Source organism: Rhipicephalus microplus, chromosome 1, assembly GCF_043290135.1.
Source record: "Rhipicephalus microplus isolate Deutch F79 chromosome 1, USDA_Rmic, whole genome shotgun sequence".
Classification (NCBI taxonomy): Eukaryota; Metazoa; Arthropoda; class Arachnida; order Ixodida; family Ixodidae; genus Rhipicephalus; species Rhipicephalus microplus.
The window spans coordinates 160,737,357-160,809,445 of NC_134700.1; the positions used below are offsets into that span (position 1 = coordinate 160,737,357).

Sequence of the window (72,089 nt, forward strand, 5' to 3'; positions counted from 1 at the left end):
AAAGGGGTCATGGTCCCTGGGCTGACGTGTGGCAATGTGGTCTTGTGCATACGATCAGAAGTTCAAGCAAGATTAGAAATTAAGCAACGTGGAACAGATAAGCTTGCCTTAGGAGCGCAAGAGAATACACCAAATCAGGAAGTACAAGGTGATATGGGATGGACATCATTTGAGGCCAGGGAAGCTAGCAGCAAGATAAAATTTGAGAAGCGATTGAGAGAAATGGGGGAGGAGCGTTGGGCTAGGAAGGTTTTCAGCTACGTGTACATGAAGAATGTCGATACAAAATGGAGGAAGCGAACCGGTAAATTGACTGGTCACGGAGGAAGGAAAGGTGTGACTGGTAAATACTTAGAAAACAGCAGGTGGCCAAACCAAAAAGAACTATCGGTTAAGAAGAAAGTGAAGGAAACGGTGACTGACATGTGGAGAATTGGCATAATTAACAAGTCTGCACTCGAGATCTATCGAACTTTTAAGCAGGAAATTGCCAAAGAACGGATGTATGATAATACTCGGGGTAGTCTCCACTGTTTGAGGCAAGGATGGGGGTATTGCGAACCAAGATATATCGGGCCAAATACGAAGGGGTAGACACGGTATGCAGTGCATGTGGAGAGGAGGAGAAGGAAACTGCTGAACACTTGATAATGTTCTGTAAAGGGCTTCAGGATGATGGCGCAGAGTTTTTCAAAGCACTGGGGTTTAGGGACCGGGAGGGCAAAATAGACTTTCAGCGGGTAGACTTAACTAGAAGAAGGTTATCTGATTGGTGGCTAAAGTGAAGGCACGAGTGAAAATTAAACCCTTCACTGCAAAGTAACAGTCCTCAACTTCACTATTTAAAGAAAAGAAAGATAAAACTAGTGGTTAGTTCACTAAGGAAAACGGCTAGATGGCGCTAGCCGCCGCCCAATCTAAAGGGTACAGCCACATCTATCCATCCATTCATCCGTCCAGCTGTTGCTAGCACTTCGGCCGCTTCTACCGGCGATTTTTTCGTTCTGAGTAGTGCAGATGACTCGAGTGAGGACATTTGAGTTCCGACGATGAAACTCCAGACCAGACGCCTCAGACTTCGACAAGTATTATCAGGTAAGTTTCGTTTTTGACTTCGCGCTGCATGTAAAGAAAAAACGCACTTAATATTTGACGACAACAGTATCCTTTCTTTGCGTAGGGTCTCAACAACATACGGCAAGGATGTTCTGCCAAATGCAGCACGCCGTATCAAGTTTTGACCCGCAAGACAGCCTGGTGCCCATCTTGCAGCAGTGGTACGGAGTGACGTGCGTCGCTTCTCAAGGGCGCTTGATTTTTCCTTCTTGTTTTTTACGACAGGAGTGCTCCAGACGTTATGTGATAACACAAACAAATACGCCTGGATGCATATTTTTGACAGGCAGACCTACGCTCGCCGGGACGGCTCCTGGGAAGAGGTAATGCCACTTGAGATGCTGAGGCACATCGGACTTATCCTCTACACGGGTGTCGTTGATGTACCATGGCTCTACATGTACTGGCGGACGACGGGAATATTTTCAGGCCTTCTCCCACCAATTATTATGAAACGGGACCGATTCTTTGCGCTGTTAGCTTTCCTATGCGTAGGGGACCCGGAAGATTTTGCAGCTGCAGCATCTGATGGGAAGACTTGGAGAGCGTCATGGCTCCTGCGACACATAAATCTGCAGTCACGAAGTTTGTTTCAACCACAGCGCAACCTTGCGCTGGATGAACGCATGGTGAAATCAAAAGCCAGGTCAGGAATCGGGCAGTACATTCGGGACAAAGTGACGAAATTCGGATATAAGCTGTGGGTGCTGGGGGATTCGAATACTGGCTGTGTACATTGGAAAACGTGAGGTACCAGGACCCCATGGATTAGCGTTTGACGTTGTGACTCGGCTTTGCACAGAGTATCTCCATCGGGAATATAAAATTTTTATGGATAGCTTTTATATGTCGGCAAGATTATTCGAACACCTCCTTGAGCACAAGACGCTTGCCTGTGGGACCACTCGTAAAGATCGTCGGGGCTTCCCAAAAGAATTGAAGGATGCTACGTGAGAACGAAGGGCCCAGCGTGGGGACGTTCGCTGGATTCGGGAAGGCAACATCCTTTTCGTGCAATGGAAGGATCGATGTTCTGTGTGACTGATGAGCACGATGCCCACAGCAAATAAACATGTTGCTGCTATAAGGAGAGAGAAAAGGGGAGGCCAGTGGGTTATGAATACCATAAATAAGCCCCTTCTTGTTCATGAGTACAACACCGGAATGCTCGGCGTGGACAAATCTGATCAAATAATTGCCACGTACAACGTACTCAGAAAAGTGCGTACGTTGGTGGAAAACCCTGTTTTTTCATGCCTTGGACATTGCGTGCGTAAACAGTTAAGAGAATCCAAATGTCGAAGAACTATTCAGAAACAGGAACTTTGACCAATTGGCGTTCAAAGATGAATTGATTCAACAGATATTTCAATAGGATGAAGTTTCTCAAGGACACGCCCCTTTCTCACCCCCCTTCTCCCCTCTAGATACTGTTCGGCACCAGCCGAAAAGAATGGAAAAGAGAAGGAACTGCAAGCTCTGCTATGAAAAAACAAAAACGCAAAACAGAACGAACGTATTCTGCTCGACCTGTAAAATTTACCTTTGCTTCCTGCCTTCACGAGACTGTTTTGTTGAGTGGCACAGTCGTCGGGGCCAGTAAGTTAATGGGCCGAAAAAAATCGTTGACATGCTGTACTGGATTTATGTTTATACTAGAATGATAGCTAAGAGAACTAGTTACAATTTGTATATTTCATGTTTCTCAAAATAACTTTATCAATCTCTACATTCACTAACTTGACAAGTGCTTGTATAATTTTTGTGCATTTTTTTTATTTAACAATTAAATTTTCCAATTCTATAAGTTTTATACCAAAGTGTTTTATATGTATGAAAAGCCGAATCAATAAGCTACCATTTCATATATTACTATGCTATATGTTTCTTTTTTTTTCAAGAGTAATAAATTTTTTTGTGAAAGCACAAAAAAGTGCCGTTTTTCTGCCGTAGCGAAGAGTTAAGCGAAAAAAGCTTTTTATATCCAAAAATTTGTTATAAAGTACATTCATAATACTACATCTATGGCAAGACTACTAATTTACTTCGTAATAACTGCTGTTTTGTTATATCTGAGTTTGTTATTATTAAGGTTTTAGTTACATCAGAATTATGACATGTACGGAATCATCAGTTACATGACATCATCTTGGTGCTCATGCACTCTTTATTCATGGATCCCGAATTGGTATGCCATAACATGTGTGTATAAGAAACATAAATGACCGGTCATAGCTTGACAATAGCGTCATGCATATCATGTGTGTCACGATTGACATTGCACATCTTGCTTGCAGGCCATTTCACTAACTTGTTACAGTAGACCCTCAGTGGACTGATATCTAAACAGTACTGCTCCTTAAATCGAACTAGCTCTAACACGATGGGCTTCAAACCACCCCTACTCATCTTCTGTAAATGAAACTCCTGTTAAGCTGAACATATTTTTCCTCGTCCCTTGGGAGCCTGTTTAATTAACCCACATCATATACAAAAATTGGCATGACATGAGTCCGTATAATAAATATACATCACAGGTCATGCATGGTAAATGCCAGAATATATGTTCTGTTAACATGGTACATGCATAACAAGTATGCAATAGTGAACATGTCATGACATGAATGCTTTGATTAGTCTCAAAGCATCAACAATGCAATCTATGCAGCTTCTTACTGACTGCTTCACATTACATTGATTCATGGTGCGTTGGGTCTGCCATATATTTTGTTGTTTTTTTACAGTGAAAGCTGTATATGGCTAGGGGAAATGAAAATCCGTCCGGCAGCAGTGTCACAATTGGTCTCCATTGACTGTGTTATCACTTGCGTCGTTCCCAGTGTCGCACTCAAGAACGCACGCTATTGGCTGCATTGTGAGTGATGTCCATCCGGTCGCAACTGTAGCGCCGAGCGCGTGTCATGGGTAAGTGTCCCTTGGCGACAAAGATGGCGATGAACTTAGAGAAGATTAGTAAAGGCGCGAGCACGCACACTGTACCGCGAGGCCCGAGCGCGTGACCGAAACTGTGATTGGTACTCGAGTAGTGATGAGCTGGCATAGTCGATGTGGGCTTGCAAGGGGGAGGTCGCATTGCCAGCAAGCGCACTTGTGATGGGAGCGCCAGGACAGCAACTCGGCAACTTGTGACGCGGGCGTCCTGAGAAGTAGACTGAGACCTCAGCCTGCTTCAAGGGAGACTGCTTGAGATGCAGCAGCCAGACACAGTAAGCGCCGATGTTCTTAGCACCAGCCTCCTTCGAAGCAAGCCGCCGAATACAGTCCCCAGGTGGCCACGTCAGCGTGCAGCACCGGGTGTCGGCTACGGCCGCTACGCCCAACCACCGAAACATCCGCCACGTCAGCAACGGTGTCAGATGATCATTACAATGAATGAGGAGCTTGCGGTGGTGGAAACGGCAACGTTTACCAAGATCGTCGAGACAAGGACCCGACACAACCAACGGGGACATTGACGAGCGGCGCGTCAGTTACAAGTAAGGTGACGAGAAGCACCATGAGAAGCGCTTAGGTGGTAGTGATGTTGGACGATATTTAGGACAGTCTAGTTTGTGAAGGAATTTCTTTGCATGTTGAGATTAGAGTTAATTCTGTTGGTTCTATACATTCTTTGTGTATACTTGTAGAGTGTCGCGAGTGTTTATTAAATGATTAATTCTTTATTAAGGAGAGTCTTGTCTCGGTCCATTGAACGCAGCAGTAGCCCATGATCCGTGACAGCACGCAACAGTTTCTCCTGGCACCTTCCACATGGGTATGCAATGAACAACTCGAAGAGCACCGAAGGTAGAAACGTGAGAGAGCTCACAATCACTGGGCCAATGGTGCCATTCAGGCACAAAAACAGGCCCGGAAGGCCGAGTGCAGGCACCAACTGCGTACCAATGATCTGGCAGCCTTCCAAGCCGTGCTAAATCGCGAAAGGGAATGCAAGCGCCGGTGGCGGGTGGATCCTGCAAACTTCGCCGAGTTTGCTCGCGATGTCAAACGCTTGCAACAACTCTGTGTTGCGGCATCAATGTAATGATTACGGGAGCGCGTTTGCCAGGGTGAACGCCCGCTTTCGAGTGAGAGTTTCTCCAGTGGCACCTTGACTTCAGCTGCGACGTCTGTGACCGCCTGTGATTCGAGAACAACCATTGTAACTAACGCATTTAACCGCTCATTACACTCCTCCATGACCGTGCACATGCGAGGCACAATGTGCACCATTTGAAATAAACACTGTGGTAAATCCAAGCCAAACATGTGTCTAGCCTCATTAAGAAGCACAAAAATGTAACCAATAATTGTGAATGGTTTCAGTGCCACGATGGTTTGAAACCCTGGACAAACACAGGGTCCACATCTTTCGGCTTTTGCTGGTTAATCGTTCATACAGAGTGCTTGGGCAGTGATTTTTATAAGAAAGATTCAAGACACGCTCGCATTTCCAAGATCAAATTGTACAGAGGCTTCATCATATCTGCACTATTTGAGGAAAAATAATTTTTATGCAGTGCTGCGTACACGGCTGTGATACTGTCCTCAAACGCCTTGAGTCACAAGAACAAGACCACCTACGAATACCAGTAGGAATAATCTATTAATTATTTATCAATATATGTTGAACATCCAATTACCTTCGTGCAAATGTGTCGCTGCATAGCACTGCAGTGTTGTACCATCTTGAGATAAGTTCCCATTCGGTGTTGTGTTTGTGTGAAGCCATCTAGATATTTTATTGACTCTGCACCACACATTTTCTCGCAGAAGTCTATTCACAATTCGCAATTGCTCCAAATGCAGACCAGTTCTGTAGTTTCATAATTATTTTCTCCTGTATCGACTCTTCGACTTGAACTTTTTTACAGGACCTTTGCTCTTGACCAGACCCATCTGTACTTTTTCCTTGTAGGAAGGCCTAATAAAAGAAAAAGAAAAGGGAAAATGTTGCTCAAGGTTCCATCAACAGGGCTATCGAAGCAGATAAGCCCGCACTAAATAGTCATGAAAGTAAGCAATGTCTAATACTCACACCCACATGCACACAAAATTTGCATATTCACTGAATGTGCTCAGAAGAGATGCATCCTGATGTTATGCAATAATCTCTCATGTAAATTTGTTCCTTTTTTTTAACGGAGCTGTTACGAGCTAGTTTTCAGCAAAGCACTGAGTGCTTGAACCGAAAACCCCTTGTACCACCTAGAGAGAAGTCTTGTATTTCAAGGCGTAAAAGTGTAACCTCTTGCACCCTCTGTGGAGTGGTGGAAAAAACTAATGCATCAGAAAGCAAAGCCACCACATAAAAAAGTGTCTGAACACTGTCCTAAGCACCCATGTTAACAGAATGTGAATATATAGTTAAAACAAATGTGTAATACCCATGATGCAAAACAAAGCTAGGAAGAGAAGGCTATCCACTGAGTTGTCATTGACTTTGGTGACGGTGAAAGCCCTCTGCTGGAAAACATGTATCGCTGCCATTGGGAATTGTAGTCATCAGGACAATTACTCCTTTGAGAAAATTTCATGCCTAACATGCGTTTCACCATGCTGTGTTGCACGGCCCCTACCACAATGCAGCATGTTCAGAAAGCACTGCTGATTGGTAGCCAAAGCTCCTGAGAACACATGAGGCAAACATTATAGTGCAGGCCGTGCGTGGCCTGAAATTCACAATTAATTCTCGAAAGCAGGCTAGCAATCAAACCACTACAACGCAACATGCTTCCACAGTTCCATGAACATCAACGTAAAGCACAGGCCTAGGCTCGCAACAAATACTCGGACACTGAGGGCACCTTCTTTGTCGATGTGGTTGGACCAGTGAACAGCAAATACACAGCAAGCAAAATTCATCATGAAAAACAGGTAGATTGTATATCAGCCCAAGACATACGCACAACTAGCACGGAAAAAGCACAAATTGCCCTTACCCTACAAAACCCTTAGTCTACCTTTATTCCGACAGCCTACCGAAATTTCTGTAAAGGCCACGTTGGCCTCATTGTGCACCAAACCCTCATGCAGCCATCATCCCCACACTCAGAGGGTGAACGAAAGCAGCCGATATCGATAGCCGACCACTGCGGAGATAGAGACAGTGAGCTTGGCCACAGCCAAGCTGAAGAATTAATCGTCCAGATCTCCGATCCCGGCATATCGCACCCACCCTCGGCTATACGTATTAACTCACTTAAATTCACCGTCTTGTAGCTCGTCACACACAACATCAACCAGGATGCTTGAACGAGGGGGCAACGTGATTATGTCGGTCGAAACACGAAACGTGCCGAGATGGCTGTCATAAGGTTTTTTTGCTGCTTTACCTGTCGAGAACATCACGGTGTGCTGTCGGAGGTCAATTATAGCACCTATTCAGGTAAAAATTTGATGCCTAGAATGAGGTCTCGGAAGCATTCGGGAAGTATCAGGCAGCTGCAGAGACATGTGCGTCCACGAATGCCGACTCTAGCCGTGCACATACCGAGAGGGGTGATGACGTGCCCACCGGCTGTACAGAGTTGTATTCTGTACAACGGCGTAGCAACTTTCTTAAGATGCGTCACCAGTTTTCTGCTCATGATGGAATAGTCAGCCCTTGTGTCTAATAAAGCACTAGCATCGTGGCGGCTCTCGAGCGCTACTGTTATGTCCAGGGAAAGTCGGCTTTCTGATTCAGAAGCTGTCATCGTCGAATCGCTGCTGGTACCTACTCATGTCGATGAAAGCCCTTGCTCGTAACATTTATCAGCGGCCCCGCCCCCGAAAATCGCTGTCGTTAGTTTTTCCACCTAGAGCTGAGCGATCGCGTTGGCACCGCCCCAGGGTAGTTCGAGACACTTGAAGAAGACCTTCTTGGAGGTAATGATCGTGACTTGCGCCGCGGGGGCAGTGACATGCGCTGCTAGGACAGGTATTCCTCGATCGCTCTGGGTCTTTCGCCAAATCTTGGCCTGGGCGAGTCGACGGCGAAAGCCTGAAGTCCGGGGTGGCGGTACTGGCATTCGCCGTATACATGTCTGGCTTCGCCACAGTGGTAGCACAGTGGCCGCCTGTCCTATGTGCGCCTTATGTCCAATTTCTGCAGGAGGAGCTGCCGATTCTTGAAATGCTGGACTGGTTGGACTTATGCAAGTGCATCGCAGGGTGTAGGAAGTACGAGGCGGTGCGGAGAAGCGTAACAACTCGCAGCTTTGGCGTATGATGCAAGAGGCATGTAACAGCTCACAGCCTTGTGCACAGCGAGGCTCCGTCGGTACAGGCAGGGAAGCATCGCTGGAAAGTGGGACTTGCAGAGTCTGCTGTACTTCGCTCCTGATGAGGCTGGAAATGGATCCCGCAGCAGGTGGAGGCGGGCAGTGAATCTTTTGCAGCTTGTCACCTACCACTGATCGGATGAGGTCGCAGAGAGCTTCGAGACTGATGTTACTTTCAGCAACTCCAATCTGGTCCACCGGCGAAGCAGCATTGACACGATCGTACACAGCCGATCGCTGCTGCAGCATGTTTTCCATCATCATAGCTTCAGGTAAAAACTCTGCCACAGTTTTTGGGGGACTTCGAACGAGACCAGTAAAGAGCTGCTCGTTAACTCCTCGCATTAGGTGCCGCAACTTCTTGTCTTCTGCCATACCTGGGTCAGCGCGACGAAAAAGGCTAGTCATGTCCTCCATGTACGTCATCACGCTTTCGTTTGGCATTTGAATGCGTGATTTAATTGACCGCTCCACTCGTTCACGGCGATGGGGGTCAGCGTAACTTGCCAGCAGCTGACAGAAAAATACCGTCCACGACGAAAAGGATTCGCGGTTCTCGAATTAAGTACGACCGCCATCCTTAAGGCTGAAGTATACATTCCGCAGCTTGTTGGAGTCGGTCCACTCGTTGAAAGCTGCAGTGCGTTAAAAGTTAGCCAACAAGTCCACGACATCCTTCAAAATGGGCCCCAGAACACCTCCGGCACTCGTGCTTCTACAGCTTGCAATTAGCCGTCAGAGTATTTTCGTATCGCTCTGACGTAGTGCAGTTGACATCATCTCCTGTAGGTTCACGCTCGGGAGACAATCCTCGGATTCTCCGGCTGGCCAGGTGTCGCGACTACAGGTATAGGGCTACGAGGAGGCGTTTGGATCATTGGCTGGGAATACCAGTGACTTTAGCAGCAGTCGAGTGTGAGAAAGAGGGACTTTGGGCAAGGAATACCGCATCGTCGCAGAGACGCAGGTCAGTGACGCGACACAATCAAAAAACCTCAGTGAGAGCACGTGCTGTCCCAAAATGTCTTCCTCGTGTGTTTCTCCTGGATGTGGGCTCGTGCTCGCTGCAGTTCATGGCCAGGAAGAAATATACATAAATTAAAGTGTTCTTGCCCCCTCGTCAATCCCCCAATTAACGTACTATTCAGTCCTTTCAGCCCACCCACTCGTACGAAAAAAGAAAAAAAGCGCTTAAACCGTGTGACAAATACCTGTAACTCCGCTCATACTTTGCTGATTCAAAACATTTTTGCAGCGATCGATTTATGAGGCAAAGATCTTTTTTAATGAAGCTTAATAATTACTTCAGAAAATGTTGCCGGGCCCCCGCAAGGGGCTGCTGAAACGCTAATCAACAAGACACGGATGCTTCCCAAAAACAGCATTCTGGGCAGCGTTACAAAACCTACACTGAAGCTCTATGCTTGCAAATCTCTTAGACAACTTCCACGGGAAGTTGCGCCAGTCAGTTCCGTTAGTCACCAACATTTGCAGAGTGGAATGATGCTGAATTTTCTTGACTCTTTTCAAATCAGTTTGTACCATTACTGATGTGAGAAGCTTTCCGAGTTAAGTTTACAACACAAAGACCACTTTTTTTTACCCCTTCCTTTACCCCTCCAGTTACATACCCATGTCGGAATTTCTTGACGGCCTTCCGGCTGGTGTCCACAAGTTCTGCATCGAAGCATTTGCGTTTCTTGGCACTTTTCTTCCCTTTCGCTGCAATGATAAACATGTAAGTGGCATGAAATATTGAACAAAAATGTCTCACATCGCGTTCATATCTGCAGCCCAATATCGCGAACTACAGCACACTCACGTGAATGTGTTTTTGAGCCATCATCCTCGGTGATGGTCCGTATGCGCTTAGGTTTCTTTGCCCTCTTGGCCAGGCGCACCTGGTACTGAGCTGTTTTCTCCAGCTCCCTCGAGACACGATCTTCGGCCTGCATAAGATAGGGGAAATTAGCCAAGTTTACCTAACTATGCCTATGCTGCCTGCTGTGTGGCCTAATGCAATTGAGCAACAGAGTTTAAGAGAGCATGCAATGACACTTTTACGGATGAAAGCATGAAATAGCTACTTAAAGGGACACTAAAGTCAAATAACACTTTATGTCAGGGTGAAAGCTCAATGTACGACAACATCTAAAAGGACACTATTATTAACAACAGTGCTCTACTTATAAAGAAATTAAGGTGAATGCACAAGAACACATGAGCCGCAGTAGGACATTTTCAAAATGATCCCGATGACATCAGACGAACGTTCTACAATTAATCAATAGTAATCGATCTAGTTGCACTAAATAAAGAATCTTCCGTGCATGAAGAGACACAATAAAATCCTGCTTTTTCGTTTGTTTGATTTATAAAAAAAGAACCGCCGGACGTTACTATGGGCAATGGCACGAGTAATTCAAAAATTCAATTTTCCCGTAGTTACACTGGACAGATGGTGCCATCTAGCAGGGCACAGTTAAACCAAAAACGTCTGCGATCTCGGAACCAATAGCGGAAAACTGATCAAAGGCCGTTGTTGCTGCTGAGGCTAACGCTGCTTTCGGTCTGCAGCTACTAGCGCAGTAAAGCCGGGACACGTTGTGCACGACAACAGTGACGCGAGTCGGTCCTCTCGGTCCGCTTCTTGAGGCGGGCGATTTGAAGTGCGCTACCCCAATGCGAACCACTGAAACGTGATTTTATTTTGAAATAGGCCCTTCTTTCGCACAAAATCAACACTACAAGGTTTCTGGACCGCTATTTCAAAAATCAACTTCGACTTGATAGTTGCCTTTAGTGTCCCTTTGAAAGAAGAGAGAAGCTGATTAATTGTGAGTTTTGAAAAGAAGAAAAAACCCGAGTCATTTGTTTCGCGAGAAAGACCAGAAAACGTCAATAGCGCGTCAAAGCTTTCCCAGCATCAATTCCCTTTTTAATCACTTGAAATATTAGCACTGTTGTACCACGCCCCTTATAAAGTATCTAGTTTGGCTGAGAAACACAATGTTTCATTTCAATTTTCGTTTTTTAACTGGGCAGAGAAGAGCTTAGCTCCAAGCCTGCTCCTTCAATGCTACTTAAAAAGGGAATCATGCTAGACACACATTAGCACAAAACATCAGTAACAGGTTATCAGCATATTGATTAGCTGCTTTTGGTTCTGTGCACTGTTATGCCAAATTTCTATTTCTTAAAGTGGGTATTCATTCTGGTAGTGCGGATGTAACGGAATTTTGCTGGCAAGCAAGAGGTAGGTGGCTGGTTCACTGCCTAACCATCACTGCTACATCTTCGAATGCCGAGAGTATTTTCAGCAATCACTAGTTTGCATAGCCAGATACATATGTGAACATGCTTAGTATCACACATTGTATTGAACGAGCACTGACACAAAATTTTGAAGGCAAGACAATGAGTGAGATATATTTGTGTGGAGAAATAAACAACATTTATGAAATATTAACGGCAAATATAGCCTAGAACATAGTTAGAATCGATTTCAAAGTGTATGCCACGCGTCTGAGTGAGATGCAGAGCACCTCGCAGTGCCAATATCAAGGCAGTATCAATGTAAACGAACCTACGTCTCGACTTTATGCTCGCTGGTTGCTGGCACGCGCCTTGCGCTTGCACTACCTGCGATTCCGTTCTCTGTGGCTGCGGCTTTGTATGTGCAGGCTGTCAGTGCAGCCCCCGCTCTCCCGCACAGCACCCACATCACCGTTTTGCATTGTCACACAGCCAGCTATGGTTACCCTGACACTAGAACTGCTCCTGCTATTTCAGTGCTCTTTGAAATCGAAACTGCGACTGGGCACTCTAAAGAAGTCTCTAAATAAACAACCGTCGTGAACTTATGCAAATGAGGTTTCCAGCCATGACAAGTGGTTCATGAGCTACATATTTTGACAAAAAAAAAATCAAGGTGCAAAATTTTTGCGTCGTGCCCCTCCAAAGAAGCCAAGTAGGACCATATTAGTCTAATATTCTACTCTGATTCGCATCTCAAATCCTATGTAGTTCCAAACAATAAATGAATAAGTAATCAAGAGAGACCAACTACCCGTACTCTGTAAGATTAGCACCAGCCACCGACCAAAATGATCAAGTGCCATGCAGCAATTGTGCTGCCATATTGTCCCACACTATGCTCTTCTAATGCAGTACACTAAAGATGATAAAATTGCAACCTGTTTTTCCACTGAGAACACTGTTACACCAACACTCACATTCTGAGCACGTGGAGGTATCTTCAACTTCTTGAGGGTGTGCTTGCTGTGCTTTCCGAGCTTGAGTTGCACTGAAAGATGGTTCACAGAGCTCACAAAAAAGCACACAGTGTTTACAAGACAGGCCCATTACACCGTACATTGCAGTTAAAGTCTGCTGGAAATTAGTCATCTGCTTCTTCAACAATCTGATAGTAACAGTCTTCATCACATTCACTCACATCACAACCAAACATAAGCATTAAAGCTCATGTACAAGGCTTAGCAGTATGTAGCTAGTAAAAAGCAACATGAATTAGCTCAATTTAAAAAAACAAAGCAAGTATTGGTTACAAGAATACTACCTAATGTATCACATAAAAACAGAGAAGATAATTTAAGCAATGAACAATACTGGGGAAAAAATGAAGCCCACATGACAATAAATGTAATAAAGCAGGCAGCATTAAACATACAAGCACATCTTTTTCAATTTTAACCAACTTCTTGTTCTGCAAGTACTACTACAGAGTTGGTCACTCATATTTCAGCACCTACTGTGTGAACAGTACCCTATATACATTATAACTTATTATGAAAACTTCAGACAATTTTTGACAGCCCACCAAAATTATCTTACACCAGTGTCACATGGTCACTTTTCATTGCGACCTAGCCTGATATGAATCAAATTTTTGCGATACTGATTGGCTCTTCACGCGTGCTGCAGAAGGTATAGCCAATCAATGTTGAAAAATTTGATCTCGATGGGGCTTAATAGCGATCAGCAGTACCAATGTGGGACACATCATCAGAAATTACACATGATCAAAAGTTACTAAGAGTCCCGTGACCATATAAGTACATGCCGTGCAATTCACACTGCTAGCCAAGTAGTTTAAGATACACCTCCAAAAAACAATTCCATCCTTGATGAGAGACTACAGAATTAAACATCTTTTAACCACCACAACTGTGAAACAACAGTAGACGAGTCACCTTGCTCACGAAACTTTTCTTTGGGCGTCTGGAACCACGAGCGCTGCGGCTCGTTGGCGTTAGCCTTTTTGTTGACGAGCTCAGATGCCTTCTCAACCTCTTTCTCAATGACTCCCAGCTCCTTCTCGGCCTTCTCCTCCTGCAGGATGCTCTCGATCTCTTGCTCAAGGCCAGCTATCCTCTCCCGAAAGTGGGCCACCACATCTGGACAAGAGTGTAAAAATAAGGAAATGCACTGGTACAGCACAACTCAGTCATAGGATTGAAACTGAATGAATCCATTGTGGCACTTCTTTAGCCTTTCAAAAATTACTGCACATTGTATTTATTTTTCTATTTATTTCTTGCTTTGCTATCAATCACAAAGAGTCACGTGCTGCCGACTGAACAGCCATCAAGGCTATTAACAGTGCTAACACTGACAGGTTTGCAAGCATTCACTTAACACCGGATAAAGTAGACGAGAGAACGAATGCCATCGTAGTTAAATAGGCAGAGCACTGGGCACATTATACGAAGGTTGCAGGTTCAGTCCCTGCCTGCAGCAAGCTGTCTTTATGTCCACTTTAGTGTCTTCACATATATTATAAATGCTACGATACACTTAAAAACAGTACAATTACCCACCCCTATACCTTCCTTAGCATCATAATATGTTGGTTTTCATTTAAGTCAGTATCAAAAAGAAATGAGCACCTTATGGTTTCCCTTTTTTGTTGAACTTTGCATGGAACACCAATGTGATGACAAGGCACTTGACAAATGTTCACTTCATTACCAGCGGAACTTATGTCCACTGCAGAATGAACACCCCTTCCAATGATCCTTCTCTGCTGTTGCGATGAAACAAAAATTCAGCTTCGGGTAATTATTTTTTTGTTTTTCTTATGTTGACATAAAATCTCAACTGGTACCCTATGAATTCACCAAACACATTATTTTGATCCTGAAATTATTCTTGAATAATTCAAAATTAGCCGATTACCCTGCACATGCCCGACATGAGGGGTTACCAGCGTAATTCTTATGTAGGAATACAGTCAAACTCTGCTACAAAGACGCCGCTTCAACGAAATTTCTGCTACAACGAAAAATTCATGGTTCCCCGCCGAGAGTCACTGCATAAATATTGTCCCCACAACGAAACACTTTTTCTTCTGCCGTCCTGCTTCAACAAAATTTCACATTCCAGGCTCAGATATTATTGCTATACAGTAAACACAGTCCTTATCATTTTGATGCATTTTCAGAACTTGAAAATACATTGACGAAGTCTAAAACGCGTGTTGGCACCACCAGAAACCGCCGCTATTCAGCAAGCATGGATGCCGCCATTGCTCGATAGCGATGGCAATAAGACTGCCCTGCTTTTGCCGCTGGCTTGCTTTTGAGCCGCAGACGATCCGAAGCTGAAGCTCAGTTCATGGTTTTCTTTCACGTAGCTATATGGAACAATGCCTTTTTTGATGCCAATGTGTATCATTTCGTTCGCGCTTGGCCACTGTCGTAACTAATCAGAGCAGCTTTTCGTTAGCATTATCAACAAAATCAACTAGCCACGAGTGGTGGATGATAAGAATGGCATAGAATCACAATGATTGCTCGAACAATAATTACTTACAATGATTCCTCGAACATTTACTCGATTTAAACACACCATTTTTTTCATTTTGAGAAAATTCATTGAAACATTTACATATGAGCGTTGAGTTCACCACAGCAACATTCACACATGAGTGAAGCAAATATGGTAGAGAGGAATTCTTATAGGGTTAGGCTCACTCCATGTACAATTCTTGGGGCTTCACATTTGCATGGCATGCGATCACATAGTCCTGACAGCACTCAGCAAACACATTATAAATTCTACAGATGCTTTGAAGTAGCTTCCACATGTTCCGGGTTTTAAATTGTAAATGTACCCACCGGGTGACAAAATTCTCTATTTCACTGGTGTTCTAGCTTGCTTGACAATTTCTTTTAGGAGTTTCCTCTCTTGCTCACCAACCATGGAGACAGACCTGAAAACAGGAGACATCCCTTGGTGTCGCACCTGTATACTTCATGCAAAGTAACTTCTGGGCTATTTTCAATAAGAAAGATGCTCCCAAGAATAGAACTTTTGCAATAAATGTCAGAGGTGGTATAGCTGCTCACAAATATGTAAAACTGATAGGAGATAAGATTACAGATTTGTTGGAATGCACGGCTAGACCAGGCTAAGGGACTATAAGCAACACACGTTCCAAACAATTGTACTTTTATTCACTCCAAACTTCACAAATAAAGGTCCCGTGCTTGCTCGTGCATGCACTCTTGACATCCTGCATAAAAGCACCATCACTACATATTTGAGATCTGTAAAAAGATTAAACTCTGTGGTGTACGGCAATGAAGATGACTGGCTACTAAGCGAAATTGTAGTTATCAATTTCAAGCACCCCAAATGCCTGGACCTGGTTATTGTACAAGCTCCAATAAAAGTGTGAACTAAAGCTATGTTCACACTACGGTCGTAACGTGCGTAACAGCTCGTTCGGCGTATCGAACGCAACGGCTATAAAAAGCGTTACCGCAGTTATGCCGATACCTTTGTTCACATTTACAGCTACGTACATTACAATTTTTACGATAGGCCAATCATATTTGTCGCTGTAGAATCGACGTCACTAGCGGTCCAATATGGCTCCCATCAACACGCGAGCGCTGGCCGAGTTGGAAGAAATTCATGCTCAAAATGAGCTTATAGTCGTGTATTCAATCGCCCGAAGACGGCGATTGAATACACGCAGACGTAAAGCCCTCGCAGACGGCACTTTTCACTTCCCAGAAATGTCCAACGACTAAACCACACCAAATGAAGACAGTACGGCAGGCAGCGCAGAACAACTTTTTACGCACGTTGCGAGCAAACAAAGCCGACCCAATCGTCACCGCGGAATGGCGAAGTAGCACTTCCCGCGCCGGCAGCTACCGCCATCGCCTCCGCGATGCTGCTGCAGCCGGGAGGACGGAAGTCCCGTCAGGTCTCGTGACCGGTTGTTGAAAACCGAAAGCTGATCGGTCATTGGCTGTGTCGTAACGGTGGTAGTATCGCAGTCGTAAAAGTTGCCTAGCCTTTAACACTCTCACCCACGATTTATGCGTTCATTGGGAACGTTGGTACCTTTACGTTCACAGTCTGAACTAGACGCATACGCTTGTTGTGCTTCCGCTTACGCGTGTTATGAAAAAACGACGCCTTACGACCGTAGTGTGAACATAGCGTAACTATGAAAACTACAAGATTAAGTTTTCCTTCACTTGTAAACTATGTTACAATGGAAGCACTAATGCCAGCAGAATAACACCCTCATCAAAATGAAGATAACTACAAGAAATTTACTTGGCTCCTCAACAGAGAAGAGACCACAAAAAAGAGATTATTATTACGAGTGTGTAAATAGCAAAATGTTGGGTGCGAAGCAAATATGAATATTGAAGTGTGATTGTGAATTGAATAATTTCTCAGATATTTTTAGAACATTCTCCTAATAATTCGAAGCGAAAGTACAGAAAAACAGAGTTGCAGTATATTCCTAGGCATATTCTTAAAAAATAGCAGCATGAAAGTTTTTTTTTTTTGCTAAGTTTATGAAACACTGACAGGGTTATTTTTCATAGCTTTCTTTTCAAGAATGAGGCATTGTAGAAGGGGAATTGTATTTATGCACGTGACTTGGAGCAACCAAAGTTTTGCCAGCAACACTGTACATGAAAAGCAAAGATGGTATTTCCTGAGCCTCTCCTCTTCTTTCACCTTCTGTAGAAACTGAACTGATGTGGCGGACAATGGTGTGCTCCCTTGGAGCCGAAAATTCCAGGCCTGCCTCTTAGACGTCAATATATAAAAACATCTGAAATTTTGGATGCTAAACACTACTTGAAAAATATTCAGTTTCAAATATTTGCACACCCCTAATAAAGTATTTTTCTACTAATGGTAAGAGTGATTGATCATTACTCAAGACCAATTTGAAAATATTCGTTGTTTGAGTTAGTTTGCTTCACTTCGATTCCATCTAAATATCTCTTTTCACACATTGCTACAAGTTATGACACCTAATTAAAAAGTAATAAATAAATGAGACAGGACACAGACTACTCAGACAAGCTTCGTAAGGTGAACTCTTTTGCCTTCCATGTTGAGGAAACTCTGCTAAAATATAAAAGACAAGTTCATTCTAGTAATCAACCAACCAGCTCTAATGTGCTGATGAAACACTGATCAAACATTTCTCCCACTGTCTATCAAGCCACGAGCTCAGTTTCCTTACATGGCAGTTACGAAGCACTTTTCCCAAGCAACTTCATCACTAAGGTCTACAGAGTGTTCAAAGAAAGCATTCTTCGCTTTCCTTCCTGCTATTTCATCGGCTATGTCAATTTACGACCTCTTAAAAGTGGTACAGTCAAACCACTTTATGACGAAGTAGCATCTTACACAAAAATCAGTCCTTTGTGTCTGCAAATTCATTATGATGGTACATTCTCTTAACAGTATTGCAAGACTATTCTTCACTTACTCTGTCATAAGCAATACTTCATTATATCTGGGTTTGTTATATAGAAGTTTGAATGCACTGTCAAATCATCAACTACAACCTAGAATGGAACACATCACCACGTACCGTCCGCTCTTGCCGGCTCGAGCTGTTCGACCCACACGGTGAACGTAGTGCTGAACAGTGTGGGGTAGCGTGAAGTTGATTACCTGCGTTACATAAACATGTTGTGGTCAACAAGCATTCCGTCAACAAACAAACTGTCAATGTAATGTGCTTCAACCTTGCTGGCATACTAGCCTCTCAAGACCGAGTGCAATAAAGGAGAGCATACCCGTGAAAATATCGATCTGGAGTGCAGCAAGGCTCAGTTTGAACTGCTCGAGTATGGATAAGTTATTACAGTTAAACCTGCTTATAACGAACCTCTATATAGCAAATTCCTTGATGTAATGAAGTTTTTGTTACTCCCAGCCATCTTTCATATAACGAATTTTCGCCACGAACAGCGTAAGCATTTTGCCCCAGATTTTGTTATTTTGGCATGAGCATGCATCTTCTGCGATTGCCCCACCGTCGATGAAGCTTGACGCGGTGGCGGCGTAGTTGTGGCCCCGGCTACTCCCAGGCGAGAGCAAGCACTCGTTATTGCGCGAGCATGAGCACGAGGCGGGCAGGTAAGCCTGTGCCCCTCAAGCCAGGGTTTCTGCCGTTCTGGCCTTCGTGGGCGCATGCCCGGATGAGCCTTTTATTTTGGAGGGAGCATCCTCCCCCTCCCTCCCTCCCAAAATAAAAAGCTGCTTTGGGTTGGCAGTGCCCCGTTTTTATCTAGCGTCACATACGTGGGGCTGTGCTGCATAGGTCCATGTCGTTCGCTCCTCGTTTTTGACAGCTTGGGCACATGCATGGTATTGCACGTGCATGGCGTGGCCCCCGACAACGTTCAGCCTTGTTATTTTTTTTCAGGCAACTGTGTTGTCGCTACCGTGGGAATGTCAGATTAAGTGCTGATGGAAACTCTCCGAGACCACAATGAAAGAGATGGATTTTCGATGGTCGACTTGTCACGCACTTCCGTGCCGTGAGACCGTAGCCTTCGCGATTAGCTGATTAGCTGATTAGCTCTGGCAACGAGACCCTGCATTGAATGCGATGCAGTGAATATGAAAGCAACAAATCGTAATGTTATACAAAGTAAGGCTAGCAGCAAACTCCCTTGGATATGATATCACGGAACTCCTACAAAACGCTAAATACAGTGGAACCCTGATTATACAACTTTTAGGGGACCACGCAAAACCGTCGTATAATCTGGTGTCTTATAATCGAAAAACTAAAATTATAGACCGCGACACTCTGCCTTTTTGGAAAAACGGGTACGGACTGCCTGAATAAGCTCACGGCACAACCTTTTACCTCTACAATGAGGGTAGATTAAATTATTGTTGGTAGAGGAAGCTAATGGCAGTAATAGTTAGTAGAAGGATGTCCGAGCTAATCTTTATTTTTAGCCTTAAATACAATCAAATTCAACGCGCACCTTTTTACCGATAAAAAGAGTCCGAAAATTGCCTGCAGGTGAAAACGAAACTGAAACCGCGTTGCCGTGAGCCTCCCAGCAGAAGGGTCAGACACAGTGCCATCGCTATCGCATAATGGCGACGGACAATGAGTCTATCTACAATGCATTCGTGCGTGACTGAGCAGTACACGTTGTAATTTGTTGCTCTCTCTCTCTCTCTCTCTCTCTCTCTGCCTCGTGAAGTGCAACTAGTGGTGTTCCACTGTAGTTACGGACGTTGGTATCAAGTGAAAGTAATTGTGCACGGCGAAACAGCTGCGTCGTGCCCTTATGCGTGCGCAAACCAGTGACTGCGAGTGTGACAAAGGCAGGAAATCGGGGGAATGTTGACTAGGAAATGTTTCCACGGTCCGAAAATGCGAAAATATTATGACGACTCGGTTGTAACGAGGTTTATTCGTCGTGAACTCGGGAACGAACAAGCGCAACGGAGCCGACAAAGAAGCGCTCGTGCCAAGAAGATGATGATTGTCAGCCAGAACATATGATGATGATTGACTGCTGTTCAGATGAGGATTAAGCGCATAATAGATGAGGATTAAGCGCATAATAGATGCCTACACTGATTCCCCCCCCCCCCCCCCCGTGGAAGCGGCCAGCCTGGCCGCTGCGGGCGGGTAGTCAAGGTGACGAGGAACGTTGTGTGAAAAGCTTCCTCGGGAAACGTGTACAATTTCGGTGCTGCGGTAACGGCGGTCAGTTGGCACGACAAGAGGCGTCACACGATAGTTGACAGGTGAAGTCTGCTCTAAAACAACATATGGGCCGATGAATCGAGGCTGGAACTTGTCGCAGAGACCAGGTGTGCGAATTGGTGTGAATAGCGGCACCTCGTCCGTCACCCGGTCGGAATGATACCACACAATGAGAGGTGTCGTAGACGGCCTTCCTTGCTTTTTGCGTAGCTTCCGTGTTCACACGAGCGCGCTGGCGGCACTGGGCAAGGCGAGAAATATATTCTTCGCAAGAAGATGGTGATCTAGGGCCATTGCTGGTGAAGAAGAAAACATCGATAAAGAAAGTAGGTGAACGTCCGTAAACGAGATAAAACGGTGAGTAGCCTGTTGTGCGCTGAACAGTGGTGTTGTAGGCGAAAGTGAGGAACGGTAGAAGTTTATCCCAGTTTCTGTGATCCGGTTGAATGTATACGGCGATCATGTCGGCAAGGGTTCGATAAAATCTCTCGGTCAGACCATTTGTTTGAGGATGGTAGCTAGACGCCATCTTGTGTGTGGTACCAGAAACGCGAAGAACTTCACCTAAAAGCTGTGATAAGAACACCTTTCCACGGTCACTCAGAAGTACACGAGGTGCACCATGACGTAGTATTATGGCCTGAAGGACGAAGTCAGCAACTTCCGATGCTGAACCAGTAGCTACAGAAGTGGTCTCGGCGTAGCGTGTCATATGGTCTACGGCGGTGACTATCCATCTATTTCCAGCACCAGTAACAGGAAGGGGTCCATAAAGATCGACACCGACGACCTCGAAAGGTGTTGTAGGGCACGTCATTGGCTGTAACTGACCAGCTGGGGGAGATGTCGGAAGTTTGCGAAGTTGGCATGGAGAGCAGGAACCCACGTACTTTGCTACGCTGGTAGAAATCCCAGGCCAATAAAAGCGGCTTCGAATGCGGTCGTAGGTTTTGTGAACGCCTAGGTGGCCAGCAGTCAAATCGTCATGAAAGGCGTTAAGTACATGATGTTGAAGAGCGTGTGGCAGAACAGGTACCCAGCGTTGGCCGTCAGGATGATATATGTGACGATACAGCACACCGTCCTGAAACTTGAAGTGCTCGAGTTGTCGACGAAGGCGTGCATTGGGTGGACGCGTAGCTCCTGAAAGGTGGTCTATAATGCGCCGACAATACGGGTCAGCCTGCTGGCGAGAACTGAATGGTTGTTCATCGTCGATTGGCGGTTGGTACAGCGAGGCGAGCAAGGCAACAGAAGTGGGAGTCACGTCCGCACTGGTATCGTTGGAGGTGGCAGCTGGAGTGTCGAACGACGCCGTAGGTAGTGGGCAACGAGAAAGAGCGTCGGCGTCCTGATGTTTTTTGCCCGATTTATAAATAATCTCGAACTGATACCCCTGTAGGCGTAAAATCCAACGACCCAAGCGTCCGGACAAGTTCTTCATTGTAGAAAGCCAGCATAAGGCGTGGTGGTCCGTTACGATGGTGAATTGACGGCCGTACAGATAAGGACGGAACTTTTGTATGGACCAAACCACAGCGAGGCACTCCTGCTCAGTGATGGTATAGTTTTTTTCGGTAGAAGTTAGCACTCGGCTAGCATATGCGATGACCCTTTCCCGTCCAGAGTTATCGCGCTGGAGGAGAACAGCACCTATACCGCAGCCGCTGGCGTCGGTATGCAGGAGTGTTGGGGCGGTGTCATCAAAATGCAGAGTACAGGCTCTGACGTCAAAGCTTTCTTCAATAGGTGAAACGCCGACTGACATTCCTTGGACCACACAAAGGGTGCATTAGATGCAAGTAGTTTGTGAAGTGGCGCAGCTATTGAAGCGAAATTTTGTATGAAGCGACGAAAATATGATGCGAGGCCAAGAAAACTTCGCAAATCCTTAAGTCTTGTGGGGCATGGAAATCGAAGGACGGCAGCGATCTTTTCGGGGTCAGGGCGAATACCGTCCTTGCTGACAACATGACCGAGAACCTTGATGGATTTGGTGGCAAAACGGCACTTCTTAGTGTTGAGCTGCAGACCCACACCGGCGAGGCATGTTAGGACGTCATCCAAGCGGCTCAGGGGCTGAGAAAACGTTGATGAAAAGATGATAATGTCATCAAGGTAGCAGAGACACGTCTTCCATTTCAGACCACGCAGGACGGTGTCGATCATGCGTTCAAACGTCGCGGGCGCATTGCAGAGCCCGAAAGGCATCACGTTAAATTCGAATAGGCCATCGGGGGTTTCAAATGCCGTTTTCTCTTTGTCGTCATCGTGCATGGGAATTTGCCAATATCCCGAACGCAAATCAAGGCTTGAAAAGTATTCGGCGCCTTGCAGTGAATCAAGGGCGTCGTCGATGCGTGGCATGGGGTATACGTCCTTGCGTGTGATGTTGTTAAGTGCCCGGTAATCAACGCAAAAGCGCACGGAGCCATCTTTTTTCCGTACCAAAACAACAGGGGATGACCAAGGGCTAGTTGATGGACGAATTATTTCTCGTTGGAGCATGTCAGCGACGTTTTCCTCGATGATTTTTTGCTCAGCGAGAGACACGCGGTACGGGCGGCGATATACAATAGATGTTCCCTCCGTCTGAATGCGATGAGCTGCAGTGGTAGTTCGTCCCAACGTTGAGGAGCAGGTGTCGAAAGAATCGGCGTGTTTCGTTAATAACGCAAGTAACTGCTGTGCCTGCATAGCTGTTAAGTCATCACTGATAAGAGCTGTGAAGGGAGAGGATGAGGCAGGCTTACTCTTAGAACGGTTGTCGGTAGCGGCAGGGTTAAGTGGCGTGACGCTGACAGGCTCAGCATCCACAACAAAGGCTACTGCAGTGCCTTCTGGCAGGAGAACTTTCTCTGGCGTTTCATTCGTAGCAATGACGAGCGCGGAGCCATGGTGAAAGCGTACGACACCTGATGCAAGGGCTATGCCTTTTGCGACGCAAGTCGACGAAGGGGACACCAAGACGTCACCGTGGTCGATGTCCTTAGAGATCAGGGTCACAATTCGTTCTTTATGTGGCGGTAGTTCGAGATCTTCGCGAGCGAACGGGCGTAGAAGCTTGTAGACGCCTTCGTCGAACGTGGAGTATGTATTAGTTAGGTGAAGAGTCCGTTCACCACAACATATAGCGGCTGAGGAAGAAGATAGGAAGTCCCACCCTAGAATTAGCTGGTGAGAGCACCGGGTAAGCACAGTGAACTCGATGTAATGCAATATGTCGTCAATAAACACACGAGCAGTACAAAGAGCAAAAGGGCAGATAGCATTCCCCTGGGCTTCGACTATATTGGGTCCATTATAAGGTGTCATTACTTTTTTCAGACGTTTGCACAAATCATACCTAATCACAGAAACTGTAGCACCGGTGTCCACCAAAGCGTCCACGAGAACTCCTTCCACCGTAACAGAAACCATGTTGAACGGGCGTGCTGGAGGAATATGAGTCCTACTGTTACATGCAGTTTCTCCTCCGAAAACTGCATCATTTAGTTTTCCGACCGGTTGTCAGTAGTAAACGAGGCTGGCCGAAGAGGAGAGGAGGAGCGACGGAAGGGCGAAGGTGATCGGCGTCGGCTTGAACGGTAAGTGGTCCGCGTCTCAGTCGACGCGGGCGGAGATGGAGACCGCTGCTGTCCAGATGAATAACGCCGAGCGTAAAAATCCCCTCTGGAAAAGTCCCGTTCGCGCATGTCGTACCCGCGACGCTCGTCCTGCTGGCGCTTGCGGCAGAAGCGCGATATATGGCCACGATATCCACAGTAAAAGCATGTTGGGCGAGACGGGCGCCAAGGCGGGTAGTAGAGGGCGTTCGGCACACCGGGAGATAGCGCACTCAAGTGGACTGACGGAAGGTCGAGTGGGATCGGCCGGAAGTGAACGGGTGGTGCAGCAGCAACCGGCGTGAATGATGGCAGCGGTGAAGTCGAGTTTACGTTGCGAGGAGGCGCGGCCGCAATTTGCGCGTACGTAGGAGGGCTAGACGGAGGTGGCTGGACGTAGGCTGGACCGGTGAATGATGTTAGTTCCTCCCTTACGATGTCACGGAGGGCCATGCTTGAAGGCTGTGTGACAGATGGAGAAGGTTGTGAGATGCCCATTGATTGAAGTTCTTCTCGTATGATCTCCCGTATCATGTCACGCAGGTCCCGGTCTGCGGTACGGTGTTCCCTATTGCCCGACTGAAGGCGAACAGAATCAAGTTCGTCGAGACGCTGACACGTAGAGACGACGTCAGTGACAGTAGAAGGATTCTGGGCAGCAAGGGCATTGTAGGCAATGCTTCCGATGCCCTTCAGGATGTGGCGCAGTTTGTCCGATTCGGACATCGAAGAATTGACGCGCCGGCAAAGCGCAAGGACATCCTTGATATAAGATGTGTATGACTCGCCGGGATGTTGTTGGCGAGTATCTAGGGCCCTCCTCGCTAGAGCGGATCGAACGGCTGGCGTGCCGAATACTTGGCGAAGCTGCTGCTTGAAGGCAGGCCAGTCGGTGAGGTCGATCTCATGGTTCAAGAACCATGTCTTGGCAACGCCCGTGAGATAAAGCGATACTCGGCGGAGCTTGTTAGAGTCGTCCCAGTGATTAGTTGCGCTTACCCGCTCGTAGTTATCGAGCCAGTCCTCCACATCTTCGCCGCGAAGACCAGCGAAGATCGGAGGGTCACGCTGGTGGTTTACGATGTAAAGAGGAGAGGCTTGAGGCGCAGTGACGGCTTGCGGCGCAGAAACGGGAGCAGAAAGGGCATCCACCCACTCACTGTGAGACATGTTGGCGGACTGAGGGTCCAAGCGGCGGCCTGAACGGAGCTCCAGCGAGTAGGCGTTGTAAGGAGAGGTACTGGGAACGTCAATCCACCTCCACCACGTATGACGACTCGGTTGTAACGAGGTTTATTCATCGTGAACTCGGGAACGAACAAGCGCGACGGAGCCGACAAAGAAGCGCTCGTGCCAAGAAGATGATGATTGTCAGCCAGAACATATGATGATGATTGATTGCTGTTCAGATGAGGATGAAGCGCATAATAGATGCCTACAATATCAGCTTTTTGGTCAGCTGAACCTACTCCATGTGGATAAAGCTTGACTATGTAACGACCCCGGATACGTATGCACGCGATTGAGGTGTATGTAGAAGTGCATGAACTTCCAGAAGAATAAATTTTCCATTAGATGAAGATGACTACTTTTCCTGTAGGCCTCTCTGGGGTACACAAGTTCGTATTTTGCACTGAGGAATATTTGGTTGACATGTGATTCGAGTAAAGATGGTTTTTCCTTTCCGACTGAATTTGAAAGTCACCGTAAAACTGCGTCAAATAACCAAGGTCTTTCATATGTAGGCTTATGCCATAGGAGCGAAAGAAAGACACGCCTGAACGATAACCGATGCCAGCCCGGAACGTGAGCCGTGGCTTCACGTGCCACGGCCTAGCGCCTTCTTTATTTTCTTCTGTCGCCATCGCACGCTCTCCGGTTTGCGCGCCACCCGAACAAGGGCGCTACAGGGCCCCCCGTGTAGACCGGAAGTCGGAATGTGACATGCCGTTTGTGGTATTCCAACGGAAGATCAGTAGTAGATGAGAGGCTTTCTAGGGCGGTCTCCAGATACGCCGGCTTGAGTCGGTCCAAGCTGACTGTCTCATCACGGCCGTTCTGAAGTAGAGTGGCAGTTTTGGGGGTGCGGTGAAGGACGCGGAATGGTCCGTCGTAGGCTGGTGTCAAAGGTGGTCTGACCGCATCGTGGCGCACGAAAACATGTGTTGCAGTGGCCAGATCAGAAGGTTGCGTGTTCGAATCACGTCCGGGTCACCACTTGTAGGCTTATGACACAGGAGCGAAAGAAAGACACGCCTGAACGATAACCGATGCCAGCCCGGAACGTGAGCCGTCGTGGCTTCACGTGCCACGGCCTAGCGCCTTCTTTATTTTCTTCTGTCGCCATCGCGCGCTCTCCGGTTTGCGCGCCACCCGAACGAGGGCGCTACAAATACATTGTTTCTATGGGGATTTTGCTGGTACCAAATTGATTCGTCGTAAAATGCAGGTCGTCGCAAAACCGGGGGACGTATATTCGAAGTTCCACTGTACGACCACTCCAGGGAGAAGTGCTCTGTTCACAAGTCTGTTCAGGCTAAAAGCAAGCTGATGCTTGTGGACATAGCACGCACACCGATGATTGCGCCCTTAAAATCAAAGTTCACCGTTGCTGATAAGCACTGATAAGCAGAACCTTCCCGCTGAGTCAACGCTATGACAGTGGTTCAAGACGCACGTGTGCGATGTTCGCGAGAAGTGTGGCGCGCGATCATAATCTGATGAGTGAACTGCCGCTTACTGCTGCATCATCTAAGGCGTAATTGTATCCTGAATAGTTGTCGACTTATGAACACAGAAGGAGTGCGAAAACGTCACTAACTAGCATGATTGTAGACAGCCACGATTCCGTGACGCAGAACAAGCAGTAGACACTATCCGGGAAGCATATCCCTGAACAAGCATCAAACCAGCGAGGTGTATTGAAGCAACATGGCAGAACCAGTCAATCAGAGGCTTCGAAATGAATTTCAAACATCTGCTTTTTGACCATGGAATGCTCTTAAAGAAATACTTTTATGACAAGTCAAAAATGGTGGCTGGAAGTTATGCCGTTGTGAGGATATACAAATTCTCGAGAAATGCTGTCTTTTTATTTTTATTTATTTATTTTTCCCGACTCACAAATATTTTCACCATCTCGGCAGGCACGAAAAACCTTTTACAGCACTTCTATGTAGTTATCAGTGAAGATATATAAGAAGTGAGAATGTTATTTTCAAAAATCAAATTTTTTTGATGCCCCATTGAGAAAAAAATTCGTATGACCCGTAGTTCTCTCCAGTTATAACAGACCCATTCAGTGTTTCGATAAAAGTCTGTTGTAACAGTACTTGGATTTTACCTACTCCTTTTGCAACAGACCAAGACCTTATTCACTATGGAGGTCTGTTTTAATGAGGTTATACTGTAATACCATTTATTTGATTGAAACACAAAAGCTCTAATGACAACTCATCTTCCAGTGACATCCCAAACAAATGTCCACTTAGCATGCAGCGAGTACAAACATCTTCACTGAACAAAATACCCTGGCAAGCTGCCCCATTCCTTTCAGCAAATTCTTAATCGACCTATCAGTCACTAATGATGCAGGCAGTACACTAAGAATTTTTAGTGGCCAAATCTGACGGCATTGAAAGTAAGGACTGATGCACGTACCGTCTTCACGTCCTTGATGTCAAGTCCACGAGCGACCAAGTCGGTGGTGACAAGCACATCCACTTCCATCTCCTTGAATCGGTGCACAGCTTCGAGACGTTGGGCCTGGTTCAAGTTCCCATGCAGCTCGTCCACCCGTGCTCCCAGCAAACCCAGGAGGACACGAAGGCGGTGGGCAAGCTTCTTGGTCTGCACAAAAACGATGGTGTGGTCGTGGAACGTCCGGCACACCAGAGCTGTAAACAAACAAACGAGCATACATGGCCAGTTAGCATTCCATTATAATCATCCCATTCATTTGGTGAGAGATTACCGCCCAATTAGGCCTTTAGACTAAAGCCTACTTCGAGGCCATGATACCTCAATACAACATGACCTCAGTATTAACACATGTATCAGATTACTCTCTTAGCTATAATTAACCGTTCCACACAAGCTAACAAATGCTATGAAGTTCCTGCTCACGTAAGAAATGCCATGAATCGAGAGGCTTTTTTAATGTAATCTCTGATTCTAATCAGACTGCACATGTTTCATGAATAGTTAAGTGCATTCTGTATAATACACGACCACTGGCAGTACAAAGATCAGAGAGCCAGTGCATCTCGCCAAGAGATTACATATCGTCGACTAACAGTTGCGCTTGCCGCTACTTTGCATAACGAACACTGCTTGCTTTGCTTAACAAGAGAATGCGTAATAACTAGTTAAATCTGTACTCTAAACCTTGGTTGCCCCACACTTCACCAGCCCAGCAATGCGACACTATGGCGTCTCCAACGAACCATGCAACACCTGCCATAAATGCAAAACGTCGGACATCACCACTCACCCGCAAGAATTGCTTCTCGATCTCCTTCCCTCTGTGGGCGGATACGAACAAATTCTTGCCGCAAGTTGAGCGCCACGTCCGTGTTGTTGTTAAGGAACAGTTAGACTGGCTTCTGGAGCGACACAGCTGCCAAGTCCTTGACCTGTGCTCAAGCAATGGAGATTGAAAGGAAACTTCAGCTGACTCGCCTTGACTCACGTTACAGCACAGCCCAACAGGTATCAGAAAAACCACGTTTCAGGCTAATGAAACTGTGCTTGCAGTGCAACACACCAGCCAATCCACTATGGCTTTTAGCCTTTAGCCACAGCTCATGAAAAGGGACACGGGCATCAAATTATAAAAACCAAGCAAAAACTCAAATTTTGGTAAACACTCACTTCCATATCTACAACACCCAATCTGTGAAATATCAACACAATTTCACAAAAAAACACGCCTTATGGGCCCCAGAACAATAAACTCTTCAAGTAGTTAGTGAAAACACACCACACAACATATTGAGAATAAGCAAAGCATCTATTCATTGGCCCTATGATGCAGTCACCATACCAGCCTACTTAAAAAAATTATCATATTTGCGTGATTGTGGGTTGACCCATTTTGTACTAGTTTGAAATTCGAAGTTGACGGGGTCGACCTAGAATCGAAAACGAGTTTCATTTGTGAAACCTTTCTGAAAATGATCGCGTATTTTCGCAAAGCTAGCTTTGCTGCACAACTCTTAAGTAATGCCTTGAAGCCACATTCACACATCAATGGCTTTACGATGTATTAATTTTTTTTAATAAAATGCCCTCGTGCTCCCCTCTTTCTTTTTTTTATGCCGTGCCATTTATGGGGTCGGCCTACATTCGAGTCGACTTACAATTGTGTATATGCGGTAGTTGTCACAAGCATTAACAACATAAGGAAACAAAGAAAGCAATCAAAGAAATGACCCATCTAAGCAAAAAAGCATTTACAATGGTTGGGTATTAATTTTGAGTTACACGACGTAACACAGTACTGACCTCTTCTGTCATGGTGGCTGAAAACAGCATAGTTTGCCTAGTTGGAGCACACTGCCGGATAATCTCCTTCATCTGGGATGCAAAGGTTTCATCGAGCATTCTGAAGAGAGGAAAAATATAATCGAAGATCAATATATTTTATGATTACCACACATAGATAGTACTGCACAAAGAATCTCAAGTGTTCTGGCCTTGAAGAATTCTCTAGAGCTTTTTGTACCAGACTGCTGAGAAACCCTTCACCTGCTTCGACCAATGTTTTAGCATGGATAAATGAGAGCAGCAGAGAGGATGCTTTTAAGTTTGACGAAGCACAGCACTAACTGCTTATAAGTTGCTAAAATTGCAGATACAGTTAAACCCCTGTATAAGAGGCATGCTCCGAGCAGCAATTCTTGTCTTTTATATGACATGTTTCTTATAAGCAGGGTACCTCATATGCATTTTCTTATCAACCTGTACTTTACTATAAGCACGCTGGTGTCTGTTATAACCACTTCTCTAATATCAGTGCCCCTTATAAAGAGGTTCAACTGTATCTGCACCAAGAGCAAAAACAATATATATTTCAAAAGTTGCCCATGCACAAAACATGCCAAACATTCAACGGCATTTATCCGAAAATTGAGGCATACAATCAAAAGATGTGCGTCCGTTCAAATTTCTGAATGCTGGAACGTTAACATTTGAAGACTAGCATTGGCAACAAATAAATGTGGAAAAAAAGCGTTATAAAAAAAGGTCGAATAATTTCCGTACACAAGTAAGTACACATTTTCACACACATGGAAACCTATGGAAGGGTAAACAAGGGTCGCGAACAACCATTATAGCGCAGGGTACACTACAAGCATTAACAAATATGGGTAGTCTGAGCTTCACGACCATCCTCTTGTGTTTTATATTTAACCTAAATTACCATCACTCATACAACAAATGATGGCTTTTCCCTGCCTCATCAAGTGCCATGATGTGAATGTCAAGTGCAGGGTTACTGCTTAGGCAATGTGCCAGAAACGTCCTTGTCAAACATCCACTCGACCACTAGTACTGCATTACCAATAAATTAACCACCAAAGACTGGCATCCTAGGATGACCACGGAGTGACTGGAAATACCCAATAACAACATCCCCCCTTCCCCCAACTAAGAAACGGAAAATAATCCAAGCCCCTCCCTTGTCGGCCTCGTCAAGGATGAGCACTTTAATGTTTCGAAGGTCAAAGCCTGGCGTGTTTTCTAGATGGTCGATAAGACGACCTGGTGTGGCAATAATGATGTCTGGCAACTTGCGCAGCGCAGCTTCCTGGACCTTCAAGTCCAGACCACCTGCATTATGACGAAGTGACATTTCCTTATTAGTAACTGGTCCCATTAGGATGACAGACAGATTTTAGCATAGTGAGTGCAAAATTTAAACATTCACTTTCTCCCTGGTACATCTACACAAAGCGAAGTAAGGAGCTTTACTGACTGCATAAACACTCCAGCTTTTATGTTTAGCCCTGCAGTCCTAGTTAAAGGTTACAAGAGACACCACCAGAAAAGTAAAAGTACGTACTTTCATTCCCAATTACTGGTGGCACCACAGTGATGGGGATGTGACATACTTTGCTGAAAGATTCCTGATGAATCTGCGTAGCGAGCTACAGCCATATTCAATGCAACTGCCCAAGTGACCACTGCTTTCGTCAAAACTGCCCAATACTCTCACGCTTAATGATGTTTGGCCAACTCAGCAAACAAAATGCACTGTAGAAATGCAGCCATGCAGTGATCCCACTGGGGAATGCCGATTTGGAGCAGTAAAATTTCAGTTTTGGAGCATTTCGGAGCAAGTAATCTTGGGATTAGGAGCATCTTGGAGCACTAAAATGTTGCTTTTGGAGTATTTTGGAGCAGGTGATCTTGCTATTAGAAGCATTTTACAGCAGTAAAGTTTAGTTCTCGAGCAGGTAATCTTACTATTAAGAGCACTTCGGCATAGGTATACAGTCAAACCTCATGATAACGAAGTTGAAGTGAAGTCGTAATTACTTTGTCATAACCATTAGTTTGTTATAGCCATTATCCGTTTCTACCGACAATTAGCCAGCAAGAGAGAATGTTCTCACTAATGAATATCACAGCAGCACCCCGCGCAGAAAACAAAAGGCCATCGGAAGGCAAAAAACTAGCAAAGTAATAAAGAACAATGCACCTTCATTTTCACCAAATTTTGCACACCAACTGGAAGATAACTTCGAAGAAAATAGACTTTTACTAAGTGTTCTTCACGCGGTTCAACGAATTATACAGGAGAGGGAAGGGCGGCTGACGCGCAAGCTCGCGCGAGTTGTTGCGCGGGCAAGTTAATTAGTTCCTGAGGAAAGGGGAGGCAGGGAGGGAGACACACCCAAGAGCGTGTTGGCAGGTGGCTTCCAGCGAACGCAAGGTGCAAGTTAGGTACAAATAACCGCACCCATGATGACACGTAAACCGTTGCGCGTTACAAGATAATGAACTGATGTATACCAAAACGATCAGTAGATGCTCGTTGTGTGGATGAAGGATGGTTTGTTATGTCCATAGTGAGGAAATTTTCACTTTGTTAAAACAAGATTTTAAGTACAAGGGCATCAATGAAAATTTCAAGGGGAATTACAATTGCTTCTTTAAATCCATTAGTTCACCATATTGTGCTTCGTTCTAATGAGGTTCTACTTGACACCAAACAACGCGAAAAATGAACAGGGTGTTTACCGCTGCTAGACAGTAGTGCTCCTAACATGACATCAGGTGCACATGCGTGTGCACTTTATTGGATGTCCGGATATGGTCGTTGTATGAAATTCTAACTTCAACGGTAGCGTGATGTCCTTGGAACGCAAAAATCTGGTTATCAAAATAGTACTTGAGGCCTTTTGCGGTCTCTCATCCTTTTATTTTACAAAATAAGCAATAAGTAGTGCTGGTTCCATGTTAATTTTGTTCGTACGTGTAATACCATATTTCCTCGTGTATTGGACGCATTCGCATAATAGGCGCACCCCTAACTTTAGTTGTCAAAATTTAGATTTTTTTCCCCCACATAATAAACGCACCCCCTACATTCATTCCCTGCAGTCCCGTTGCAGGGGATGAACATGGCTGCTACTTACCCTTTGGATCTTTTACGTTTTTAAATTATTATGCCGACCCCCCTCGTCTACACCGGCTCGCTCCCTCCCTCCCTTCGCCCATTGCTGTGTGCCGTATTGTTTTTCTTTCTATCTGTGGGTAGCACATTCCCAGTCTTTTTTACCTATGTGCCACAGCGGGGTTCACGAATGTGACTGTAGAGACATCGCAGCTGATAAGCACACAGCGAGCGGGAGCGAGCGAAGGTCACGAATCTGCTTGCGCAGACCAACGATCGCTTCTTGGAAATACAAAACTTCAAGACCCAATGAATTGTATGCTATTTTCGAGCAATGATGACAGGATTTGCTGTTGCGAAGGGTCATCCATCGCTATCGCCTCTCAGATTTTTGGCAAACGAGAAAAAATAACTTGTCAGCCAGAAAAAAAAGTTGACGATTTCTACAACAAGGTAGCATCACCGATACTCGCCTCGCTTGTTCACCGCACGTACAAAAACTTCTCATGTGAAAGTAAGGCGGCGGCAGTATTTTGTCGTTATTCTTGTTATCGACGGTTTGTTTTATTGTTTTGGGGGTAGCTTGCTGCAATGTTCATTACTTGCTACAATGACAACGGCAGCGTTGTGCGAGGTTGCCGCGAAGTTGGCAAAGTGCGTCGTAGCGCACGCTTCTGGGCGCCCCTCGAGATCACAGCTAACGGTTCTATTGTCAGCTGTGATCTCGAGGGGCGCCCAGAAAAAAAGGTAGCTGTCGTGATCAACTGATATGTGCGCCTGCAGAAAACAAGACATCTTCATTGCAATACAATGGTGTCACGCAGGCAGCATATCGCTTGCTCTTTGCTGCGTCAGCACGTCATGATGAGACCATTAGCCCATTCTTGCTGGGAAAATATAGAATTTAATAATAACCAGTGTGACAAAAACCGCTATGTGTTATGACTAGAAAGCATGATGATAGCAGCTTCAGAACTTCGTTTTCAAAGCAGGCGTTGCAGGCAAGAACTCTGCCACCGGTGCAAGTGCACAAATTGCTGGAGCGACCAGCAATCGGAGGTTTACAAACATCGTAAATTCCACTAAATCGTCCTTTATAAATTTCTTTATATATTTGATATTCTCAGAAAGAATAATCAAATCATGACGTGCCAATGTTGTGAAAAGCATGCAATATGCTGCCCGCACGTCACCTCTGTGTTGCAGTGGAGCTTATCTTGTTTTCCATAGGTATGCATTTAGGTTGACCAAGATATTTCTTTTGGTGTTTGTTTTTTTGTTTTTTGCATTAGAATTAGTGAGGCTAGGGTGCTTCATCTGCCACCCCTTATTATTGCTACCTTTCATTGCCTTGTGGCTCTTAAGGGTCGTCGTTTTTGCAGTTTCGTGGTAAAATCAGGATCGCGGATTGGCACATGGCACCCAAAGTTTTCTAATGAACTGGATTGATGCTGACCACCACTTGAAATTATGTGCTCAGACTTACATTGAAAATACAGGACCATGAACATATTTCAAATTAATTAGGATTTCAAAATATCCGAGTTCAAATTAATGAGAATTTACTGTACTACACCACGACTCCCAGGAATTGACTGCAGTAAGATTAAGTATACAAGACGGACAAAAAAAAGAAACAGTAAACAGTAGCCAAGACTCACCGGCTGACAGAGTGATCATAATGTTGGTGAACTGGGCCAGCTGGAGGCTGACCTGGTAGACCTGTACGGCCAGCTAACGAGTGGGCACGATGACCAACACACGGGTGACCACGTCCTGCTTGGGACGGAACAGCAGCCGCTCCAGCATCGGCAGCATGAAGGCAGCCGTCTTTCTAGCGTTGGCCCATTACACGTTACATATTTTATCTCGAGTGACCTCCAATAATATGCACCATGAATGTCCATGAATTGGATAAAATACTACCATCTGGGGTTTAACGTTCCAAAATCATGACATTGTTACAAGCTGTTACAAGCAATGAGAAATGCTCCATCAAGGCGATCAAGATTACGACTCAAAATAGCGCACGCATTGTTGCTGCTCTGCCGACATGGCTGAAGGACTCTGTGTACTCCGTTTACATTTTGCAAATATATTATTTTTTTCTTCCTTTTGGTTAATCTCACCCCGTGACATTTTGGTGGAGGTGCTCTAGTGGAGAGACGATCTAGCAGAGAGGTCTGGAAATTTTGACCACCTGATGTTCTTTAATGTACACTGATATCGCACAGTATATGGGCCTCTACCATTTCACCTCAATCGAAATGACAACCTCCACAGCCGAGATTGAACTCGCTAAACAACTGTGGCAGACGAATCGGATGAAATATGTGTACACTAAAGCAACGAAGGGCAGTTTGGCACACCGTACGAAAAATGCAGGAATCAAGATGCATGCATCGCCACTAAAGCTACATTTACAGCTCCAACTGGTTCAGAATAAGATGATAACCACAAAGATTTCTGTCATATTTTAATCAATAATTTATTTGTACAAAACATTTTTGAAATGAATATCTAACAAGCCCCATTTATTTTTTTGTATTCGCCAGACATGTATGAAACTTCAGTGTGTGTTGCAAAAGTTATGCCTACTCAGACATATATGTTGAAGCATAGTAGTCACAACAGATAACAGCAGCAGCAATGTACATGCTTTGTTTGCTTACATCTGGTATAGCAATAAGTTTGCACAAAAATGAAGATTTTTTTAGCGGAAAGGGGGCAATGGTAGAGTGCTTGATATGTGACGAGTTACCAGATCAGTGCATGAAAGGCATTTAATCATAGCAACGCTGCAAAAAAAGAGGAGCACACAATAAAAATACATAGGCTCAACCAACCTACAGTTGTACAGTAAAATCCTGAGCAATCCCTACCCCCCGCCCCCCCCCCCCCACTTCCCCGATGAAAGAAAATGCGGCAAGATTCAGAAGGGAAGCCCTTGCACAGTCACAAATCAAAATTTAATGTGGCAGTGGCAGAAAAGCTGCTAAGAACAAGCGATGCGAACCCACGCTTCTACTGAAATGATTTATTGAATACTACACACTCAATATAGTTCTTATTCACCAATTATGGGTGAATCAAAGTAAAACTGGCAGAAGGAAAAAGGTGGGAAAACTCGTTTGGGTAGGTGCGCTTGCTCGGGATATTACGGCAAATATACTGGTACAAACTGCAAGGCATTCTAAGGCCTGGCAGTTTTGAGCTAACTGGCCACACGGCACAAGCCTTCTCACGTGTTCCTGTTGCAGCACATGCATAGATATCCCTGCCTAAGAGTGCCATCGGTATGGTTGATGACTGTATTGGTGTCGGGTAGACAAAGTTCATGGCAGTCAGTGCCTGGAATGATTGAAAAGGAAGATGCAGTCATTGGACCAAAGGAGTATAACTTCCACATAGAGGTTCTGTATCCTGAGTACAAAAAGAAAACACTTGAACACCTCAAAAGACACCTTAGCATGACCAAAATCTTTGTCCTTGTCCTTTTCATAAGCATTTTTGTTCTTCTGGTTCAAGCCTTTGAAGATGCTCAAACTAAGCCCATCTTCTGGTGTCATTATGGATGACCAGCCTCTTTCTGACTTGCTATCTTCAAGTCTGAATTAAAGTTGCACTTAAGTTCTACAAGGCCATACCTTAAATTAAACTCTGTCCAGCTTCAGCTTTAAGACTTTCAAATTATGTACCTAAAAAAAGCTGCTTCATAAGTGAATTAGAATTACTGATAAGACAGCGAGATATTCTAAAGATTCCCTTATTACACAAAATTCCCTTATTATTACAAGGTGCTAATGTTCATTACAAATGTGATACATTGCTGTCCAAAGCACTGCCATTGCAGTACCTAAAAAAATACTCTTTCAATCTATTCAATGATCAGTAAATGATATACCTTCAGTAATGGTCTGGACAAATTCATCTGCTGAAACGAGGTGTCCTCGTCACCAAAAAAATGCCTGCGTCACGTCTTCCGGTTCATCTTCCTCATTCTGAAAAAGCAGTAACGACCCACCCCAAACAGGAACATCAAAAGTTCGTAACTATGACTGCATCACAATTCAGAGTTTCCGAGCATGGCCTACAGTTCACATGCCGAGAAGCTTGAATGCACCAAAAGCTTGATTTACGCATCGCACGAGGGTTGAAGAATTATAACAAAATCATGATAGCAAGTCATGGTACTCGCATAAATGATTTTAGTAAAGAAAACACTAGAAAGACATTGGCATGCAATCCATATGTCCACCCAGTCTCACACACATGCTTCCTTGCTTCCGAACTTAAGTTAGATGCCACAGGGCTCTGTGCTACAATCCACATCATTGCACAGCAATCTATGTCACCACTGCCAATTTTGCGAACTGTATTACATGTGTAACTCTTAAACTGACACTTCTACTCATTCCTTACAATATATTAAATAAGTGATCTACTTACTTCTGACTGGAGTTCTAACAAACATTTACAAAACCTGCCTACTGATCAAATGGCTTTTCTAAAGATACATCCCAGATTAAAAATCACACCGATCTGAGTACATACCTCAACCCCTTCTACAGTGATAGCTTTCTGCTTTGCTCGGGGATCTTTTCCTTTCTTCTTTTTGGTCCTCAAGGTGTCTGGTGGCAAATTAAAAATACATTTTAGAAATGCTCACTTCAATCAGCATTACCAGTACAGCTCTCCAGTGAGCCGTAAAAACATTCAGCTTTGCAGGTGTGTTTATGAGTCATCATTGTTAGTGCCATACAGCAGCAATTTAGTGCACAAGCACACAGTCTGCCATCTAACAGTCTTGAAAACCATGGCAGAAAAGCATAACAAAAATGGAATGTTGATCAAAATATCAGGTCCACAGACGGTGAGCCTGAGAAATGCACCACAAAAATAAAATGCAGGTTTTATCGAACCATGGATAAAATTGTTAATTTTCCAAGAACAAGAGCTGAATCCACATCACTGCATTACGAGTGCTACGGTATTGACTCAGCAGTATCGGCGCCTTAGGGCAACATTTCAAGGTTTATATTAGGCGATTGCCTGCACGTAAGTTTAACTGTGGTCATAACAACGTTAGATCCCCCCACCACGGCCACATTTGTTGGAAATATATAAATACCCCAGAAAACACGTGGGAGAAGAGCCACCATTGTAGCCCAATCAGTGAGGAAATCAACAGGATGCACAAAATATAGGTTTGGTGGGAGTTTGTCTTTATAGTATACTATAGTGATGGGCGACTTTAATGCAAAGGTAGGGAAGAAGCAGGCTGGAGACCAGGCAGTAGGAATTTATGGCATCGGCACTAGAAACGCCAGAGGAGAGCTACTAGTAGAATTCACAGAACGCAATAATTTGCGGATTTTGAATACCTTTTACCGAAAACGAGAAAACCGCAAGTGGACATGGAGGAGCCCTAATGGCGAAAATAAGAACGAAATAGACTTTATAATGACTGCACACCCAGGAATCGTGCAGGATGTGGAAGTGGTTGGCAAGGTACGATGCAGTGACCATAGAATGGTACGGTCTCGAATTCACCTAGACTTGAAGAGGGAACGACAGAAACTGATACGCAAGAAGCCAATCAATGAGCTAGCACTGAGAGGGAAAGTACAGGAATTCAGAGTGTCGCTGCAGAACAGGTACTCGGCTGTTAGTGAAGAAACTAACCTTAGCGTAGATACAATGAATGATAATCTGACCAGTATCATTACGGAGTGTGCAGTGGAAGTTGGAGGCAGGGTAGTTAGACAGGACACTGGCAAGCTTTCCCAGGAAACGAAGAACCTAATTAAGAAGCGTCAAATCATGAAAGTGTCAAGTACAACAGACAAAATAGAACTGGCAGAGCTTTCGAAGTTGATTAATAGATGTAAAGTATGCGATGTAAGAAGGTATAACATGGAGAGAATTGAACACGCTCTGAAAAACGGAGGAAGCGTCAAAGCAGTGAAGAGGAAACTTGGGATAGGCAAAAGTCGGATGTATGCACTAAGGGACAAAGAAAGCAAAATAACTACCAATATGGACAAGATAGTTAAAATAGCGGAAGAGCTGTATGCGACAATAGGGGACCTCTGCACGTCGTCTAGTGAACGAAACGTCGGGGTTCGCGAAAGAGAGGGGCTCGAAATCCACCGGTCTCATTCGTCGTCGTCTTCTTTTTCTACTTTGCTCTTTTGTTCTTTCAGTATTTCCTCTTCACTAAACGCAGATTTTCACATATCCAGTCAGTGGTGGTGGTAAAAACATTTATGTAAACGGCCGTGAGCACGCCATGAGCGTGGTATTTTGTTATGTTCTTACATGATACGCGTGTCAGGAGTATCATGTGTGCACAAGTCATACATTTCGTCATCCATTAACGTCACGTAACACCGAATTCGGTATATGTGGAGCTATCAAAACGGCCGCAAACGCATCATGAAGGGCCCAATATACTCCACTGTAGCATTGACGCGCGCGCACGTTTCCACAGCGACGCTACGTTAGCAAAACGCCAGCACTGTATAGTCTGTCGCTGCAGGCCCGACGGCAACCGGCGCGAAATGCGACAAGCTGCATTTCGAGCCGATGCGTTACCCAGACAACACTGCGTCTTTCTCTTTTCGTGACGAAGGGACGCCGAACGCACTGAAACGCGTATGCTTCAAAGCAACGCAGCGCGGCTTGCGCCTGCGAGTATATGGCAGGACCGGCGCCTGGCGTGGCAACGCCGCCGTGACGCGACGAAGTGAACGCCGGCAAGCACGCGCACCGCGTCAAGTCGAAATGTATTGGCGCCTTGATTGCGGCATGTAGTCGTGTTCTCACATGACACGCATCTCATGATTATCATGTTTGCACCAGCCACATACCTCCACCATCCTTTGGCATCCCGTAATACCGAGTTCGGTACGTATGAAGCTAGCGAAACGTCCGCGAGCGGATCATGAGTGTAACATGCAGTCGTGCTGTTAGATGACACGCATGCGATGATTATCATGTTTGGATGTGTCGTTTACCTATGTCGTCCGTTCGCATCACTTAATACCGAGCTTGGTACAAGTTAAGCTAGCGAAACGGCCGCGAGCGCATCATGAGCATAGCTTGTCGTCATGTTGTTACATGACACGCATCTCATGTATATCATGTTTGCACCAGTATCATACCTTCATAATCCATTCACGCCCCGTAATACCAAATTTGGTATAAGTGAATCTAACAAAACGGTTGCCAGCGCATCATGAGCGCGGCATGTAGTCGTGTTGTTAAATGACACCAAGGTGATAATTTTCATGTTAAGGTATGTCGCTTGCGTTTGCCACGCAATCATGTCATACCATACCAGTTTTGCTACATGCCATGTGAACGAAACTACCGCAAGAGCTCCAAGACCATGATATATAAATCATGACATTCATATCATAATTTTTATGTCATGACTAGTCAAATATGTTTTTCATGCAGTCATGTTATGCCATACCAAGTTTGGTATCGATACCAATATCGAAACGGCCAGGAAAGCTAAAAGTTGTAGGTGGCTAGATAGATAGATAGATAGATAGATAGATAGATAGATAGATAGATAGATAGATAGATAGATAGATAGATAGATAGATAGATAGATAGATAGATAGATAGATAGATAGATAGATAGATAGATAGATAGATAGATAGATAGATAGATAGATAGATAGATAGATAGATAGATAGATAGATAGATAGATAGATAGATAGATAGATAGATAGATAGATAGATAGATAGATAGATAGATAGATAGATAGATAGATATGCACAATGTCGCCAAAGTTCGCTAAGAAATGCTTCGCTTTTAAAACAAGAGGGGTATGCAGGGACCACCTACTATTTGCGGACGGCACCCGCAACTAGTAGGTGAGGATTTCTTGTACGGGACCCCATAGGCGTCGGCTGCCGCTTGGGCTCGTCAAACCAAGGTCTTTTGGGCCTGAAGTGCAATACAGCCAAGTCGGGTGGCCTCCCACTTCTCCCGCCGGATTGGGTTGGGGAAAGAGGCTATAGCAGGGTTGCAGGGGCAGGCGCACGCCATGTCAGTGGTTAATTATTATGAAGTGAACGAAAGTAAATTGACATTTTTTATATTTTTCTGATTAAGCTTACAAAGACGCTGAAATGGAATAGCGAGAAAAAACGCAGGCACAATAAAAGGAGCGTGTATAAAGAACAGAACATGCACTGAGTCTCGAAGAAATTTATTAACTGAAGAAACGTAACTTATACGCACCCAAAAACACGCAACAAGAGAAAAAAAGCAAACAGTAGTAGACGTCTCACATATTAATCGTAAGGGGGAGAACAACACATAAACCAGCCTTCCATTGCATTATCATTCGAATAAATTGTATTTCTTGACCTTGCTACTAGATTTTGCTTTGTGCAGGTTCATGATATTTTTATCTTGTCGCGTGTGTCGGGTATGTAGATGTTACGTGTCTTCCCTTAATGAATTTAGTTCAGAAGCAACTGTTGTCCTGTTTTAGAGCGGAAGTGTTTTATGCCGGGGTCCCCTAATACTTCACTGACGTATTTCCGTCACAGATATGACGTTAGTAAAATGTACACTAACTAATGATAAAGAAAAGAGAGAGAGAGAGAGAGAGAGAGAATTTGTTTACAGAAAGGTAGAGAGTTCGGCCTGAGCTATAGTTTGCTCTGGCCAGCTACTCTACACTGGGTATGGGTGACTGGGGAGTGAAAGAGTGATAAATTACGATGGTAAGGTAGAGAGATGATATGTTCTTATTAGGCTGTGTAACTCTACAGACGTGCATCCAGTCCAGTGGCTTCTAAGAAAGTGATGGCGGCTCGTATAACAACATGTTTGCTGCTGGCGTCAGGCCAAGGACCTAACACAACCTCATCGGTTAATGGTCGACTAATATATCGGCCAATTAAAGATATCAGTTGCTGACGTTCGCTTGCATATGCTGGACAGTCGCAAAATATATGTTCGAGCGTTTCTGGCAACCGACAGTGATCACAATTGGGACCTGTGTTATTACAGCCAATCAAGTGGGTGTAACGTCTCGTGTAAGCCACACCGAGGCGAATGCGGTGGATAATGCATGAGATGCTTCGCTTTAACTTGTGAGGCATATGGAACTTCATTTCCGGGTCCCATTTGTGCAGCCGCTTGTGCTGGTGTTGTGGTTTCTGCCAGTGTTCTAAGATGGAGTTACGCATTACGCGCCGAAGTAGGATGTTAGTATCTTGTCGAGAAAATGCGATGCACACTTCCGGGGCACTATTTAAAGCTCTCTTAGCTTCAGCGCCCACCTCTTCATTGCCTATTATGCCACAATGAGCAGGTATCCATTGAAATGTTACATGATGTCCATTTTTTGTAGCAAAGCTCTGCAATTTCAATCGATAAAGTATGATATGGACCTTGTCTCATGAAGACATCGATAGTTTGAAGAGCAGCTTTGGCATCGCATAGTATCGTCCATTTACGAGCGGGTTCTGTCGACATGAAACGTATTGCCTCCCGAATAGCAACAAGTTCCGCGGCTGTTGATGTGGTCTTGTGATCTATCTTGAAACGTCGAGCTATCTTCATCTGCGGGATGACAAAGGCTGCGGTGGAGGTACGCGACGGGGTAGATCCATCAGTATATACGTGCGCCACAACGTCGAACATAGTATAAATGTGCAGCAGTGTAAGTTGCTTTAGGCCAATCGATTATACAAGGGAATTCTTTATAATCCCAGGAATCTGAAGTATGACAAGTGGTCTAGGCAGGAGCCACGGAGGTGTCTCAGGAACACGTGGGGGGAGAGAATCTTGGCGGTGTGATGTTCTCGAGCCGCGATATAGCTCTTGAATAACTGCAGTCTCGGTGGCTGGCAGGGAGCGCTGATAGGGGATGTTGCCTGTGTCGAGTCAACAAGCGAAGGTGGACTCGAAGAGGCTCGCAAAGCTCATATACTTTGATTGGACAAGACCGAACTTCGGCGAGAGTTCCCTTGGTTGATGTGCATTGGGGTAAGCCCAAACATGTGCGCAACCCTTGAGCTTGGATGTTTTCTAGCGTTCTTGCACAACTGGGCTTCATGCTGGGCATGCTGTATCGTAAGTACCCTACGAATAAAGATTGGTACAGTTGCAGGTGAGCTGCCTCCGAAGGAGCCCATCTTGCTCCGGCCATAACCCGAAGAACGTGGACAAAACTCTTGAGCTTTGACTTGAAGGCTGTGACGTGTTTTGACCATGAATGACAAAGAAAAAAAACTAAAAGATAGAGCTCTATCACTACAATGGAACCCAAGACCTCTCAGTACGGGACGATAAGAGTTGGGCGTTCAGCCCATTTCGTCACTAACGCACATGGAAGAGGCTCCACCCACGTGCTTTACATCTTTTACACAATCTCTCTCCTCGGTGTTAATGATTTGCAACATTCAACACTTTCCTGTGCCGCCAGAGAATCACATTGCTATAAGACTCTGTTGTTTCGCGCTTATCTTCGGCATATTTTGCTCCAATACTTCGAGTATAAGGTGAGCCGTCGCATGAGAAAGCACTTTCGCTGTCCTTTCGTCACCAAGTGGGCGCGGGAAGCTACACCAAAGTATAGCGCCTCGAAGCATCGTTCAATAGAGCTTGCTGGCGCTCATCTGTCTTCCTTTTCCGTTTTCGAGTTCCAAGCTTTGCACCACAGATAGCATGTTCAGCAAACGTGCGCACCAATTCACCCAAGAAAAAGTTCTACTAGCTTGCACAGAGGCCCCAATACCAGGGTTGCCGTCGGAAAGATTTGAAAAGGAGCCAAAACTCAAGCTAAAATTTGACAATGTAGCCACGCCAACTCTTTTTAGCGCCCAATTTGTAGCCAAATAGAAGAAAGTGATATTTATAGAGTTATTTCAGTATTCAACAGTAAATACTATGATCGTGAATATTTAAAAACGAAGTGTGACAACCACAATACTTTTTCCTCTTGCCGAGTCCCCAAACCACAGGTAAGTTGCAAAAATTATTGCACTTTCAGTTCGCCTACGTACAGTTTCTTTGTTCCTCGGGAATGACAGACAGAAGCATTCGACTTTTAGTTAACGCGCACGCTTCAATCTTCATTTGCAGCCATTGGCATGTACATTGAGCACTATCTGACAAGAAAGGGTTGCTACGTTATACTCGCTGGGTGTAACCTCCTTAGTTTTAGAAAGGTTTAGCGAGCGTTCAGCCGCGGTGTCATGAATGCAATAAACTAGTATATACCATCAACTCGAGGTGGTTTAAAGGGGGAAGTAGATACGATGCACAAGCCGTAAGAAAGTAAAAGCCAAATTCTCCTGTCTCTCATTTCCCATTAGCAGCCATTGGCGTGTACATTGAGCACTGTCTGACAGGGAAAGGTTGCTACGTTATACTCGCTGGGCGTAACCTCCTCGGTTTTACAAAGGTTTAGCGAGCGTTGGGCCGCAGTGCCATGAATACAGTGAACTAGTATATACCATGAACTCGAGGTGGTTAAAGGGAGGAAGTAGACCCGAAGCGCACGCCATAAGAAAGTGTGCGTGTGCCACCTCTCCTTTAGTCCTTGGAATGTCCGCTGGATGGCGGTGCTTCTATATGGGGAATATATGATGAAAAGATGCGAGATGGTGGTACTTGGAGTGCTGAATAGATGGACGAACGGACACACAGACAGATGCATGGATGGACGCATGAACGGACGCAGGCGCGGATGCATGGACAAACGCAGGGACGGACGCACGAACAGACGAACGCACGGACGGGTGGATGGACGCATGGACGGCCACAGACGGACGGAAGCAAGAACGAATGGACGGACGAATGCTTCGCCCGACTCTCCATCATTCACTCCGTGGATGTGCTGCCATTTTTTTTCTTGCGACTAACTTTTTGTTTTATACTAAAATAATACAAAAATTGCCACTAAATGTGCTAAAGTAGAAAGTAAAACCAGCCAGAAAGTAGCCATAGTCTAACCTGAAGTTTTTGTTGCCAGACAAAGTCGTAAAGTTGCTCTTTGACGATAAGTAGCCACTAACGGTAACCCTGGCCTTCCACTTAGGGTATGGCTAAAGACCTTTGTATGGTCTAGCTTTGTGCCACTAATAACCTCGCTAAACAAGTGAAGTTACTCGCAAACATTTTGAGGAATTTAAAGCTAGCTTCACAAGCCGTGAAATAAACATTCAGTGTATGTAAGATTAATTCTATAGCAATCGTGTATTATAAGGGACTGTCGTTATCACCTAATTATTTAATCGACAAATTAGAAAATGTTCGATGTCAAGCAGCCAGGTTCGTAACAATTGCTATTTTTTGAAAGTACTATACTGTACCCAACCAAAATGAACATTGCGATGGTAGCCACTAACGGTAAGAAGGCAGAAACTGCGGCCTAAACTTCGTAGTATTTGCAATAAATAAACGACATTAATCCCTATGAATATCTCAAAACTGACGTACGTTTTAATTTGTAGACATAATTTATGGAGAATATTAAAATACCCGCACAAAAGGTGCACTTTTTGTGGTTCCTTCTTTAAAGTCTTTATCTTTCATGACATCGTCTGGGAGCCGGTTCTTCTTCAGTGTGACAAAGATCCCGTTATTACGGTCAATACCATTTCTTTATTACCAGCATTTTATGTTTAGCCAATGGATGTTTAAAACGTTTAATAGCAATGCGTTTTGTACATTCTATATAATTCACATAATATGGGTGTTATCGTTTTTCTTCGAAGTATCCTGTGTTTCAGCATATTTAATGCTAAATGTGCTAGTTGTGACTGTCCACCTTCCCTTCCTAACTACAATATGGCGATGTAGTTGAAGTGTAAGTAAATAATAAATATGCACGTTTTTTTATCAGAACCAGCACAAACGCGCCACCATCAGTACGCATTTGCACTCTATCAAAGCGAGCCTACAGGAACAGGCCGTTCAGTTAGGCGACACGCCGTCGCTGGCCACGGCGCACTAAATGACCTCCTCCCTTCAATTCCTGGTTACCATATCCCCAATTCGAAGGACGCTCATCATGGCTCGGTACCGCGAGTACCACAAATTCTAAGGAGCGTCGATCATCATCTGGCGTCACCACGGTTGCAGTCGCGCGTCCTGCTTCGTCGTCTTCCTCCAAGCTGGTTCTGGAAACGTTGCCTTCCTCCGAGTAGTTAGTCCTTGCGTCGGTGCTTGTGCTGTCGACACTCTGTGTGCCACCTTGACCTCGCGCCTTTGGTTCCCGCGACGGGGCGGTGGCACGCCTATTTCCCAGAGGCCGCCGTACTGTCCAGGTGGTGCCGCGTCCGAGTTCACGCTCCTCGGCGACTACCAACTGTTTCGACGCTGACAGCGTCGACGTCTCGTCGGTACTCATTTCCACTCCTGGATGCCCGGTCGTCAGGCTGCGGTACACGTAGATGAGCAGAGCGGCCATGGCGAACACCACGACGCACACGTAGACGAACACGAAGACCACGGCGCCTTCGGCCATTTCTTCGCGGCCGCTAAGCTCCTGATTGACGCCAGCTGCGAGTCTCTGCGGTGGACGCCCATCCCCCTGTCGATCCGAGGTAGGACGAGCGACGTTGGCGTCGATCTCGGCTGGTACAGGTGCCGACCTTCCGGCAAGTGGAGCTGCGGATCGTCGGATGAATCAACAAACCACACTAAGAAAAAGATCATACCCCCTAAGAAAAAAAAACATACCAATCACCAGACTGGAAGTATCTTAATAACACTAGGTACATTCTTACAAACTATTTACAAACAACAAATTTCAGTTCTCGTTGGCTGATTTCTAGTACATGGAATTCTTCTTTATGTTCTAACTATAGCGCTCGCCTCATCTCTTTGTTTGGCGCTTGTGTTCGTAAAATGAGCTACTTGCTTAAGAATGCATTTTTACGGACTCACCCGAATTTCAGTTATCATAAGAACTGGTGAAAACAAAACAAACAAAAAACGCCCCTCCACATTCGTCTCGTGCTTTGAACTTCAAGTTAGTCCGCTTGTTTTCTTTTTTTCTTTAAAGAAAGTTTCTAGAAAACCTACGAAGAATAATGCAAGCTTCGTATCATTCCGTATACCAATGGGAAATGAAGATTTTTTAATTACCTTATTTTCGACCAAATATGTGCCAAGGCTACGGGATGCAGTGCATGCATGTATAGTCACTGAGATCAACGTCGCAAAGTTTTTTCGTTTACTCCAGTTGGCTCAATCGTGCTAACTAGTTGCGTGCCCGAATTCAAGCGTATACAAGCACCTAAAATATCAATATCAGGTGTGTAGCCGGAAATGTTTTTGTTCGGCAGTGTTTCAAACAAATTTCACGAATGTTCATATGTATGTTAGTATGTGTGCGTGTATACATGCGAATCTAAAACTGAAAATTTTCGAAGGATTTCAGCCCGTCCACCTCCACCCGTCTGTCTATGCCAGTGGCCGCAAGGTCCTGCTCCCACTGCGATATTCAAGCGAACTGCGCTGAGGAACGTGTACACTGCTATGCAGTCCTTACGTGAACGAAACAAACTCGTTTTTGAGCAGCCTCATACAAAAACATTGTGAAACTGCCCTACTCCGTTGCTAGAATCAGGGTTCGTGAATGCTAAAGCTCTTCTTACACAAGCGAGCTTTACTATGATGATTACGACCCCTGTCCTGATTTAGCCTGCTGCGTGTCTGTCGTGGTGTCTGAAGCTGCCCTTAGGAAACTGAAGGAACCCGAGTCAGTTCTCGGCGCCAAACAATTGAGATGGTCTCTCATGTACACGTTCCAATGAGCAGCTCCAAATTCAGCTCGTCGTATCTGCCGGCGGCTATGCATGAAGATTCGACTTCAGCCGGACAAGAGCTGTAGACACTGGGCCCTAATGCTACGCTGGCCTTTTGAAAATGCACACTGAGGCGCTGAAAGGAGAGGTTCTGGCGATATGCAAGTGGGGGAAAGAGAGGCCAACCCTGCTAGAGCAGATCAGCGAAACATTGCGAAAAGTTCTAGGGCGGACTAACAGAATGCTCATTTAGGCTTTTGTCTTCGCATTCTTACGAAGTTATGGGCATTCCATGCAGCTTTTTGTCATCCACTTAACTGTCCGCATAGACATCTAGCTAAATCTGATTTTTATAGCCCGGCACACGTGCACGCGCAGATACCTCGGAACATTAATTGATCGACGATGCCTTTCACAGAAACGCGGGAGGTTGGCGCACCGTACTTGAACTTACAACGCCACAATAGTGCGGCTTTCACTTCCGCCACATCACAATAAAACAGTGTCACATTAGAACAGTGACATCACTATGACACCCAATTTTATGTATTCTTTCTTCTTTCTGTTTTTTTTCAAAGGGAACTACAGCTGAGGCATGAACCTGGACGGCATTCACTACCCTGAAATTCAAGCTGCAACATGCCGCGTATCGACATTTTTAAGAAATTCATATGTGATTATTTTGCGGATGTCACTCGAAGTTGCAAACGCAACCATATTGTCCAAATGAAGATCTGTCTTCCCGCTCTTTCAAAGTCGGAATCACCGCTCTCCGCACTGCTCGTCGCACCATTAGGCGTCAATTTCATCCGATACCGGCAACACGACTCAACTCACCTGTCTTGTGTAGAGGAGGCGGAAGAGGGCCACTGGGCAGCAACTGAACGCCTTGCTTTGTGACCACCACTCCGCGCTGTTCCTGGGCCAGTCTTAGCGGGTCGTCGTGCTTGGAATGTCCATGATCCTGGCCCACCACCGGCAACAATTTGGGATTCGAAGTACGCCTGCCGGGCATGGGCACGTTACCTCGGGTGATATAGGGCTGGTGCGCAGGTGCTGTGACATATACAGTGCTGTTGTGGGCATCCTTAGGTCGAGCGAGCTGTTTCTGTTCCATCGCGGCTCCCTTCGGAACCGCCATTTTGCCCTTCTTCTAATTTGCGATGATGACAATGCGGATATACATGTACAGCCTGTTAGCTGGTGGCACACAACAGCCGAGCAATTATCTAGGCTCTGTTTATAGATAGATAGATAGATAGATAGATAGATAGATAGATAGATAGATAGATAGATAGATAGATAGATAGATAGATAGATAGATAGATAGATAGATAGATAGATAGATAGATAGATAGATAGATAGATAGATAGATAGATAGATAGATAGATAGATAGATAGATAGATAGATAGATAGATAGATAGATAGATAGATAATAGATATATAGATAGATAGATAGATAGATAGATAGATAGATAGATAGATAGATAGATAGATAGATAGATAGATAGATAGATAGATAGATAGATAGATAGATAGATAGATAGATAGATAGATAGATAGATAGATAGATAGATAGATAGATAGATAGATAGATAGATAGATAGATAGATAGATAGATAGATAGATAGATAGATAGATAGATAATATTGCGCATACTCATATAAATTGATGCTCCAATTCGACACAGCTTTCGGAAAATAATCTCTAAACAATGCATAGTAGCACATAAAACAAGTTCGTTATAAAAATTCACAAAGCAGCAGACTAACTCCTGCGCGTACTCAGTGTGGCATGATTATAGTTCAGTCGCCAGATTACATGCATGTCCATGCTATAGCTGTGAAAAAACACGATCTTCAACTTTGCTAATCCCACACGGTGGGCATAAGCCACCGTGTGAGATTGCGTCATCAGAAAAGAACTTGCAAGGTAAAGCAAGACGAACAATGATGCTTCACGAAAATTTAAAACACTGCTGTCTCTGTAAATGAGTTGAGGATTCAAGGAATTTCTGAAGTATGAAACCCTTTTTCGCATTCGTGATAACTATCATCATCATGTCAGCATGTAATGTCTTCGTCCCCTTCTTCATCTTCTGTTTCACACCTTGAACAAGTGCGTTCATCGCGCGCCACTGCAACAATGTGACCGACTTGAGATGCAAGGACTTTGATGGGCGAGAGAACGAGTGCATAGAGAGAGACAGAGAGATAAACATAAAAAGAAAGGAAAAAGAGGGTAATACAGAGAAAGAAATAGGCCGAGATAGAGAGACGGAAAGAAAGATCACCGCCCAAGCACTCCGTAGCGCTAAGCAGCGAAGCTGAAACGTGTTGCCACAGGCGGTTGCAGACGGCGCAGCCGAAGCCGAAGTGCCGCTCGAGAAACTCCCGCCAAAAGCAGGTTCCGGCCCCGGGCCCCGGCGAAGCTCTGTGGCGAACGCGTTTCCTCCATTGACACGTTGACGCTGCCCTGCCTGCAACGCCACTTCCAGCTCGCCATTGTCGCTTGAATTTGGCTCGAAAAGCTGCCGGATCTTCAGTGAGAAGTTAGCGCTTGTACTTCGCCATTCGAGTCTGTTCTTGCGCTCGGACTACTGCATCGGCCCGGCGAAAATGAATTTTCTCGAGGATAAGCTGCCAGCGTTGTTCTTGGAAAGTGTTTTGCTGTTCGAGCGTTCGTACGATGCGTGCTCTCCCCACGTACAAGTTATAAGTTGAACCTTCCAGCGACGCTGAACTTTTCACGCACCCCTGAGAAAATCACTGGATGTTTGTTTGCATCTCTCATTTGCCTGTCGACTTGCTTGACGGCTTTCCTTAGCTAAGAGGGGCCCGTGCGCGCGCGGACAGAGTGGGACCAAATTACTTTCTTTCCCATCGTCTCTATTTTCATTCTCTCCTACATTCATTTCTTTTCTCCCCAATCTCCCTGTGAAGCGCTGTTGTGGCGACTTTCACTGAGAGAGAGAGTTACAGGACTGCACTTTTTGCTTTGTTTGTATCTTCTTCAAAGCCATTCCACTGGAACTACTGCGTCAGGGCTCAGCGGCACGGCTGCGAAGGTATGAACGACGTCCCTGGCGGCGTTCTCAATAGCACGCCCACTTGGAAGCGACGTAGAGAACAACGTGACTGACGGGGCGGCCAATAGAGACCATTAGCGTTTCTCGCGACGAATGGTTTTTCTTTTCGCTTAACCATACACAGCTACTGCTGTAAAACAGAAGCCGAAAAGAGTTAGAAAAAATAGATCAATACACGAATAGAATGAGAGAGAAAGAAATAGAGATACAAAAAGGGAGCAAAAAAAATTAGAGAGAAACTTAAGAAAGAAAAAGATAGAAAGAGTTAGAAAGCAAGAGGCAGAAATAAAAAGAAACAGTGCGTGCTCGGAGCATGAACTGATCGAGTAATATGAGATACGCATGTACTGTTCTTAGAGCCATCACCGGCAAGTGAACAGATAAGCAACCGACCATGCATTCAAATCTCTTGTATCTTCTGCAATAGAGCACTCTTGTGAAAGCTGCTACTACGTTCATGTTGGTTAATAAACGGAGACAAAAAAAGATAGAAAAACGGAAAAGAGAGAAGGAGCCAGGAACAGAGAGAGAAAAGAGGAAATGAGATAGAAAAAGAGAGGTAGAGACAGAAAGGAACAGACACAGACAGAAATAGAAAAAAAAGCCGGCAGATCCCATGCATTGTGGGGATCGATGTGATGGAATACAGCCAGTAAGGGGCAAATAATGCTTTACATAACGTGCATGTCATGACTGACCTGTTCGGACTTGTTATTTACGCTTGTCGTGTAGTCCCGTCACGCAGTACCAATTTTGTAGTGTCTCAAGCAAGTGAAACGGCCGCGAGCACATCATGAGCATGGCATGTAGATCACGTTGTACATGACATGCATTTCATGATTTTCATATTACCACCTGTAATTTATGTCTTTTTTTCCGAAACTCTTTTTTTTCTTTCTTTTGTGTCTCTCTCTGTCCTATTATGTGCCGAACGTTCGACGTTCGTGTGCTGGAAATGAAGAGGGAAAGATAAATAAAAACAAACAGTACCAAGAACGGAGGACAAGGAAAAGGAGACACACAGACAATCGGCGAAGCTCCGGGGGTATATTGGTAAACCGCGAATCCTCCGTGTCCGTCGGTCCACCTGTCTGGATATTTTGTAATGTCTGTATGGACATTTTGTAATATTTTTATTCTATAATATTCCTTATTCTAAATTTAGTTTCACAATGACATTTTATAAGACCACACAATTCTTGCAAATCCCCGCAGTGGGTGTGAGCCAGAGTAGAAGGCGAACAAGAAGGAATCCGCTCAGAGCTCTGGTAGGGTTGCTCATCTTCTTTCCAATGTTCGTAGGAACACGGTTAGAGACATTGAAGCGCTGAAGGCTTCGATCCTTTCTTGAAGTCAAAGAAGTTCGAGCCAGAGACCTTCCTCAGCCAAGATTCATAGCCCAATGGATCTTGTCACACACTACGATGGCCAGCAGCCGAGGCGGTCCAGCTTCCAGTGGACGCCGGACCAAGCTCCGTTGCTTCCACCGAATGTGATACTGAAGACGCAATCAAAGCCGGGAATCTCCGTCGACAGCTCTCAGTTACCGCAGTACATCCTCGTTACGCCATCCGGTGAAGCCCAACCGCAGCAGCTCGTTCAAGGCTCATTCCAAGACGAGGACGCCTGGGCCGGCACCAACTGGCTACCTCCGCAGCCGGCAGCTCCACTCGCCGCTCCATTCCTGGAGCCGCGATCGAAGCCGTTTGATCACTTCTTGGGCAAGTCTCGACCATTGACTCCCAGCGAATTGCAGACTTCGTTGATGAGGTGGATCGCAACAGCCAAAACCGTGTGCCTCACTTTTTTAGTGTTGTGCGTCCTCGCTCTTTGTGTGTTGATTTTCTCGATGGTCGGTGAGCTACCTGCCATCACAGCGAGCAGCGTCGGCAAAGGCACCATAGGCCAATTACGCATTCCTACTGGCGTTTTCAAAGAGAAGCCCGTCACTTCCGACCAGCCGACATCGGTTGAGAACGAGGAGCTGAAAAGCGAGGAATCGCTGGCTGTTGCATTGGGTAGGGGCGATTCCATGGGCGATGCCCAACAGAGGTTCCTCGGCACTTGCGCGGTGTGTCGTTTCGCGACGCGACATGCGATTGGAGATTCTAGTCTGGAAGAAGGGCACCGTCACGTAAGCACGCCCGGCTCTGGCCGAGGTGGAGTGATGCGAAATGCGGAAACGGCCACCGCGAAACTGCAGACACGAGCACGACAGTCCAGCTCATCTGCTTCAAAGAAATCCCGAAACTAAGTGACCGCGCTTGCGACACCACGGCGCAGTATTATTTCCCACTCGAAATGATTTGCAGCGTTCATTATGGACGAAGTTCTTACTTGTTTTCCTTTCCTTCACAAATTCAATATAGCGTTGACAGTACGATCAGCTTGTTTCTTATATCAATAATGTAACTTTAATTGGTAAGCTGTGCAGAATGGCGATTTTTAATTGCATTAAGCGGTGTTGGAGATGAGTAGGATGAGACAATCCGCATAAAACTAAGATTATACCTGCGCTTTTTATTTCGTGTTGAGGACCTCCTCTTACGAGGTTGCTATAGTATAAAGTCATTATTTCTCTAATTATTCCGAGGTCGAATTTTCTCATTTCATGCAAGTACGGCCACCATGTCAGCCCCTACGCTGTAGCTTCACTTTGTATTTTCCTCAATGCACGCAAGTCAACCACTGCGGGGACGAAGAAATGAAGAACCTTCTTTCATAGGGCAGCTGTTTAAGCTAACCGTAAATAGTGTGTGTGGCCCATCACAAAAGAATCCTCATAATAAATGGGTATGTGGCACGCAAATTAGAAAAATCTCACTCATGCGGCGTTCATGTGGTGTCCCGGGCCAGGGACCCCGACGATGCAGCGGGGTCGTGCTTCGGCCCCCAAACAGTCCTCCTTTTAAATGCGAAGCAATTCTTAGCGAACCACAGGCACTTTGAGCGCTTCTAGGTATATATAGGCGCCTACGTCTGGGTGCTCTCGTGATCGCCTCCTTCAATTGCAGTAGACCAAAATTAGTATGGGAGGTTAAAAGGGTTCGACGAATATGTCTGGCTGATCTTGACAAAAATACCATGAAAATGCCGTCACGTACGTCGTCAAAGTCTTTCCTCTGGACCCATGTGACGCATACCCGAATACCACCAGCCGCGATATGCGGTGATGAGCCAAAGGTGATTGACAGTTTTTAAATCTACCCAGGAACTGCCAGAACACGACGTTGACGCGACGAATGCAAAGAATAGATATCAGGGTCCCAGCAGGAAACTAACTCTAGCATTCTGCGTGCCAACGGAGTATTCTACCACAGAGCAACGCCAATTAAGCTTTAGAATTTCTCCGCAAAAAGACCGTCGTGCCAGCGTAATTTTGGTAAAAACAGCTATTTTGGTTATAATGGATATATAATTATACAAACTCAACATATGTACTCTTGTAATACAGCAGTCACGTAGGGTTAACGTTAATTGTAGTTACGTACCATCTACTAAAGTTGTTCTACATTACACTATCCACGGCTACCATCTTCTCAGGCACAAGCGCTGCATATCAGCTCCGCTTCTCGTGTTGATTTATGTTGGCATCGATGGATACGCAACTGTAAACAACTGGCTATGTAAAACGTATGCGACTGTTCAACATACGTCTGTACATACATTTGTACATATATTTAGCGTCATTTCGTACTGTCGCTTCACAACAAAAAGAAAAAAATTGGTAGATCCCACGAATCCTATTGATGTTATGCGAAGCATGTGGAGGGAAGGTGGCTGAGTATCTTTTATTGAACTAGACGTTACAAAAAATGGCACGAAAGATGTGTACAAATGTACGCATAGACATATGTTGAACATTCACATACGTTTTATATAACCAGTTGTTTACAGTTACGTAACGATGCAGTTGCGTAACGATTGTGACCAGCGAGTCATATTCGTCCCAACACCTTATTATTCCCTACTAACTTTGGTGTACTTCAAATTAACGGGGTGATCACGAGAGTGCCCAGACGTAGGCGGCTAAGTAGATAGATACCGAGTACGTAGACAGACATGTTAAGAGTGCATGCAGTAGGCAAGGAAATGTTTCGAGTTTAAAATTACACCGCAGTCTCCTTCTGTCTACAGGCTTCGCGTAAAGATTCCCATGGTACGTGGCAGCTGTCAACTTCTTCTGTTTTACACTAAATGTTTTCATCTCTCTCTCATCATCATCAGAACGCCTGGATTACAGGCCGCTTTCTGTTCAAAGAACCTTAGAACGGTGGAACGGCCAAGCTTCGAAGCAGAAATCAGCCCCATCGCCGCGGAAGCTTCTGAAATCAGAAGATACAATTCTGATACTTGCGTGTTTAAGTGTGTGCGAGTTTAACAGCGAAGCTGTTTGACGAACCATTCCTTGTTTACCTCGCCACAGAAACTTGTCATCACCATAAATAGACATGTGCCACAGAAATTGGGTAAATATCACAACTCACCAACTGGTCCATGGACAAAAGATAAACAACGGTTAGCCAAATAAATGGCTACAAAATGACGGCGGCGAGCCGAAGACCCCCAATACGTGCAACGAGAGAGTGCTAATGAACAGTAAAGGTAACGGTGGCTGTTAGGAGAATTCAAAGCGATTGAAGGCCTACATCAACGATGGCACGCCCGTAGACTAGTGAGAGGTGCGAACGCTTTGTTTGGGCGCGAGTTTTTGTCTCTGGAGTTTCGACATACGCGTCGTGTCTGTGAGTGTCCGTGGCTTAACTGGAACCTCTCTGCGCTGATAATCAATTTAAAAACAGCCTAGCATCCTTTAGTCAAAGCCTAGCCACGTCCTAGAAGTAACCTACAAACAACCTGCAGCGCAGATAAAATTTAAGCCTAGAAACAACCTCGAAACAACCACATTACCCTTTAGAATCATCCAGCTTTGATGGATGATTGATGGATGAAAACAAGACGATGTTCCTCTCTTCACGTGGCATTATGGAATGGAATGGAAAAACTTTATTTTTGCCCGGCACAACACGCTTAGCGCATAGCGGGCGTCTCCCACGTATGGACTGACAAGGAGTACCTGGCGGCCGCTTCGTGGGCCTGTGGGCGGCCCACTGCTGGTCGGCGAGAAGTGAGCTTCGGAGGGACCTTTTTCCCTTGTTTGAGGTAGAGTCGGGAAGAGCGTTTCTACACTCCCAGAGCAACGTCTTCCCAAAGCATGTGTGCGAGTGTCGCTGTGCATATGCACGAGGGGCACGTGTCGCTGGGGTACGCATCGAGATAGTAAACGGAAAGTTTGGTAAGGTTTGGGTACGTGTGAGTTTGTAATAAGCGTGCAGGGTTAGCGCCTGTGGTCTGTTAGGCTTGGGATGTGGGGGCGGAAAAATGCGACGTTCAAAATAAAAGTCCTATGTGATGTCGTTGTACGTTATGGGCAAACCGACTGGTCTCTAACTCAGCGAGATGGAATTTCCCTGTGGCGGCGTGGTCGGCAAGTGCACACGCTGCATCACGGGCGATCTCGTTAAGGTTGGACGGGGCACCTGGAACCCGGCCGAGATGAACGGGGAACCAGATGACAGTGTGGTGCTTCAGGGTACTCAGGTCCGCGCTACGGAAGATGCGTAACGCCTGGTTGGAGATGACGCCATGTTCAAAGGCTTTGATGGCCGGTCTGGAGTCGCTGTAGATGACCTTGCGTTTGCTGTCGAGCACACCAATGGCTATACTACTTGCTCCGCTACTTTTGGGTTTCGGGTGAGGATCGTGGTGGAGTTAATAATTCGCTGCGTAGATAATACCGTGACCGCAGCGAAGGCTCAGTTGTTGAGATAGGCGGTGGCGTCCGCGAACGAGACGTCGTCCTCTTCCGTGCCTATGCGCTTGAGAGTGGCGGTCACCCGCGCAAGGCGCCTGCCTCTGATGTACTCGGGGTGTACATTTCGCGGAATGGGAGCGATTATGATAAGGTCATGGATTTCACGGGGAGTCAACTCTGGGGATCCCTGGGCGGGGCATTATCTTCAACCGTTTCAAGTTCGTTTCTCTGCTCAGTGTTGCTGAGGAGTGAAGCGGTTCTAAATGTATAAATGCTACATGTGTGTGTGCTTTATTTTTCACAATACCAATAAAGAGTTATGGAGTTGCAGAGGGCGAATGAGGAAAACATACCTCGTAACCACGCTTTACCACAGTAGCACAGTGGCGTGTGATGAAATGAAGAGCACTCGAACTGGTGGATATGCGAGAACAATGCAGAACTTGATATCCTCCTGTTTAAGGAGCGCGTAGTTGCAAGCAACGTTTCTCGGAACTCTTAAATGCTGCACAGACCCGTACCACGGCCGCGAACTTCGTACTGAGTTCACGTAAATCATAATGTAGTGCCGTGCGACAAACAGGCAACAAAAGATCGGTAGAACCAGGACACAGCGCATTCTTCCAACTAAAGTTTACTAAATTGGGACGCACGCGTATATACACACAGGTGAAGCAAAAAAAGATAAAAACCAGGAAGAAAAAATTAAAAAGTGGAAACTAAAGAATTGCCGGTAAGTCACACACGAGCACTATAGCACCATCCCACTATAGTATTCGTGTGTTAATTCTCGTGTGTGACTTATCGGCACGTCTTTGGTTTTAATCTTTTGATTTTTTCTTCCCGATCTTTTCTTTCTTGGTTTGCATATTTTGTTGGTTTGCCTGTGTATATGTAAGTGTTTCCCAATCTAATAGACCTTAGTAGGAAGAATGTGCATGGTCCTTGTTTTCTAGCTCGTTTGTTGCCTCTTTTTCGCGCTGCACTACATTATGATTGACTTGTTCCAAATCGCCTAACAAGCAACGTTGGTCAGTTCACGTGCAAATAGGTCTTGTGAAAGTCTGCCAGGCTTAGAAAGATCCCACTGCAGCATAAAAAATGTAACAGCCACAAAGGACAGCCACAAGGATTCCCTGAAAAGTATGCGACTGAAGTGAAAAAAATTTCATCTTGTGCACTGATTCCACCCGAAGATGTCGCGTTTTAAGATCGGGCACTATGCTTGCTTGCTTGCTTGTTCCTTTCTTTTGTGGCTCTCACCCACTAAGGGGGATTGGCCAAGAAGCCGGTGGTTAATGCAAGTCAATACCTATAGATTTTCTAGATTAGGGGAATATGATGATTTGGACTAACCAGGACACTTTCTTTCTCTTTACTGATTGTAAAGAATGGAGTAGCTCTCTCCTATAGTTGTGCTCTATAGGTACACATGTGCAGGAATTCAAGCTGTGTCTGTAGAGCAGTCTCTTATCATGGCAGTCATGACAGCTGGCATGATAACACATTGCACAATAGACCGGCTTGAGTTTCCTTGCATATGGTTCACACAGCGAACACGTGAAGTGTACTGTGCCTTGTGGCGAACGTCGAGCATACTCTCCTGTCGTTTTTAGAATAACGAGCATGACGCGAGCATGTCACGAGCATGTCGACAGGTTCGATGTATTTCAGACGAATGAATAGAAGAAAAAAAGTTTGTTGAGGTTCTCAAAATGCGCTCTAGCTTTGTATCCCCTATAACGCCAACCAGTTCAGCATCTATAACAAAGTAGTTCATGACTGATCCCACGTGGTAGGTTGATTACACCAGGTTGCAGAGGAAGAATTCATTACCCAACCAGCAATGACATTGATGCGGTTTGTTTTCTCTGAAGTGAAGGTGATGGCAATACACTGGCCTTGTAGTCCGACTGACCAAGAAGTGCACGCCCCCTGAGAGGGTATGAGCCATGTGTGTGCCTCCTCATCATCATTATATCGGCTCGCTCCTGTCCCACATACAGCAACGTCAACGGCAACAATGTCAGCTCGCAACGAAGCACACCCACGAAATCGTTCCAACAGCGTGTACCACACAGCCTCGGAGCATTCCCCAGTGTTGAATCAACGTCGCCCGACGTCAGTGGCACCCCATCGCTGGAAAGCGCACCCGGGACATGCTGGGGCTTCGGCGATTACTCCAATATCGAAACCTCAAGAGAGACACGAGGAGCACGACGAGCGTGTTTTGTACGCGGCGAGCCCGACAGGTCCGCCAACGGCGACGGCGCCAGCGGCTTCAAGCGCTGCCCACGACGACGGCACTAAGGAATTCGACCTCTGGGAAGATCACTCATGGCAGCGCTGCCTGATCGTCTATATAATCCTAGTGGCCGTCATAGGGCTGGCTCTGATTCTCTTCGTCACCGTGGGTTCCACGTCGAGGCATCACGCATTGGAGGAGACGACGCGACGGCCGTTCACCAGGATCAATCCCCAAGCCAGGGTGTTGGTCTCGTCGAACGCGTCCAGTCGACTGCCGAATTCAGTGACCGCCGACGGCGATCACGTTGCCCATGTGCCGACTGCAGCCGCTACCTTGGTTGACGAAGGTGACGGTAGAGAAGAGGACACCACTACGGAAGACTAGGTGCCCATCAGAGTATACATAGATTGATATAATTGTGAACGTGTCAAACGTGCACCCGGCGTGTTAATTAACTAAGTTTTATTTATTTTAGTTTTCATCACCTCCCTTGCTTCGAATTTACTTCTCGTGCATCTTGTGATCGTGCACCCCACAAACAGCACCGATAAGCAGAAGTGTCGCATCATGTCCCGCACAGCATCTGCGAATACCAACTGCTTCACAGGTGTGTGTTGTAGTGTTTCAGCATGCAAGAGCACGCGGAACATCAAGCGGGCCATCGCAGTGGCCGATCGGACTATCGCAAGTATTGTCACAGTATATTAAACACATTACTTTCTAATAAACGAAAAAAAACGAGCTAATTTCAAGTGCAGCGATGGTAAAGGATTCTAGGCGCTGAATTCTGACAGGTTCGTAATTCTAACACTTTTTCGGCATACTCGGAATACGCTGCAGATCGACAGCCATGGCTCCTTGAACACGCGAGCCGAGTAATATATCAGAGCTTGTGGCCTGGAATTCACAATAAATTTTCAGTCAGCTAGAAATCGTTCCCTATTCTTTCTACGAATGATGCCACATACCCAAATGAGCGCGTAAGACCTCAGTCATTCGCTGATTTTATTGATTGATTGATTGATTGATTGAATACTTCATTGAACTATATCACAACATTCTCTCACTTGTTGGTTTCATTTCTATTAGTCATTTATACGGTACACCCTGTCTCCGGTTCAAATCCCTCAGGAAGAGCTTCCTAATACCACTTCACCGAAATCGGTCTGGAAGTATCAGAATACAATATTCTTTCTTTTGGCACATCTACTCTAGCCTAAAGTCACATGGATGTTTTCTTTGACATTGAGGAATTCACCATGCAGTCGAAAAGAGAATATAGCTAAATTCTTCATAAATCGACTATTTATTTCAAATAAGTCGTACTTAAATTCGATATTTCAGTTAATTATAGCTTATACAAGTAGTACAAAATACAAAAATACCGAAAAAACACCTACGCGGCCATTCCCCTGCATTGGATATCAGCCATCATATGAGAAGAACTGGTGAGCTTAATTGTGCTTGTTATTGCAAGGCAGGGGATAACCATCGTGAGCAAAGCATCACGCCACATGTATAGTCTGGCTTGTATGAGTGGATTTTCGTATATACTCGTATAGATTGGGTGTCGCGTGCTGCGTAGTTATTGCGACTGCCGCAGGAGGCCACCACGTGCATGCTCGCTCACTCGTGATCACACTGAAAGTCGCGTGTTCGAATAAAAAAAAATATCGCTGCCCATCGACGAAGTGAACGACGAAGTGAACGACGATGAGTGGGCGAAGCAGTAGGATCATTCGTTGTCACCGTAAATTCGTGCCATTAACCACTCCCGCATGTATACGAGTGACAGAGCGGTGTACAGGTATATACAATGTTTGGGGCAGGCTAGTTGAAACGCTGGAGCGATAGTGAGTGACTCCCAAAGGAGTTGCCCAGGTGCAGGAAGAGCGCAGTTATATACAATGTTTATTATTCATTAATAGTATGCCATCTTGAGTAGTGGATTCCGTTTTGCCTTCGTGGAACCCGAAGGAGTTGCCCGGGCGCAGGGTTAGCTCAACCGTTATATACAAGTAAATCCGTGCCATTAAGCAGTCACGCATGTATACGAGTGACAGAGCGGTGTACTGTTATATACAATGTTTGGGACAGGCTAGTTGAAACACTAGAGCGATAGTGAGTGACTCCTAAAGGAGTTGCCCGGGCGCATGACGAGCGCAGTTATATACAATGTTTATTAGTCATGAATAGTATGCCGTCTTGAGTAGTGGATTCTGCTTTGCCTTCGAGAGACCCGAAGGAGTTTCCCGGGCGCAGGGTAAGCTCAACAGTTATACAATGTTTATTAGTCATAAATAGTTTGTCGGCTCGAGTAGTGGATTTCGTTTTGCAATAATTATTATTGCCACGTGGTCCGTGAAATGCAGAGCCAATGATTGTTCCATTGAATGCAGCCTGAACTTGGCAAATGCGAGGTCTCTGTGCGTTCTACGTATGGCTGTTAGCTGTACGAGTCAACAAAATGCATCATACAGCGCATTGAGACGTCACTAACTGCACAAGCCAATCGGCGTTGCCATTGAGCCGCTGCATCCCGCACCCTCAACTCCGCTTGGCGTTTTTGTCGTTTTGCCGCTGCTTTTCACGCCCTCACCTTCAGAGCAGTTTGTCGTCGGCGTTGCTTTTGAGCCACCGCTTCCCGCGCCTTACGTCTGTCTTCATCCATGAGAAAAAGTAAATGCTCCATGGTCTGGAACGCGCTTCTATACGCATTCGCACAGCAGGGTCCACTCGAGTATTCAGCGTAATCGATAGCAGGTGTCTTGCATGAGATAACGCGCTTATTCTTCATCGTCATGGCGTATAGCTAATACGATGGACAACGGACAAGGGACAAGCCTCCGTAAGATGCTTCATCCTTATAAGTGCTCAAGGTCATGACACGTGATTCTTTTCCCCGGTCCGTTCCTCCTTACTTAGCTTCCAGAGCGTTTGTCGGTAGGAGAGTGTCACAGGTCCCGTTAATTAGGGAGGCGATAGCCGGGCTAATTCTAAGGGACGAAATAATGGCCCCCCGAACTGCACCACGAAAGCGTAAACAATTTAGAAGTGGTCCTATTTGGCGTGCCAGTGGACGCCGGCTGTGGCCCAAATAACAAGTCAGAGCCGAGAGTTGATAAACAAAACAAAACTATATTCTCAATATTGGCAGATCAAAACGATACACAAATATGCACACTCGACATTAGTTGAATACGATATCGCACCAATCAAACAACGTACTACACAGTACGATCAGCCACACTCTAAACAACGGACACAAACAACAATACGCACTACAATGCAGTCGCATGCATCGAACAACCAAGACACTTAAAGACTAAAGAGTTCGAAAACTTATTCAGTCCAAAGTCCTTGGAACAAAAGTCTGAATGATACTCTTCCGAGAACCACTCACTCATTGTCCAGCGTTGTTGTCGTTCCGCTGCCCCGAAGTTTCTCTTCCAGGAAACCTCGCGTCTTATATGGGCCGCTCTCCAAGCACTAAACTTCTTCGCCGGTAACACGTCGGCTTCCCACGCGCAGCTGTTGCCACGCATCTTCGCTCGCTGGCGGTAGACACACACCTGCCTGTAGCACGAGTCTTTACCCCTCAGGTGGGAATCCTCTTCATCTTCTCCTTTGTCACTGAGGATCAAAGGCTTCGCCGACGACATGACGGAACACCCTACGCACTCTGGCGCACAATTCCTTCTTCTTTTCCTTTGTCACTGAGGACCAAAGGCATCGCCGACAACACGGCGGAAACACCCTACGCACACTGGCGTGAAATTCCTTCTTCTCCTCATCTGCCATCTCTGCTGCTCGGTTAAATACCCTTCGCGCTAGATTCCCGAAAATTCTCATCCTTTCCGTTGGCGCGATGCGCCGCCGAGGCTGGGGAAAGAGCGAGATGTTTTGAGGGCCGTCCGCGACACATGACGCAACTCTGCATCACCACGTCCCTTTCCCTCGAAAACCTTCCAGGGCTTGCTCGGCCGCCGATGTGAGGAGGTTCGTCGACGAACCTACGCTTCTGAGGTGAGAGAGACGGCGCGCCTGGGGAGTCTTTGGATGCTTGTTTTCTTCTTTATCGTTGACCTAGAGGTGTTTCTCCGGTGCTTGGTAGCAAGAATTTGGCGGCGCGCCCTTTTTTGAGCGCTCGTTCGTGACAGAGAGAAGAGCGAGAGCTATTGCATACAGCGTGTGACGACTCTCCAATTCTGCTCGTACTCTAAAATTCCTAACGGCGGTCGATTTGTGAGGCGCTAAATCAATTTCACGAAGCTGTTCAAGGTGGTAAAATACATCTTTATTTATTAAGAGTAACCTCAGAGTTACTGAACTGCATGCTTGAGCAGCCAGAATATATTGCGGAGGATGAGGAGGAGGAGGAGGAGGAGGAGGAGGAGGAATAAACTTTATTATAAGAAACCATAGGTGGCCGGGCCTAAGCCTCCCATGAGGGGACGTCAAGGGCTTGCCTCGACGCCGCTTCACGGGCGTGCTGGGTCGCCCCTGTTTGGTCACCTGCCCACTTTCACCATATTGCGGGACACCAATATATATAGGTGGCCGCTGCCCAGGCGCGCTTCACTAAGGAGCGTCGAACATCCAAGGTGAAGCAGTCTCGTAGGTATTCCTCCCAAGCCTAGCTGTCTAGTTGTGATAAGGAAGGGGGATGAACAAGAAGGTAGGCTGGCAGGACACGAAGCGACGACATCGTAAGTGTCGGCCAGGACTTGACAGGTCACGCAAGTGCCATTGGTTTCTGGCAAAAATTGCCTGGTCGAGGGTTACTTGAAGTACACCGTGCATACATTTTTGTACGTACCTGGCTTTTACTAGTTGTGTGACAGTGGCTAACAAAGAGCAAGCCCACATGTGGGCACCATGGAGGATGTACAAGTTTTTGACAAGTTACGACTATAGTGACCATGGACGTTAAAGCCCCTATTTAGAAACTGGTACGCAAAAAGACTATCAATGGTTTAATGCTAAGAGGGCAAGAAGAAAAATTTAGGAGTTGTTCCAGGAGAGATACTGGACTCTAGACGTGCCACATAGCTCTGCCTTTAGTCCTCTATATCTAATTCACATTAACTACCTACCTGTGCATGTATGTTCAAATTTCCGCATTCACGTTTGCCAACAACTGCTATTTATCGTATCGTTACTAACCCTTCTGACCAAACATTACTGCGTGAATACCTCGACTACATCCTATGCAATGACGTGATGACTGGCATATGTCTTTAAATTATTCTAAAACATCATACTATTTTATAAAACCACTCAATTTTTAGCCAGTCCCACACAGTGGGTCTGCGTCACAGTTAATACGTGAACCAGAACAAGAACGTCTCCAGAGCCAGCCGGAGAAAAACCCATGTATCGATCATGACGGCAAGTGAAAGCCTGGGATACGGCCTGCTGGGCTTCGGACCGGCGCTGTCCATGTTCGCGCTGACCATCGCGCGACACCCAAGCCGAGTCGTGGTGCTGCTGCTGTCCTCCTTCAGCTGGATACTGTCGCTGCTGCTGTCCTCGCTCGCCTGGTTCGTGCTCTCGCCGCTCGGCTCATCCCTGGACGTGATCGTGGCCATCGCCGTGCTCTTCCAAGAGGGCGCCCGACTCGCCACCCTACAGGCGCTGCGCAAGGTGGACCACTCGCTCAAGTTGGCTGCACTCGCCGGAGATGCGCAACTCGCTCGGAGCAGGGCTGCGCTGGCGTACGCTTCGGGCCTCGGCTTCGGCGTCGCCAGTGGAGCCTGCTCACTGCTCAACCCGCTGGCGGACATTGCCGATGCGGGAGTTCCTCCTGGTGTGGCGGGTACCGCCAAGAGGTACGTCTCATGGTAGCTCCACACGGCACGGTTTCCCATCGCGATTCGCCTCGGTGGTCACTGCGGATTCACATGCCCTGATGCACTTCGTCGCAGCGACAAGTGGGCTCATATAAACAATAGGCATGCGCGTAGACTCACGTGAAACACAACCGTTTCCGTTCCTACACGATCTTTTGTCTTAGTCATTGAGCGCGTTACTGATGTTGCAAGATGACAACCGTATCACCTTGCCTAGATTATCTATCCTTGCAAGACAGAGCACTGGTACACGCTAGGAAGAATGAAGGAGGAAGGTATAATCCTAAAACGGAGATCTATGTGTCAATTTTGAGTTCTGGTCATAAAAAAATGAAGGGAAGGCTCACTGGAAAAGTACATACTTACCACGTCATATGAATTTTTTATTCGCTAAAAGTCGAGAGCCGAGCGGCTAGATTACCTTGACGTTGGCATCTCTAAAAACTGTCATAGATGCAGTAACGCCTTGAATCGTTTGGCGACAGTGAGCGGGGTTTAGTTTCCAAGAGTCAAATAGCGCGTATAGACTCTGAAGACGGAAGGACAAAAGATCCAACCCGCCCCGCCGCGGTAGTCTAGTGGCTAAGGTACTCGGCTGCTGACCCGGAGGTCGCGGGCTCGAATGCCGGCTGCGGCGGCTGCATTTCCGATAGAAGCGGAAATGTTGTAGGCCCGTGTGCTCAGATTTGGGTGCACGTTAAAGAACCCCAGGTGGTCGAAATTTCCGGCGCCCTCAACTACGGCGTCTCTCATAATCAAATGGTGGTTTTGGGACGTTAAACCTCACATATCAATCATCGAAAGATCCAACACTTCGTTAGTTTGATGAGATGTCTGCTTGACGTCAGTCGTTTTCCATCCTCCGAAAGATAAGGCACGTGCTGGTTGGAAATTCTGGAATTTCATGCGATGCGTGTGCGTGCATTTTTGCGAGACGTCCTCTGTACGATATTTATTTATTTATTTTATTTATTGGAATACCCTCCGGGCCCGTAGGGCATTACAGAGGGGGTGGGTACAACATTTTATAACATACAAGAAAAAAAAGACAAAATAAAAAAACAAGTGTCAGATGCGCAAATTAGGAAGGCAACATAAGTCAACTAAAAATGTATAAGTAAGAATTCAAGCACATACAAGACAAAGATAGATAATGGAAACTGCGTATAGTTACAAACATTGCTGAGAAATTGCAGTCTTGAATAACAAAGGGTCTGTTATTGTTACAACGGAAGAGGGAAGGTGGTTCCAATAGGCGGCTGTTTTCGGTAAGAAGGCTGCTGAATAGAATTTGGTGCGGCAAAACGGAATGGCAACCTTGTGCTGGTGATCAATGCGCGATGAGTGGTATGACGGTTGTGAAATGAGGTCTCGCTTCATTGATGGATTGTGAAAAAATATCTTATGAAAAAAATGGAGTCGCGCCAGTTTCCTCCGGACAGTTAAATTGGGCAGGTCAAGGTTAGATTTCATTTCTGATATGCTAGCAGTACGGGAATAATTAGAACAAATGAACCGAGCTGAGCGGTTCTGAACAGATTCTAACGCGTTGATTAAATTTTGCTGCACGGGATCCCATATAGCGGACGCGTACTCAAGCTTTGGGCGAATTAGTGATCGGTATAGTAGAATTTTGAGGGACAGCGGAGCGCGAGAAAAGTTGCGGCGTAAGTATCCTAGCGTTCGGTTAGCGTTATTACAGATGTAGGTAACATTCGTGTGCCAAGATAGATTGTTGGTAATGTAAACGCCGAGGTACTTATATGAAGAGACATGCTGGAGAGGAACGGCGTTAATTCTGTAGGTACAGGGGGGATAAATAGATCGCCGGGTTATTGACATGCATTTAGATTTGTTAGAGTTGAGAGTTAGAATATACAAGATAGTTAGAATATACCACCACGTGTACGTGTCCAAAGTGGTCACCTCATTGCCGGTCCAGAAAATAGAAGACCAGCTCTTTCGTAACGTCTTTCGAATATAAGAAAACCAATGCAAGATGTAAAAAGAGAACAGAACGCCTAAGTAGAATTATACTGGCCAGAACAGGTGACTAGATACTATTTTAAGTAGAAATATCGTCAATTATAGTGACATAATTAAGCATCCTTCTTGCAATATGAATAGACTGAACTTTTTTTTTCAATTGCATTTCAAGGTCGCAAACAAGCGGCACTTCCATAGTGCTGCCCTGTAGAAAAGCACTTATACTGCGCCTACTGCCCTTTAGTACTAATTTGTAAGATTGGTACTGTTCTTACTTGTTTTCGTTGTTTCGTTTGTTTATGTACAAGTTGTGTGCACAATACAACTTCCTTACTGGAAAAATAATCCGTGATTACAGTCTCTATGTCATTAGGCGTCCCTACATTATCCCGTATCACGAGGCAAAAGAAAGTACCGCCGATACGTGGCGCTGCATTCGCGGCAGCTTGTGGAACAGATAACCCGTGACGAGCCGCAGCATTGCACACGTCATCCACACATGCGCAGCGCACGCTGTGCAAGCACGAATCAGCGCAACGCAGGCTTGATTGACAGGACCTTACTTGTTTGCCGACGAGTATACAATGGATGTCGCGCTTAACAACCCAGGTTTGCAGCATGTGCGGCGTGTACCACTTAACCGACGTAGCCGATCTGAATTTTCCTATTTAAAATAAATTCGGGGATCTCTTCCCCTATCGGGAGAATGGAGGCAATTAAGCGAAGCTTGGAATGTGCGTGTCTGACATATTAGGGAGGAATGATCTTTACTGACAGCAACCAGCAAATATTAGTTGCCGGGATTAGGCTTCCCATGCGGGGACGTCAAGCCCTGCAACGACGCCACTTCCCAGGGGTGCTTTTTTGTGCATTTTTGCAAACGCAGCGGAACAAACATGAATGAAAAGGATACGTAAACAGGACGAGCGCTAGACTTCCAATGTAAGTTTACTGATATAACGCGATGAAAATATACAGACGTTCGCAAAACCCATAGTGTCAGTAAACTTCCGTGCCCGTCCTGTTTACAAGTCTGATTATTTTCTTTTATTCCGCTGCGCTTGTTAAAATCCACAGGCTGTAATCTCATCAACTAAACCACATCTCTGCGTTGAACAGTGTGTTTTCTTTTCCGTTTTTTCTTCTATGTCATTACGGTTTTTATGTTTCTATGTCATCACGGACGGAGGGACGCAGAAACGGACGAATTGACGCACGGACGAATGCCGGAGGGACGGCCGGAGGGACGAACGCACGTATGAACGCATACACGGAAGGTGGCACGGACGGAAGCAAGGACGGACGCACGTATGGACAGAAGCAAAAAGAAACGAACGGACGAAAGCACGGGCGGATTGACGGATACTTCGCTCACTCATCATCGTTCATTCCGTGAATATGGCCCCGCCGTGGTGGTCTAGTGGCTAAGGTACTCGGCTGCTGACCCGCAGGGCGCGGGTTCGAATCCCGGCTGTGGCGGCTGCATTTCCGATGGAGGCGGAAATGTTGTAGGCCCGTGTGCTCAGATTTGGGTGCACGTTAAAGAACCCCAGGTGGTCTAAATTTCCGGAGTCCTCCACTACGGCGTCTCTCATAATCATACAGTGGTTTTGGGACGTTAAACTCCACATATCAATCAATCATTCCGTGAATATGCTGTGGTTTTTGCCTTCCGCATGCCGGTTTCACCCAGCGCGACACTTTCATTATTACAACATTCAACAACGAAGATCACGCGGCCATATTCAAGAAAATGTGGCACCATGGAATGACAAGTGACCTCAAAAAAAGGTCAGATAGAGATATCATATACGGTCTATTGTCGACAAGCACATGATGAAAAGACCACCAATCACTGAAAAACAACGCGTACAAATAGACATGTCACCGGCGCACCCTATGGGGTCGCTTTTCCACAGCTTCATCGTCGTCTGGCACTCCACGTATCATGCCAATGTATTAAATTATATAATTAAGTGTGAGCCTCAGTACCACGGTTGTGAGGCTCCGTTTCCAAGGGACGGCTCTCAGCTCTCCCATAGTAGAGTGCCCAGTACTCTAAATCGTTAACCAATTCTTCTTAACGCATCCTCTTAACGGGACGGCTTATGCTCTTCTATAGTAGAGTACTTCGTGCTCTAAATCGTTATCAACTCTATCTAAACACACAGAGCTGCCAACGGGACGGCTTTAAGCTCTCCCGTAGTAGAGTACCTCTAGTACTCCAAGTCGTTGCCCACTGTTTTCTACACACACAGCTGCATGAGATCTTTTATGTATAGTGGGACGGCTTCCTGCTCTCCCATAGTAGAGTACCAAGTACTCAAAATCGTTGAACACTGTTTCTAAACACACGCTCGTCCCATGGAATCCTTGTTCCGGGACGGCTATATCTATGTTACTCTATGGCTATATGCTCTCCCATAGTAGAGTATCAAGTACTCTAAATCCTTAACCACCTTATCTAAAAACGCAGCCTTTTTTTTTTCCTGCGGGCAAACGCATCTTATTCGACGTCGTGAACTCATTCACGCCGTAATTTTTGTTAACAGGGCCTCATCAAGTGTGAGGCCCACGGGACGGCTAACAGCTTTTCCATAGTAGAGTGATCGTTAAAGGGGCCCTGCAACACTTTTTGAGCATGGTCAGCAAACGCTGCCGATCAGTAGTAAAGGCTTTCTACAACACGCGAGCCGAATATTATAGCGCAGGACGCGGCCTAGAATTCACAATAAACTATCAAAGAAAGCAAAAAATTGCTGTCTCTTCTCTTGACAAACCACGCAATGTGCCGAAAAATCACACGTAGTAAGCCCATGATCAGCCACTGGCTGATTTGAACTTGGCGCGCTCACTCGTTACAAATATCGCCGCGGGAGGCCGCTACTTGTACACGCGTGGCAAGGGAATTTTTTCTTTAATCCTCCTTGACGCGTGCGCGCGCGATCACACTAAAGAAACCGCGCATTCGAAGAAAAAAAAATACTAAAAAATCGGCAGATCCCACGTACCTGAGAATCGACGCTATGTGAAGTGTGTGGAGGGAAGGTGACTGTGTTGCAATTATGAATTGTGCGACGCGTCATAAAATGACGCTAGGTATACGTACAAATGTTGCACGCACAGATATAACTTGAAGAGTTGCAGATGTTTATATAACCAGATCTTTGCACTTGCGTAACGATGCCATCTGGAACATGCGTATTAGCAACATCAGAAGCTGATATGAAGCGCAGATGTTCGCGAAGATGCTGGCCCTGGACTATACTACATAAATCAACTTCAGCGTATGGCAAATAACCACAATTGGCGTTAACCCGACGGGATGACTCTATCAAAGGAGTACATGAGTAATGTTTATAAAATTGGGTAGGCAGCATTGCAACCACTATTGACTTTTCACAAAGATTAGCGTCTATTTGAAAAGTATAGTTCTGAGACCTGGCGTAGCTCTGTAGTAAAATGCTTCATTGCCACGCAGAATGCTTAGGTTGGATTCCAGCTGAGACCCTGACATTTATTCTTTGCATTCGTCGGGTCTACGCTACCAATGTCGAGTATTTTTTAACGCTCGCACATTAAAATTGCCCATGTGGGTTCTCGTTGTTCCGAGGTAGGCACTGTCTATCACCTGTGGCACGTACCCGCATACCAACGGCATATACCCGCCCGTGGGTATGTGCCACTGTCTGGCGAGAAGTGATTGACGACGTACGCGGCGGGATTGTGACATTGTTCATCTTTTTACCAGCGCGTCATATTCGTCGAACCATTTTACCCTCCCATGCTAATTTGGTTCATGCCAAGTTAAGGGGGTGACCACGAGAGCACCCAAATGTAAGCGGCTAGATCGATCCATAGATAGATAGATAGATAGATAGATAGATAGATAGATAGATAGATAGATAGATAGATAGATAGATAGATAGATAGATAGATAGATAGATAGATAGATAGATAGATAGATAGATAGATAGATAGATAGATAGATAGATAGATAGATAGATAGATAGATAGATAGATAGATAGATAGATAGATAGATAGATAGATAGATAGATAGATAGATAGATAGATAGATAGATAGATAGATAGATAGATAGATAGATAGATAGATAGATAGATAGATAGATAGATAGATAGATAGATAGATAGATAGATAGATAGATATATAGATAGATAGATAGATAGATAGATAGATAGATAGATAGATAGATAGATAGATAGATAGATAGATAGATAGATAGATAGATAGATAGATAGATAGATACGCTCAAAGTCACCGAAGATCCCTAAGAAATGCTTCGCATTTAGAAGTGCTCAAGGTCGCGATGCGCGCGTGACGTTTTTCTGTGGCCCTGCCATCCCTCCCTGCTTAGCTTCCAGCGCGTTCGACGGGCCGAGAGGAGAGAAGGCGAATGCAGCATGGGACAAACCTTTGTAACACCACTCGCACTGGACATATTCTTAAAATTTTTGCAGCGTTGATTTCGTGAGGCAATCATCTCTTCCAGTGAATTCATTCCATGGTTACTTGAAAAAGTTCGTGTGTCAGCAGTGTGCTCCTTTCATAAACGTGGTCGCGACAGCACGCGAAGTGACCTTCGTCCTCTCCCAAATTACGAATATGATAAGCTCGCGCGCAGGAGAGACCACTCCGTGGAGGAGCCAACGTTAAAGCCTTCTTGGGCTTTAGCCGCGGTAGCTTTGGCCAACGCGAGCTCGTCCCGCCATCTTGCCACTCATAACGAAAACACACCAAAGTTTCGAAGCTCCGAGGACTTCCAAACGGTGTATGGTGTACATAAATCGCTTCCCGTTAGCAAAGCACGAAGCGTACTCAAAGTACGCTTCGTGGCGTATACTGTGGTTAGCATCACGCGCTGAAAATCGAAATGGTGCTGGTTCAAATCCGCGCGACGAATGCTTGCCTCCCGATTTTTTCTTTGGAGTCTTTCAATATATATTTTTCGATGTAGTTCCGTAAGTACGTCAGCGGAGCCGTGGTGGACCACGGCGTAAAACACTTTCGTGTTGAAAAATCTACACGGTGGTGAAGTGAGCGTCCATATTCCCGTAAAAGCATGACCTTGGTGTTGCTTCACCTGCGTGAACCTTGCATGCACTTTGACTTCCGGACACATCGGTAATTCACTAATTAAAACAAGAAAATGATCTCTTGCTCCTCCAACGCGTTGTCCTATTGTCCTTTTGGAGTTTTCTCCTTATCTACCTAGTGATAATTATTAAAGAAGAAAGATGACATATATATATATATATATATATATATATATATATATATATATATATATATATATATATATATATATATATATATATATAAAGAAGTGTTTCTGCAGACCCAGTGCTTTGCATGCGTTAAGGAACGACGGACAAACGTGCAAAAATGTGTGTTTCTTCCAACGTTCCTTCGTCCAGGAACGAAGACAGGCCTGCCTTGTCGGAACGTTCAAACAATTATATATATATATATATATATATATATATATATATATAAAACCCACCTGCCTTAAATTATTGCAATCAAATGGAATCAAACCGAGAACACTTTTCTTTCAGATCATTGGTATTCTGCGTAGTAGCGCGCAAGAAAACATTTCATATAGTTTTGTTTATAATCTGTAAATTAACACAGCTGCCAG

The 72,089-nt window shown here is 45.5% G+C and overlaps 1 protein-coding gene, 2 long non-coding RNA genes and 1 pseudogene across 3 annotated transcripts in view; 1 reads left to right on the plus strand and 3 right to left on the minus strand.

Moving 5' to 3' along the window:
• Positions 1 to 5,703: 5,703 nt before the first annotated feature.
• LOC142801868 (uncharacterized) lies at positions 5,704 to 10,106 on the minus strand. The gene is made up of 2 exons (XR_012893941.1): positions 10,013 to 10,106; positions 5,704 to 6,040 (listed from the first exon to the last, which is right to left on the minus strand). It is a non-coding gene; the product is annotated as an uncharacterized LOC142801868 (long non-coding RNA).
• Positions 10,107 to 10,162: 56 nt separating this feature from the next.
• LOC142765908 (putative ATP-dependent RNA helicase DDX27) lies at positions 10,163 to 34,472 on the minus strand (annotated as a pseudogene).
• Positions 34,473 to 35,858: 1,386 nt separating this feature from the next.
• LOC142801857 (uncharacterized) lies at positions 35,859 to 37,276 on the minus strand. Its single transcript, XR_012893940.1, has 3 exons — positions 37,198 to 37,276; positions 36,548 to 36,644; positions 35,859 to 35,994 (listed from the first exon to the last, which is right to left on the minus strand). It is a non-coding gene; the product is annotated as an uncharacterized LOC142801857 (long non-coding RNA).
• A 26,699-nt stretch (positions 37,277 to 63,975) lies between these two features.
• LOC142765913 (gamma-secretase subunit Aph-1-like) overlaps positions 63,976 to 72,089 on the plus strand; it is an 8,794-nt gene continuing 680 nt past the window's right edge. The window contains exon 1 of the mRNA XM_075867719.1: positions 63,976 to 64,421. Within this exon, the coding sequence (XP_075723834.1) occupies positions 63,976 to 64,421 (446 nt within the window). The remainder of the gene's footprint in view (positions 64,422 to 72,089) is intronic.